The 72089-nt window shown below is 40.9% G+C and overlaps 1 protein-coding gene across 1 annotated transcript; it reads right to left on the reverse strand.

The window, feature by feature from the left end:
• Positions 1-10039: 10039 nt before the first annotated feature.
• On the reverse strand, positions 10040-58167 carry LOC126297477 (protein obstructor-E-like). The gene is made up of 5 exons (XM_049988351.1): positions 58058-58167; positions 32842-33045; positions 30323-30529; positions 22756-22969; positions 10040-10656 (listed from the first exon to the last, which is right to left on the reverse strand). Exons 1-5 carry the CDS (start codon positions 58104-58106, stop codon positions 10614-10616), a joined length of 717 nt encoding a protein of 238 aa, XP_049844308.1. The 5' UTR covers positions 58107-58167; the 3' UTR covers positions 10040-10613.
• Positions 58168-72089: the final 13922 nt, after the last annotated feature.

A 72089-nucleotide genomic window follows, 5' to 3' on the forward strand; every position in this document is an offset into this window, starting at 1 on the left:
TAGTTCGGATACTTTTGGCATTGTAGTACATGCGCAGATATGTGACAGCAGTCGACTGGTACTTCGAAATCACGGTTTGAAGCAGTTTCTGTTCATCAAAAACATCAATGCCGTGGCAGTCTTAAAAATATTTCCCGGGACAGTTTTATTTTGTCTAACCTGTAGATAAAATGTATAATGAGATAAAAGAAATTATAGAGCGTTAAAGGAAACGAAAATTTAATTGTGATGGGGCACTGGACTTCGATAACAGGAAACGGATAGGATGGAAATTAGTCGAAGCACATAGACTTGAGAAAGGACTGAAAGGGCAAACGGCCTGCTAGAATTTTACACAGAGCACAATTTAACAATTGCTAACATTTGGTTTAAGTATCATGAAAGAAGTCTTTTATGTGGAAGAGGCCAGGAGATAACAGAATGTTTCACATAGATTACATAATGGTGTGACAAAGAATTCGTACCAGATTTTAAACTGCAGCACATTTTCAGGCACAGCTGTGGACTCTGACTCATAATCTATTATTTATAAAATAAAAATTAAATATGAAGAAATGGCCCAATTGTAAGGAATTACAGACTTGGATAAAATGAAAGAACGGAGATTGATTAAAGTTTCAGAAGAAACAATAGACAAAGACTGACAGAAACGGGCAAGACAGATGCAGCTTATGACAAATGGGCAGCTTTCAGAGATGAAATACTGTATGCAGCAGAGGAACAACTAGGCAAAAGTATATGGCTCCATGCGCACAAGATACGTAATTTAACTGATGAAAGGCGAATATATAAAATGCAGCAAATGAAGCAGGTAAAATGGAATATAGACGTCAAAAAATGAGATTGACTGAATGTGCAAAGTGGCAAAGCAAGAGTGGTTAAAGGAGGAATGCAAAATTGTTGAAGCATACATGACTTCATTCCGGTAAAGGAAAAATAAAGAAACGTTTGGAAATAAGAGAAATGCCTTAATGAATATCGTACGCTCAGATGGCAAGCCAAGCCAGAACTAATAAAAGTAGAGAAGGCAGAAAGGTGTAGGGAATATATAGGAAGACTATGTTAAGGAATGAATCTTGAGGACAATGTCACGGAATCGGAATCAGAAGTACGGAAGATGAGATGGGAGATACGATGCTACCAGAAGAATTTGAGAGTGGACTGAAAGACCTATGTCGAGACAAGGCACTTAGATTAGGCAAAATTTCCTGAGAATTACTGAGAGGCTTGGGAGGACATACGATGGTGAAACTATACCACCTACTACGCAAGGTATGTGAGACAGGCAAATGTCATAATTCCAGCTACGGAGAAGGCACCTGCCGACAGGTATGAGTACTACTGAACCATCAGTTTAGAAGCTCGCAGTTGTAAATTCTAACATGAATAAGTTTTAGAAGAAGGAAAGATTGGTTGAATTCATTCACAGGGAAAATCAGTGTAAAAAGAAAAGTAGAAATCCACGAGACACTACTGACTATGCGACTTATCTTAGAAGACTAATTGAGAAAGTCAAGCGTACTTTTATAGAATTTGTGAATTTAGAGAAAGCTTTTGATCATGTTGACTCGAATAACATTTTTGAAAATTTGAAGGTAGCAAGGGATGAAATACAGGGAGCGAAAGATTATTTACAACTAGTATATAAATCAGACATCAGTTATATTACTCGAAGGAATGAAAGAGAGACAATAGTTGAGAAGGGAGTGAGGCAGCTGTAGCTTATCCCTTACATTACCCGCTTTGCACGTTTAGCAAGCAGTTAAGGAAACTAAGACGAATTTGGAAAAGAAATGAAATGGAAGAAATACATTCTTTAAGGTTTGTCTATAACACTGCAGTTCTGACAGACACGGTGTAGGACTTGGAAGATTTTTTTCAAAGGAATGGATCATATTTAAGACAAACACAAAACAAAGATAATGGAATGAAGTTGAATTAAATAAGGAGATGCAGAGAGACTTAGGTTACTAAATGAGGCACTAAGAGTGGTAGCTGAGGTTTGCTATTTGTGTAGCAAAATAACTGACGATGGCCGAAGTGGAGACCATGTTCAGTACGGACTGGAAACGGCAAGAAAAGCGTTACTGAAAAAGATTACTTTAGTATCGTCGAATTAAGTGTTAGGAATTATTTCCTGAAGATATTTGTCTGGACTTACCTTGTACGGAAGTGGAACGTGGACAACAAACAATTCACGCTAATGAGAACAGAAACTTTTGAAATGTGGTTCTACGGAAAAATGCTGAGAATTAGATGAAAAGCTCGGGTTGCTAATGAGGAGAGTCTTAATCCAATTGGAGAGAAAAGCAATTTATGGTACAACTTTATTAAAAGACGTGATCATTTGCAATCGAGGAATAATTAATTCTGCAATGGAATAAACTGTGCCCAGGGCTGGTAAAAATTTCAGAGGGGACCATAGATTGACTATAGTATACAGAATCAAATGGAGCTAGTTTGCAGAAGTAAGGAGGGGTGAAGAAGCTTATGCAGGTAGAGCTGCAATAAAACCAAGTTTCGGATTAAAAACGACAACAACAACACTGAGCATTTGAACTATTATAATATAGTCTTTAAATACTGCCTGAATAAGTTTATAAAAATATGAGTATATCGCATACCATGTTGCAAATTCACATTCAAAGATGGAATCTCATTGAGTATAAGAAATCAGTTAGTGCCGTTCTTGATAGATGTGTAAGATGCACCATCTATAGATTTTTGTTTAGGAGCTCTTGGCAATATCTTTGTTTTTATCACAATGAAAGGTATCCCTCTCTGTAGTTCTGTACAGCGAGCACATATTTATAACGCTGTGTCACATTATGATCTTGTAGCAATGGAATTATTATAATCTTCGAAATTTCATTTCATATAAGAATTATGGTCATGGACTCATATTTGTAAGTTATTAAATCAGGACGAGTTTTGCTACTCCATTATTACATGAACATTTGTACTTTACAGCCTTAAGTGTATAGAATTACAATTCTATCATAATTATTGTATCGCAGAGACATTGGTTGCCATTTTGTCATTGACAGACAATTTAATGCAGTGCTACTGCATATGTCCACATGAACACAACCAAAGTTTGTGTTTTTAAAGGAATTCAAAATATTCCAGTGCCAAGGGATAAAATTTTACAATTACAACAAGAGATTTTTGCTATCGCATTGGATGATGACTGGATAAAATTTGTTGATTTGTTAGAAAATCCTTTATAATTCCAACATATATTAAATCCATTTTAGTACAACATTTTATCCCACGCCCGGGTTCCCGGGTTCGATTCCCGGCGGGGTCAGGGATTTTCTCTGCCTCGTGATGGCTGGGTGTTGTGTGTTGTCCTTCGGTTAGTTAGGTGTAAGTAGTTCTAAGTTCTAGGGGACTGATGACCATAGATGTTAAGTCCCATAGTGCTCAGAGCCATTTGAACCATTTGAACCATTTACAACATTTTATCCACAGGTACCATTAAAAATCATTAAAATCTCTGTATCCGAACATTTGGTGCTCGTCAAAAGCAGCTTGCAAAAAAATGGTTCAAATGGCTCTGAGCACTATGGGATTTAACTGCTGTGGTCATCAGTCCCGTAGAACTTAGAACTACTTAAACCTAACTAACCTAAGGACATCACACACATCCATGCCCGAGGCAGGATTCGAACCTGCGACCGTAGCAGTCCCGCGGTTCCGGACTGCGCGCCTAGAACCACTAGACCACCGCGGCCGGCAAGCAGCTTGCAGTTTATTTTATTTGACACAATGTGTTTCATTGCCAGTATGCTATCGCATTTAAAATCTACAGTACATGTGCCAAAGAAAGCGTTGTAATTGCTTTCGTAACGAAAGTCCAGACCGGAAATACACTTTTTACCGTATGTACATGACATTTGTAACAAGCTAATTCCAGTGAAAGGACTACTATTGGAAGCTGAAAGAACAGAATAAGACTTTCTAAACGCGTGAGAGTCTAAATTCTAAATTCACTTCTGCTCTAATTTATTTACTTGTATTATTCTTTTGTTTCTCTATGGCATACGATCGCATAGTCTTATTCTCTATTTGTGTTTTTACCTCCAAATTACGTATAGAAACATGTAGCCCCAGCACCAAATACATGTAAGGCACTGGGATAATGTGACCATAATCGAAGGGTTAACATGCTAAAGGGGCTAACCAACAAAATGTACTTTCTGAGTGATTCAGAGTAAACGTTATACAAATTACAAGAACATAAATAAGCACTATCTTCGCATTAACACTTGCTTATTGACTTTACGAAAGCAAGTTATCATTTGGAATGATCCAAAAAAACCGATAAACACTCACTTTTATAAATAAATTTGCACTGAAATGTTAAATGAGCTAAGTCCACCAAACAAGTTTTGTAATATTTTTTATCTCTTGCAATCATTTTACTATTCAGTCTTGGAACAGTTCACTGTAGATCTCTTTGAGCACATCAGGTACGTATTCCGTCATACTTCTGAGGTCTGAATACAACACTTTTGAACCAGTAACCTCATTGAATGCAATGGATTTGAAATTTTTACTTTTCTATCATTCTTGAGATTTCTCATCCTTCTATTTCATCAAACGTCTTTTTTCATCCGAATTACGCCATGCGTGCTGCTTTTAATCCATCAGGCAGAAATTATATTAACCTTAGTTATACTGATGATCATATCAGCTGCTTGCTGGAAGTCCACACAGTAACTGTCTTTCGTCTGAACAACTTTGAATGGTTGCTTATTACTAGCTGTTGCTATTGTGTCCATTACATCATCAACTTTTCTGTTATTGTACTTACATTTGCTAAATTATTCATTTTGTTTTCACTATTCGTTGTCCCGACAATGAAGAGACGCAAGAGTCAGGCTACAAAATGGCAGAAACAAACAGACTATAGTCAATTCATGTAACACATTCTGCACATACCCCATTCAGCATGAAGAAGTCATAGGAGTTACCTCTCATGCCACCTACTGGCCTTCGTAGCACCTAAAATAGACATTACTGGAGACAGGCCTTTTAGTACATAAGAGTCCTGTTCATATACGACCTAACGAAGTACAAAAAACAATGTATTCAAAACAGGCGCTTACCTCGTTTAACATATTAATTGAAGGGTGAATAATTTTGACCCAGTAAATTAGCCACTTTCCGTTTCCAGATTGATAAGGGTAGCCCAGTGAAGACATCCTCATCCGTTATAAATAGGCTGCGAAGCAAATAATTCAAGCTTTCATGTTCAGGAGATTGAAACGACAGATTCAAAAAAATCTGACCTACTTGAACTGCTTCATCACAGAAAGAATAATCTTGTCTAGGAGAAAGTACACGGGTCTTTGTGGTTTTCCGCATACCAAGTGACACTTCTACTGCCTTCTGACGCTCCAAGGAATGGAGAGAGTTTAACGATAAGAACATAGTTTAATAAACTCAGCAACACTCGTTCTCTCGTTACAAAAGGTACAAGTACATTCACCCGGAAACACCCTCTGAGAAAAAGTGAACTTTACTCTGCAGTATGATTACGCCAGCCTGTATCAGTAACGAGCAGTCAGATATGTCTGCCAGTCGGGGAGAATATATCCATATCGTATCGTTTCTCTCTCTGGATAGTGGTTCTATAAGGCACATTTGATCTGAAAACCTATGTAAGTAACCTAACTCATTATCTGTTTCCAAAAATACAACTTTATTTCCAATATCAGAAAAATGTATTTTCTCTCCGTAAACTATATATATTACATTCATAAACGGAAAGAAAACTGAGAAGTTGAGATATTCTTGTATTGGCGTGCGAATCCTTAAGAGATCATTTCATAGGTCTTGGGTGTATTAACAGATAAGTTAATATGCCATACTAAGTTTATGCGTGATAATACGTGCTTAGGACAGTCGTTAAATAATATCACCAAAGTAAAAAGAACACGGTCAAGAGCTATATTTGATGAAAATTGTTGAAAAATCATGGTTGCACAAAGCTGCATTACTCAGTTTATTGCACAACCAGTTTCAGTCATAAACAGACTCTTTTCTGATATGTGTGGCAACCTAGAATCACTATCTAACAACATGTCAGAAACAAACACCTTCATTCAGCTATAAATCAGTAGCACACATAGCATACAGTAAATCTGAGTGAAAGCACTTGACAGTACCCATATGGTCTGTTTACGGCTGAAACTGGTTGTGAGGTAAATCGATTAAAACAGCTTGTGTCCATCCATGGTTGTTCAATAGTTTTTGCACTGTGTAAATCATCGCTTTGTCAAAACAATGTAGCTAAATTTAACTTCGCTTAAAAAGGTTCATGTTCTCCACAGTAGCATCGACGATGTTCATAGTAAAATGACATCGTTTTATACTTGCAAAATGCAATAGAAGACCGTCAACGATATCTTTTTCGTAAAGAACCACGATTCTACCATGTGATTATCAAACAAAAGAATCCAAAGAACTGAAGTAGTAGGAACAGAGTTTCTAATTTCCTTCCCAAGCACGGATCATTGCATACCTGAGTGGCAGGTAGCAAATCGTATGGAAAAGGCACGACAGCACTCAGAACTAGAATACATGTCTCCTCTTACATCAAAATGCCTAGCCGATAAAAGTGTAAATTTTGTGGAAAAAAACATAACAGTTTTATCATAAGGGTCCCCATCAATCCTATATTACAATATTCTCTCAATTTTGTCCCTCCACACCAAGAAAATAACATGTAACTATGCATGTGATTCCACAGTGTATCATAATTATTAAACAATCACCTGTACAGAAGTAAGAATGGAAAAATGTGTTACTGATAACGAATAAGTTTTAAGAACACACCTGAAATAAGGGCTTTTAGCGCTGTGTTATAATTCCATCACATTGTACTTGGTAGAGTGAATTAAACGAACTTTTTATGGATGAGAATGAACAATGATGTGAATATGATGTCAAAATTCAAAACAGTCAACGCAGATGTGTAGATATATATGGTATTATATGTGAATTAAAGTAACCTGAAATACACGGAGATTTTTAAATTCCCGTAACTTCCAGTGCCAGCAGGGATCAGTGCTGCGATTCGGCCTATAGCTGCATTGTGTGGAAGTAGTTGCAGTGGCTCTCATATAAGTAACGATTGACAAGTAGAAGATTTGGACATTGTGTCTTTCTTCAGTATTTATTATATTTTTTCTGCATGTTTGAGAAGTAAATGTTGAAGTAAAAATGAGCACTGGCCGAAAGCTGGTCACTCCCAGGAGAATCCACACTGATACAGTATAACCCACCTCACCTAGCCATAAAATGGCGTCTATTAGACGAGGAAAAGAGTCCATAAGTTTATTTGCGTATGTCTAGAGTTGCGCTCTACCAAAAATTATGTTCGGCAGTTTTGGTTCCTAATATAAATGACGCAGTAAATGGCAGGATTACCGATATTATTAGTATAATTAGTAGGGAAAGAAACATAAATGAATTTCTAAGAGAGAAACTGGGAGCAGTCGATTTCTCTTTGTTATTTTTTGTTCATTTGGTTGTTTATTTTGCACATAATTAGAACCGCACATCATTCAGTGTTAGTCCGTTGTGTATCTTACATACTTATAGAATGTGAATTAAATTTTATATGTGATAAAACGTAGGTGATTGCGTAAGTTCTGCTCCTTTATGTAACCAAAACGATTACTTTTGAGCCAACTACTGTTTGCATGCACAAACAATATATAATTATTGTAGTTTTTTTTCTCAATACAACGTTCTTCATCATGATCATTGGCAAGACTTTGCTTTTATTACTGACGGACGTGGAAATTGTTTATGAAAAGTAGAAACATGTTTTATATAATTTCGACGAAGTATTGAAGCGATGTTTGATGTAATTCTGTTTTGCGGGTTTTTTATTTTACCTTTTTGTTGAGGAAGTTGCGTTTTCTTGTGCTATATGAAAAATCTGTAATGTTATCATTATTTTTACTGCAGAATTCCTCTATTTCACATTACAAAACAACAATTTTTGAACAAAACCGAAATTAAACATCGACAAGTTCGGTTTTGCTATAAATACTATTAGTTTTTGATTAACAGACAGGAGGATAACTTTGTAAAACAAAAATGTTCCGTAGGTTTCGCGGTCTCTTATATATTCTCACTCAGTTTCTAAATGGTTCACCGCGCTCGGTTTTTAGGGGACGACACCGATCGTCGTATACGTAAAGAAAGCGACAGTTGGAGGTGACGCCCAGTAGATATGCAACACACCTGACATCCAGATAACACAGGTACGACCTTAGCGACACCAAAGCTGCTAGGAAAACTAGTGTAGTCTGCGCTTACTTATGGTAGACTGTGGTAGCTTATGGTAGTTTCACAACTCTACCAATGCCACATTGAGCTGAGGCCATTCATTTATGAATAGATCCTGCAGAGCTACCAAATAACGAGGTTATCGACTACTACATTTCACCCTCTTTGGAATTAATTTCGGGTAATTTAACGGACCATTCGTGGTGTAACGTGGTGCATGGGTGTCCAACAAACCAAAACCGTTTGTGTGCAGACCTTGGAACGGGTGTTTTGTCATCTTCGACGATGAAGGTGTCCGCATCATACTCATCATGAAAATGTGGAAGAAATGGCAACTTTTACTCACCGAGAACGTTGAAATAAGCGTCCTCATTCATTTTCACTGTTGCCCGAATGGATTTTCATTGATAGAAAGTGACACTCGTCTCCGGATCTCTTAAGAGCACTGTTTTGCACCATGTTACATGGTAACTAGTGGTATTCTATTCCTCGTAAACATGGGGACAATCTGCATTGATACACCAAAAGATCGGGCAACTTCACTGACGAGGTACACCACAGTTTCTTTCAAATATTCTGTCAAATCTCTGCGTCGACCTATAGTACCCGTCTATTCACTACAACAGACTGCCACGTACACGTCACTTCACCGCCATGCCTTACTTCAGCGGTGGACGGTCCCCTGCTACCATTTCTATACCGTATGGAGCGCTACAAAACGATCATTGTGCTCTATTAAGGGGTGGCTAATATTATCACCTGCTTGCTTACTCCTGCAGTAAAAGTAACAATAAATTTTCCCTTTATTGTGACAAGAATTTTTGAGTTCATCTAGTGGCAAATCTTGTACATTTCTAAGTGCATAAATCTAACATTATTAGTAAAGTAAATGCTTTAGGAAAGCTAAAAGTTGTGTCTTACTTGACATTTCTAGGTAAATTTTTTCCTTCGGGAGAATACATTCTTATGATGTCGTTTATTAATTATTGCACTTATTTTAACAATGATTATCGGCTTCGTTCTTTACAGAACATCTTCATATCAGTCGCAGTTTGAGAGACATTGTAATAATTGAGTAGGCGTAGACTATCTCCACCTGGTAGTATGTCAAGCTTTCAGACTGCATTGTCGGATACCATATATCCCTGTCACATGTAATGTAAAAACCAATACAGAAAGAAATCAGCTCTCTGTTATCTATTATTTTAAAATTACGAGTCTTGTTGATGGTAGGTTCTGTGTGTCTTGTAAAAAATTATATTTGAATGTTATTCAGTTGTATCGAAAATATAAAGCAACTGTACAATCAGACTGGTTATTGTTCTTTCACATAAGACTCTGCAGTGCGTTCGTCAAACAATGACATGACAGGTATTTATAGTGATGAATCACACTTCACTTATTTTTATTATCAAAATAGATAATGTAAACACAATATGCAGATTACAATGGTCCAATAGTGCTAGTGACACCGTTAGTGTACAAAAAACCATTCACTAGCTAGGTGTCCAAACGATGAAAGCTTTCATTTCAAGTATCACTTTCAGTGGAAAATTTCTGTCTATTTTAAATTTGTTCTTTATTTCTTTCGCATGTCATCAAAAACTACAAATAGACACATAGCTATAGTTATTCGTTTCATCATAACAATAACCTATAACTTTATCTTTACTTAGAAATAGCATCAGGTAAATGAAAGGGATATGTAAAAGGAATGAAAAGCTGGTAATTTTATGTATTAACGATTTATTTATGTTTTACAATACACTGAAAAACATAATGGAATCCAACATGACTTTACGGTGACAAAAATGAGATGTTAAGGGTAAAGGGAATGTTCTGGATTCAGATTACATGTACAATGGCAGAATATCGACGCGATGGATCCCCGTGAATAATTAATTTTTTAAAATATTTTCACTTTCAGTGAACTTAACAACAACAAACGCAGGCTTAGTAAATTGTTGTGCTTTTCAAAATTATTTTGTCGGTTACAGGAACGGCAGCATGATTCACTGCTCCAGAACAATGACAGCACAATGAATTGTCAGAATGTGATGTCTGTTGCCAATATTCAATAGCGTGAGTAATGTAGAAGAAGAAATGTATATGGGCTTCACTTGTACTTGATTCCATTTGCAGTCATTGGCAACGATGTAAAGTATTTGGTAGGATGTTTCAGTTGTGCTGTGGTGATGATTCCTTTCCCTATAACATTTACCACACACATACAGTACCTAACATACAAACTCTGACGTGTCAACGCCAGAATAACCACTCATGCCATCTGCTCTGACAGCAGCTTATTTCCGCGACCTCTTGCCCTCATCGGCGTACCACTTCTCACTGAAACGAAAGAGAATAACATGAGAACATTATTACTGCTACTGTACGTCATGATGGTAAATACAAAAGATTATCTCACTACTATATTTACTTCAGCAATTCATAAGTATGTGTCCTATGAATAAGGGTTGTAGATAGCTGATGCTTATTATGAACTGTCAAAAACCGCCCTTAAAAAGCTGGTACCTGTATCTTTATTGAACTGCAGCGGAAATAATGGCATACAGTCATTGATAATGAAAATCTTCAGGGAGGGCAGGAAAGCAATTAGGTGAAGTTTCTTGGAAGAAGAAGAAGAAGAAAATCCATTCTGAATACCAATTTTCACTAAAGTACTTACTGATTTTACAAAATGTGCACGAAACTCTAGTTTTATAGTTTTTTACATTCCAATAATTATTATTACAGGGACTTCACGTAACTTTAACATATATGACTTTTGGAATCTTACCCATTATTGCTGTAGAGAACAGAATACTTATCAATGCTTCCACTGAATTATTTTTAGGTCTAAAGAATATTTGGAACCATGAAGAATTATAAATACTGAGGATCGTTTGGTAAGACTCATCGGCTAATAACTTACAGACAGGTTTTATTTTACAAGGAATATTTGCAAAGAGAAGATTTGCTCTCCAGAAAAACGACAAGGTTTGTTATTTTAATTTTTGTTAATGTTTGTCAGTGATATCGGGTAACCGTTTCCATAATTAAGGAAAAAGTCATACTTTGTGACTTCGTGTGGTTAATGTGGATACGAAAAGATGATAAATTCCGGAAAAGTGAACAGTATGTGACTCGAAATATCTCTTCATGGATAGTTCACTGAGTGTCAAGCGCAATTATTCTAACAAAAACCATTATCGCTTACTATTTTGTCTCACAGATAGGAACGCGAGTAATACTGCAGCTTACAGTTTAAGAATAGTATCTTCCCAGTTATTGTCGTTCAAATAGTTTTGAAAACATTAACATCAACTTGGTGATGTATCGAGTGTAGCAAAACAACGTAATATTTCCGCATTAAATTTGGTTCTCCTCGTTACAACGGATACGCCGTTAGTATGAGAAACATCAGACATTTCTCAACTGATTCGCAACGGGTATAAAAAGTTTCCTATGTAATTGTTTGGACTATTCGATTGGCATGTTTCGGTATATAGTTGTAACATATGTTCGCAAATGTTTCGTGTTAAACAACAGAGAGATATATGAAAAAAATAATTTTTTTCAGCCGGATACAAACTTTTTTAATTACTTTGTTTATTTTTTTAAAATGATGCTACTCCATTACAATTGTGTGGAAGTGCATACAGAAGGGATAACTGTAGTATTACATCTCTATGAGCATTTCTATATTGCATATTTTCTTTAATGAACGTGCCAGAAACAAAGATATGCACACGTTATTAACGCCTGCCCAACTTATCGAATATTAACAGTCTGTCTACCTCTTAAATTCCATTTCAGACAGACTTAATACAGTAGTCTTTTACAGCTGACGTTCACTGGATACATAGATGTCATTTCTCGTTCTTACGGCGAACTCTAATTTGTAACATGGTCTTGGTCAAATACTGTTCATCAGAGAAGTTTCTGGAGCTATGTGGTAAAATATTTTTAAGTCTGTTGTAAACATTCTCTAGTACCCCGCACTTTTAGTAGCTAATGGCCAGACCCACCACAGGGGTTTGCCGCAGCTAAAGTTGAAACACTGGGTATCAACATTTTGTACTTTACACAAAAATCTGATATCTTGAAAGTTCCAGCTATCACCCAGCAGACAGCACTTGTAATGTGTCATTAGATGTACTATAATTTTGGACAACTGTTATATTTTTATATAACATCAGTGATTCGCAAATAAAAATGTGTTACTGAAAGAATAAAGATCTGTAGGATCATTTCAGCGATGAAAACTGTTTTAATATAACCGTGTGAACATTACAGTACAGCTCTTGGAGCTAAGGAGTAGTATCAATGAAAGAATTATAGTATAGCACGGATTACCCAACTGCTGGAACTAAGTGAGTGAATCTCTTTGTACCTGTAATGGAATTCACGGAGCAGCGAAGGAGAGAACCCAAGGATTATCGTCTCGTAGACGTCGATATCGTTAGAGACTGAGAACCGTTTCAGACTGGACAAGGGTAATATCTATATCACTTAGGTTTGCAGTGGTGCGAAATTAAACTACGCCAATACTTCTGGACCTTAATCATAAAAGAACCTTTCAAAGCGAAGTTCAACATTTCTGCATCTGCTCTGATACCATCAATTTTAGTTCCTATGCCATTCATGATTGTCAGGCCATTAAGTGTGATGCAACTAAGATCTTTTGCATATGTTCGAGATCGCAACGGAAGAGAAATAACTTGAAGGTAATTCGATTGTGAATTACAAAACAGTCATGTAGATGCAGATGTAGATGCACATGTAGGACGTCAACCTGTAGAACTCTTGCACGTCTGTTATAAATCAAGATTCAGCGTCATTAAAAGTTCATCAGAAGTTAATATTTGGTAGTGATTTGAAATTGCAGGCAACCGATGTCCGATGCGAGAGCCCTGAAAGTTATTCTTTACCACGAAACTCCTGTTTACTCTGATGGGATGGAAAAAACCGACCAGTTAAAACCGATACCGGTATTTTAGTTCTGAATAACCGTTATTTATCGGTATTTATTTGGTCTCGGTTACAATAGGTGTTATTTATTTTTTTACTAATAAACAGGCAAAAAAACAAAATATCAGTTAGCCATAGAAAAAGGGCTAAAATTTCTGGTTTAAAAATCTATTAATTTTCATCCATAAAGTTTCCATTGTAAATGGAGTGGTAAAATTTTCTGTATTTCAATATTGCTTTATTACAGAAAATGGGAAATGCGATCAGCGTTGTTTTCATAACAATGCCGGCAGAAAAAAGCAACAAAGAAATGGTGTAAGGACTGTTACAGCTTTGCTGAAGACAATAATGTACTGTTACCAAGTGGCGTCGCATATCGGATGGTACGCTTAGACATGTAGTGTGTGAGACTTGCCACATCTGACCTACATGATAATTTTTTCATGGAGTGAACATAGGGGCGTAGTGTGCAGACGAGAAAAAATGAAGGTATAAAGGAAAAATACGTCTTTAAAAGCTGAATGATAAAAACGATTATACTGTAATTTTTGTGTTAGTGTTAAATAACTGTATGTATTTTCCGTAAGACCTACTGTAATTGCTGTAAAACGATTAAGAAGTCAGATAACAATCACGCTGTCTAAAAATATGAAATAAAAAAGTTTCATCTAGGTCTGGACTCTAACTTTAGAACTCGGGTATTCTAAGGCAAAATTCAACCCACTCCACTAATTGCACAACAAAATTACACAGTACTGAATGAAGTTTCTTGTCATGTGTGTGGTTACAGGGTTACCAAATTGCCCTCATTTGACGGCCATTTTCTTCCAAAAACATGAACGGAACAGACAAAAATGACTGTTCCAAAATTTCGTACCGTTCATGTTCTGTTAGCACGCAAGGAAGTGCACTGTGGTGTTCGAGAGCGCGAATTTTAGCTCATCCTGTATATTAATAGCGCTATTGCTGGTCACATAATTCTTTAGCCACTTAGCGAGTGGTGTTAGTTGCTGTTGTGAACATTTCGCTGATGTAAATATCAAATCAGATCTCGACAATTTTCAGTTCGCTACGAAATTGGGAACTACTCATACTGAAGTTTCCGTGCACTTGAGGGAACATAAAAAAGTAGTGTGCTGTGAAGACGTAAGTAACGAGTCACAATTAGAATAAGGCAACTTATACAAATACCTGTAGTAATAGTGTGTGGAGATACGAAGTTGAACGCTCTCATGTGCTGAGTTCTAGGTTAAGTAAGTCAGAGGCATCAGTTTGCTGGTGAAACACGGGTATGGTTCAAATGGCTCAAATGGCTCTGAGCAAATGGCTCTGAGCACTATGGGACTTAACATCTATGGTCATCAGTCCCCTAGAACTTAGAACTACTTAAACCTAACTAACCTAAGGACATCACACACATCCATGCTCGAGACAGGATTCGAACCTGCGACCGTAGCGGTCACGCGATTCCAGACTGAAGCGCCTAGAACCGCACGGCCACACTGGCCGGCCAACACGGGTATATTTCGAGCTTATCTACAAAACAGATTTCTTACAAAGCAGGCAACTGATGTCCGATGACATAGCCTTGAAAGTTAGTCTTTACCGTGTATCTACTGTTTACTATGGTGGGATAGGAATAACAGACCAGTTAAAACCGATACCGGTATATGATGGAACACGGGTATAATTCAAGCGTATCTACGAAACAGATTTCTTGCAAAGTATTTAAGGGGAAATATTGGAATAATGCTCAATTTTGTGGAATCCATCTATTATTAAACTAGGAAGAGACATAGAGGCTATGAAAACAAAAGCAGCGTGGTCACAGATTTGTTTTTTCCTCTCTACAGGCGGAAATACTCTGTGAGGGCGGATTGGGAGTCGTACTTGAATAGCTCACACAGTAGAGTATTTGCTCGTGAAAGACAAAGGATCTGAGTTGGAGTACCCACCAGTGCATAGTTTTAACCTACCAGGAAGTTTCAAATCGGCAGTCCCTCTGCTACAGTGTGAAAACCCATTCTAGAAATAACTGATTTCTGTACGTTTCCACATTAATCACTTTTCGGTTTGTATAGCTGTAGTTGTTCAGCTTTGAAAGAATCCACTGTTTCAGGTGGTATGACAGCCGGTCACAATAGGTCTAATGTGATCAGTTCCAGTCAAAAGCGTGAAGACGGAGCACGTAACGCTGAGCTAACAAAATGAGATCGATGCGGAAAACGGGCGGGGAACAGAGAATCGTGCTACAGGGTCAGCCATCGGGTGGGCGAGGCGTTGCGCAATGGCGAAAGCCGGCGCAGGCGGCTACGGTGCGGCCATGAGCGGAGACCAGCCGCGGGTTTGGGCCAGACGCTTATGCAATGCGCCGAGCCCAGCCGCCATTCATACACGTCCACGCTGCACAGCTTCCGTAAAGCGGCTCCTGTTTTACATTTGCCCTAATATAGGGCGCAAGCGAAAGCAGACGTGACACACTGATTTATAAATGTAGTTCGAGGCATGTGTCGCGCACAGCGATAGCGTTCTGACCGAATATCTGGTGTCCCTTCTTCTCAGCACGAATGGTGTACGTATTTTTGTAACAACCGAGATCTGAGGAATGATTAATAAGTAATGCGACATAATTTCGCCGTAACGTGCCCTATGAAAGAAATACTTGTTTTTCCCAATTATTGGTTCATGCAGGGACAGTCAGAGATGGCAAATACTCAGCAACTCAGGGGGACTATGCCGTATAAATAGGTGTCTTTATTAGGGAAAGTATTTTGCGATCGTACTGAAGTGGTTTGACAAAATCAGAATACATTTTGTGTTCAGAAGTCAAAATGTAGCTTTTCAATAGAGATAACGCTGTGTTAAAATTATCTTATAGTCTTTAAACAACACTTTTCTACGACAGTGAGCTGGACCACGAACATACATTTCTCAGACCGGGTGCTGTTAAAGGGCGTGAAGACCTGAGGAAGACCGGCCGATGTGGCCGAGCGGTTCTAGGTGCTTCAGTCTGTAACCGCGCGACTGCTAGGGTCGCAGGTTCGAATCCTGCCTAGGGCATGGATGTGTGCGATGACCTTAGGTTGGTTAGGTTTAAGTAGTTCTAAGTTCTAGGGGACTGATGACATTGATGTTAAGTCCTGCAGTGCCTCCAGCAATTTGAACCATTTTGAACAAACAGACCCGATTTTCATCAGTAAAGTACACTAGACGTCAATTCTGAGGCGTTCATTCTGCATGATTTCTTGCCCATCTGTGCCGGGGCTGATGACCTCAGATGTTAAGTCCCATAGTGCTCAAAGCCATTTGATCCATTTTTGAACCTGAGGAAGAAGGAAGTTTAGGGTTTAACGTCCCTTCGACGTCGGTGTCATTAGAGTCGGAGCACAATCTCGGCTAGTTTGAAGGATGGGGAAGATAATCTGCCGGTTTTTCACAGGAATCACCCCGGAATTTCCCTGGGGCGACTTAGGGCAATCACGGAAAACCTAAATCTGGATTGTACGACGCGCATTTGAACCGTTCTCGTCCCAAATGCGAGTCCACTGTGCCAATCAATGCGCCACCTCGCTCGATAAGGCCTGAGGAAGCTGAATAAGTAATGCAGCTGAAAGAACCAGTTTCTGACTAGACTGAGGAAGTTTTATTCCACTAGAGAAAACAGAACACCATTTTCCCTTTCGCAGCATATGACAAGACTGAATAATTGAGGTTGAGATCTTAATATTTTGCTGATAGTTTTTAACTGATTGTTTCGAAATATCAGCAGTCAATAACAACAGTGGTTTGCTGTCGTACACCTGGGTGCCATTCGAGAAAAAGGTAGTTAGCCTAAACAATTTCAAACAGACCCTACAATGGTTTTTTCAACTAGGTCTTGGCCGACTGAGTTCTGTTTCCCCTGCAGTGGCCTAGACATCGACGGGTTCCTAAGCTGTAAACGAAATTTATTTTCACTCAGAAGAAAATACACAGGAAGTACTATCCATTCACTCGTCAACGTTCGCTTTTTCTGATAATTTCACCCAATAAGTGAACTTGATCTCGACGAGTCTTTTCAACCGCCGCATTCGTCACGGACGTCGAACTTAGTCCGTGAAACTGAATCGCAGTCGTATGAAAGCAGTGTAACAGGAAATTACCGAAGATCTGGAACGCCAACCCACCCACTTGGCTTTGCCTTTTCTTACTCCCGTCAAGACGATGATAATTTAATATAGAACAAATGACACGAATTATGAGTGTTATACTACCGGATTTAATATCTAGTTGCCCGTAGGGTCAGAAACTAATACCAGTCGGCTGCAGAGGCCTGGTGGCCACTCCCGATTCGCGGTGGTTCTAAATACCACACTGTATGCTTGTGATCAACGTCAGGGGTCTGGTCTATCCAAAATTCACATTACAGTATTCATGTGGACCGAGTTTAGTTTCTTTTTAGAGTTACACATATTGCGTAAGTGATTCTTTATACTTCTTTAATATCTCGATGTGAAAACACTATGAGAGAATTTCAGTTCACCAAACGCTGTTAGGTATGTTCCATATTTTGTAGCAAAATTTGAAGATGTTTCATCATAAAGTCACAAAAATTCAAGAAACACAGTGTCATCTTAAAGATTTAATCGCGTATTAAGAAGAATCTGAGCGTTTGCACGAGACAGTGTTGTAATGAAGTCACAACAAGAAGCTAACAGTGGCGTCCACACCTCGCGAGATAAAAGTAAATTTCTGGTTCCATGTATGATGTGTGCAGATGTTTCCCATCATGACTATTCTATATCTAGACGCAACTAAAAATTTGAATTACGTTTCTTAGCAGGATTAATAGAAAGTACTAAAATTATTCCCAAAAGAAAGTAGGCTATCAAATGTAAGTATGTACCACAGTGAAGAGTAAACTTTTTAGAATGTAAATTCTAAGTGGAATATAAATTTTTACAGTTAACACTAAAGAGTATTTTGGTTATTTTGATGCACGTATCATTCATAGCTTCCTGAAAGTAAATACAATGGGCAGTGATTATAAAATTATGATATTTATTTCACATTTATTTATTCAATGTAAACAGTTAAATACAGTAGTTATTTAGGTTAACCCTTCCATTTTCAGTTTCGCAGTTGACTAGAAACCAAATGAGTGGACTAGAGTTCCAGATATTCGGTAGCTTCGCAATACACGGGTTGTATCTTATTGCGATTCGATTTCTAGACCACAGGGAACATAGAATATCTCTCAATTCATTTTCGAGAAATCCGAAAAAAACATGAGTTTCCAGCAATGCTCCCTTTGAGTACTTGTACGCAAGTAAGCCCACTCTGAACATGAAATGAATTCATCTAGACGAGTAGATTCGCAGAAATTGACCTTTTGGCTGCTGCCTCTGCGAAGAGGCCACATTACAAGAATAATCGCAATCTTTTTTGTGGAGTCCTGCACCAGAAATTACGAGCCAAGCTCTCAAAGGGTTACAGGCAATTGGATCTGTTTTTGGAGAATTGCTATGCCACCACAGATGCAATTACAGTGCAGTGTCATGAAACGCAATTGCTACTCAAGACTCGACGACTAACACTTCAACGTCAACTAGTACTTGACATAGTGAGAACTCGCTCTCCATCTGGACGAAACCATAATAACCGAGTATATATTGGGCTTAGTAATATTCCACATAAACAGCTTAAATAATTCACCTCTTACTGCACTAGAGGGTTCCAGTTACATTTCTCAAGTACGCTTTGTTAAATTAGTTTCATTTTAGATAATTCTTGAGTAACTGTATCAAACGTTTCTTTTGTATTTCTTCGCAGCTTTTACTCGGGGCCTAGAACATGCATGAACCAACCTGAAGTCTAACTTTTAAATTAATTTGCAGAAATGATTGTCTTCCTAGCAAGCATAAATTTATACAAGTCAAATCATAGTTGTTTCGTGTATAATATGAATTCACATATCAAATCACGTTATGCCAGAAATCTAGAAATGGTACGTCTATTATGGCGGTGCGGAGAAATGTCAGAGCTATGTTCTGACAGAGTATCTCAATAATATTTAAAGAGACCATCATTGTAATATTTCGTATTAAGAAATTGAAAATTGATCTCCTAATAGTCAAACCCAACAACTTAATGTCAGCAACTGAAGAAACTGAGTTACCATTAAATCCGATACCCTATTAACTAAGAGGACAGCATGAATTCTCTGCTTTGCACTTCATAGACTCCGCAGGGTTGCTAGGAGCCTACAGACAGTACTTCTTTACATGGAGCTCGTTAAGACTAACACTTAATCTACAAAGTTTCTTAGGTCTGTGGAATCTGACATGATCCTAATGGAAACCTCCACTCAAAGATATCTACATTATGTTTGGACTTGGAATGGTCGGTGCAACTTTCGGATACGTTTCAGTTTGGTAAGCCACTAGGTCCCTTCGTTCCAAAGACAATCTCTTCACCTCTTTGTATTTACGCTCTTCCTTGCTATCATCAAAACATTTTTAACTTTGTCTCTTTCGTGCATGTTTCGTTGACATGATTCTCTCAATCAAACTGTTAAATATTTTTCAGTGACGCTGTATATGCCGAAAAAATCTGTTAACCCTTAAATAAATTATTAATCGCAGTATCCTGTTTTACCACATCTAATACGTACTTTCTCGTCTAATACTCTATTTTTTCATGGTTTGTCCTGCAGTAACATCTTGCGCAACGTGTCGAATGTATCAAGTGTACTTTCTGCAGTTTTCATTGCCTTCTTCTTTACTTTCGTCCTGCATTTTCGCTTTCCCCTTAAGCTACGAATCCTTCAGCAAATTGCCGTTTGAAGAATGTTAGTATTATATAATAGTGATGGACACATTCGACGGAAATGACAATTTCGGTACGTGATTCCATCACAGTACGGTCCTAGGATACTTTTGGCTCTCAGTGAGATGTTCACTTCTAAAACTTCTTTATATGTGTATTAAGTTTTACTGACATTCAGATTATGTTTTAATATGTAGGCCTCTTCGGCTTGCAACTTGCAACTTGAAGGCAAGAAAATATAATCTACAATGGACCATTGCTTAACAAAGCACTGTGCTGCTGAATGTAGCCTCCCAATTAAGAACAGTTCTGATTTTTTATGGTAATAATTGACGATTTAATTTTCATATCAGTTGTGCTGCTAACATATAATGAGATATTTACTAAGTTTCACAAAGAGGTGCCACCTATGTTCCATGTCTGTCATCACTGGTCTGTGCAGGTATAAATCAGTAGCTCTCTCAAGAACGAACACAAACTCATAAAGGTGAACAGAATGATACCTTGTTAGTGTACCAATATCGAGACACTCCATTACCAGGAAATTCCTGGTTTTCTCTCCACCACTGCTGTCGAGGTTCCCGCCAGAACACACTAGTTTCCCAGATGTATGACTTAGCAGATAAATGTGGCAGATAGTTACTAGGAACCAACCGATTCGTAACCTTCATTGAAATCTCATCGAAGAAATTCGTTGGGTCACAATGAACGATCCTTTTGACTGCACGTCTTGGGAACTTAGCCCAGTGTTAGTTTTTTGGCCGTAGCCTGGCTGTGATGAATTGAAACTTTTTACACTCCTGGAAATGGAAAAAAGAACACATTGACACCGGTGTGTCAGACCCACCATACTTGCTCCGGACACTGCGAGAGGGCTGTAGAAGCAATGATCACACGCACGGCACAGCGGACACACCAGGAACCGCGTTGTTGGCCGTCGAATGGCGCTAGCTGCGCAGCATTTGTGCACCGCCGCCGTCAGTGTCAGCCAGTTTGCCGTGGCATACGGAGCTCCATCGCAGTCTTTAACACTGGTAGCATGCCGCGATAGCGTGGACGTGAACCGTATGTGCAGTTGACGGATTTTGAGCGAGGGCGTATAGTGGGCATGCGGGAGGCCGGGTGGACGTACCGCCGAATTGCTCAACACGTGGGGCGTGAGGTCTCCACAGTACAACGATGTTGTCGCCAGTGGTCGGCGGAAGGTGCACGTGCCCGTCGACCTGGGACCGGACCGCAGCGACGCACGGATGCACGCCAAGACCGTAGGATCCTACGCAGTGCCATAGGGGACCGCACCGCCACTTCCCAGCAAATTAGGGGCACTGTTGCTCCTGGGGTATCGGCGAGGACCATTCGCAACCGTCTCCATGAAGCTGGGCTACGGTCCCGCACACCGTTAGGCCATCTTCCGCTCACGCCCCAACATCGTGCAGCCCGCCTCCAGTGGTGTCGCGACAGGCATGAATGGAGGGACGAATGGAGACGTGTCGTCTTTAGCGATGAGAGTCGCTTCTGCCTTGGTGCCAATGATGGTCGTATGCGTGTTTGGCGCCGTGCAGGTGAGCGCCACAATCAGGACTGCATACGACCGAGGCACACAGGGCCAACACCCGGCATCATGGTGTGGGGAGCGATCTCCTACACTGGCCGTACACCTCTGGTGATCGTCGAGGGGACACTGAATAGTGCACGGTACATCCAAACCGTCATCGAACCCATAGTTCTACCATTCCTAGACCGGCAAGGGAACTTGCTGTTCCAACAGGACAATGCACGACAATGCATGTATCCCGTGCCACCCAACGTGCTCTAGAAGGTGTAAGTCAACTACCCTGGCCAGCAAGATCTCCGGATCTGTCCCCGATTGAGCATGTTTGGGACTGGATGAAGCGTCGTCTCACGCGGCCTGCACGTCCAGCACGAACGCTGGTCCAACTGAGGCGCCAGGTGGAAATGGCATGGCAAGCCGTTCCACAGGACTACATCCAGCATCTCTACGATGGTCTCCATGGGAAAATAGCAGCCTGCATTGCTGCGAAAGGTGTATATACACTGTACTAGTGCCGACATTGTGCCTGCTCTGTTGCCTGTGTCTATGTGCCTGTGGTTCTGTCAGTGTGATCATGTGATGTATCTGACCCCAGGAATGTGTCAATAAAGTTTCCCCTTCCTGGGACAATGAATTCACGGTGTTCTTATTTCAGTTTCCTGGAGTGTAGTTTCGATGCATTGTGGCTCGTCTACTACACATTATACTTCACACTTGTGATGCGATTTTCACATTTTGTTGTGAACTTCACTAACATGTGAGTATTCATTTTACTAGACATTAAGTCGTGGTTTACATTTTAAGAAAGAATTTTTTTTCCTGGCGCAGTTAGAAATTACCCCCTAAGGGTTTCATGTGAAACGTAAGTGGTTATATTGCCCTCAGAAGTCCTATTATCTAATCACGTTAACACTAGGAGAAAAAGAATATGAGATGCGGAGGAACATCTAATAAATCTAGTCACTTTGAATTCTGCACAAATAAATTAATCGTGAGTACGGCTTATCTTCAGTGTGTAAAAGTGTGGATCATTCAAAATAACGTTAAGGTAAGGCCATTAAAATATGATGCAGGTGACTGTTTTTGGGTGGGACTGTTGTGAATGGGATATTTACCATCCGGGCACGTTCTCGGGCTCGTCGCACTTGAAGGTGACCTCGTTGTAGACGGTGCCGGTGGGGCAGTTGCCGCGCTGGGGCATGCGGCCGTTGCGGCAGATGTAGAACTTTTGGCAGTCATCCGGGTGCGGGAACGTCGGGTGCGGCAGCACGCGTCCGTTCGGACCTATCACCTCGCCGTCAGGGCAAGAGAAGCCGTCGTCCAGCTTGTCTGCAACAGGCAAAACACACTCTGAGGAGCCTGCCAACCTATGTGCAGGACCCAGAAAGCCATCGTATCCTTAGCCAACAGAGGCGAAGGACCGTATTTTGTCAAAGAGTGGCAAACTGCATGAAACGACCATGAGAGGATAAGGAGCAAACTTCATGGGACGTATGGCCGTAAGTGCGTTGCAAGGGAGGTACACCGACTTGAAGGTGGAGATAGGCTGAATGCACACATGAGAACATACGAGGAAGGGATACCCGCTGCAAGTTCATGTATTACTCATCGCGAAGCGTTGTGGTAGTCGTCAAGAATCCCTGCCCACACATTATTGAGGCTAAGCCAGTGTCGACGGTTTTCTGCCACCGTGCTAACAAAACCATAGTACGAACAGAATATTCCCACTTCCCTGATGTGTTCGCATGTTTATTTTCAGTGTTTGAAACCTACATTGTCAAAGTTCTTGTATCTCCAGCTTCAAGTGGGTGTACCTCCTTTGGGAACCAATTTCTGTCCATATGGCCTTTTCTCCGCTCCTTATTCTCTCAGTGGTCGTTTCCTTCAGTCTGTCCTCAATTAGCAACATCACCCCGTATAGAAGCCCCATGTCCCAAACGTTTTTCAGAATTTTAGCAGCTCGTTACAAGTAACACATGTCATTTTCAAACTTAGAGCTAATCGTTCATTTGTATGTTGTGATTCATTTTCAAGGTGCTCATGGCATGCATCCAAGTATTGGCTTAGGATCTGTCTCTTTTCTTGTTGAAGTGTGTCTAGTGTGTAGCAGGATTCGATTGATGAGACCCTAGTGCAGTGTAACGCTCGAGCGCAGGTGTGTGTGTGTGTGTGACCGAGGTTGGGATGTCTAGGTATTGTCTTTGTGGTTCTTGCTTTGGTTGAATTTGAATTGAAAGGAGACAAAAGCTGAAAAAGGAAGTCTGAACTGTTCTTTAATGCCACATATGAAACTGTAAAATTAAAATCCTTATCACGTGTGTCATATGCTTGGAGTTGTCCAGAGTCTCGAAGAAAGATGATCATGGGTTTAACGTCCTATCGATGATGACGTCTGTAGGAACTGAGCACAAGCTCAAACTGTGCAAGGATGGGGAACGAAATCAGCCTTGTCCTCTTCGAAGGAGTGCCTACACCTGGACGGGGATCTGAACGAAAGCGAATGCAGTTCCTCAACCACTAACCCACCTCGTTTGCTGCGCACGACTCCTGGATTTGCTTATGGTAGGCTGCCATAAACTGATTATATTGCTTACCTTTCAATCTGATTTGAAAAGTTCTTTGGAGCTATGTCATGTACTGATTAAGTACGTTACTGCCTGTCATTCACTGCTAAATTGTGATGAAACACGTCTCTGTCGAATACATACACAATGCAGATTTAGTTTGAGAAACGTTCTCACATCAGCTTGATTTTGGCGCAATGAGACTTTCATCCCTGGAGGGATCAAAGGTTTAAGCGAGTAGAAGTTGTGTAAATGTATCTGTCACGTCTGTCTTTGATTGTTATCTAGAATATACGGTCTACAAGCAATCTAACTTCGTGACATGCACGCTGTTTCGTATAGCGTGTTTAGCCGTTGCGCCACGGAACCCGCGCTCTAGTAAATGGTGTGTGCAAAGCACCCACGACTTCTGCCCGCTTGAGCCGGCTGCCACCTCAGCACAGTTACCTCCTACGCCCTTTAGTCTCTGGTGCGCAGATCACAAACGGAATAAACCTGTCACATTATCGTATTAGGAAGGAAAATAGAGTAATCTAATGTTCATAATGTACTAAAACAATTGAACGATGTTCTATAAGTGCGATCAAGTGTGGAAAATAAAGACTTTGTTCCAGATTTATGCAGATTTTCATTGACTTGAGAAATAAGGTAAATATTTAACATCCTGTTGATAGTCTGATTCTTACAGACGAAAACTTATTCATATACGTACACGTTAAGTAACCTACTGATTTAAAGATCTACTCAGTATCTGTATTTTGTTTTCTCTGTACTCTTATTCACAGGTGTCTCCATAGCGGCATTCTTTGTCCACTGCATTTTTCCAGCAGCTTCAGCATGTACTGCCAACGAAATCACCTCTAGTTCCTGCAGACCTTCCATTTTACTAACTTCTTATAGTTAATTCTGAAACTCTCATTCATATGGGGAATTTTTACGAGAGTTGCATTGTTTAATTCTTATAGAATCACATTTTGGATGATTCTGTTACGGATCTGCGCCTCAGATATCATTTGATGACTGTTTACCACGGATGAGACCTTATAGCGAAGTTTTCACAGGGTTGGAAGCATCGACAAATGGCAGGAGGAGAAAGATTAAGATTTAAACGTGCTTTCCCGAGACCAAATTCCCAGTAATCTGATTTAATTGATAGATGGTGCAACAACCTCTTTATTACGTTTCGCTGTGAGATGTTTCCACCACGCAAACTTCAACAGTTGTGAGGAGAAGTGTAGACAGAACAGTCCTACACAACCGTTAGTCACTTCCATCTAATCTAGCCGCTATATGCACTGCAAACAGCCGTTACACTGTACAAAAGTTGGTAGTCACGGTACCATAACCCGTTAGAGTCTGCTATTTTATAATATCAATACCGAACAGACACTAGACATTTCCCAAAAAATGCAATACTACGAAAACAGACGCGAATCGAGGAGTTCTCAGAACTGTTCGATTGGTGTTTTACTTTTGTATTAAAAAATAAAACTTTGGTTACTTGTCAAACAACATCAGTCAGTTGTTTTCTGTCACACACTGGCAACAGTGTTCCATTATGGTGAAAGTGTGACGTAAATAGAGTTCTGCTCCACTAGAGGCTCAGTAGGCGGAAAGAGATAAAGCTTCAAGGCGAAGGGAAGTACCGTTTCCAGAGCCAGCCGTTTCTCGAAGCAGCGGTGGCGGTCCCGTTGCTAAGGCGAAAGCACGGCGGCGTGACCGTGAGCTGGCGGTACTGGGTTCGATTGCAGCAGCGGCACAGCGGCTACAGTATTAATGGAGTTGAGCAACGGCGGCAGTGCTTGCATCACTGGCGCACGCAGATGAGACACAGCTCCGAGCTCTCTCACAGCTTAACGCCACCACGAAAGCGAGGAAAGGAAAGGTTAGGGTTTAACGACCTGTCGACGACGACGGAACAATTGGACAAGGATGAGACGAAATCGACCGTGGTCCTTTAACGGAAAACCATCGTACCATTTACCTTATAAGATTTAGAGAGACCACGAGAATTTTTAATACGGATGGAAATTAGGGCCCTGCTCATGTCGGACGTGAGTCCGCAATTATTTTTCAGGTGCGTCAGTATATCGGAAATTCAATAGTCGAAGGAACAGCGCATGACACTGAGTCGATTTTGCTTATTAACTTGATCTCTACCTACTGCTGCGTCGTAGTACCTGGTGGTGCTCCAAATTTCTAGTGACGAATGTTGTACTGGTTTCCTTTTTTATTTTCCTTTTCTCTGTTTACAAGACAATCTTGTAAGATTTTACAGATTGTAGCAAAAAGGTGTCGCCAAACATCCAGGAAACATTCTTCATACATATAGAAATAGAATGTGTTGTATGGGTCCGGACAAGCTTCCATTTTCACATTAGAGCTCATTTTGTACATCTCTTCACAATCAAATTAAGCATGGGAAACACACATAAACAGAACGTATCAGCATTCCATGAAGTGTTTTCTTACATGAAATGATCAAGCTTCATAGTACCTTCCTGGTTACGTTTGGTTATAACGTACTGTGAGTTGTAATTCATAGGTGTTTGTTGTTCCAATTGAACGAAGCTAATGTTGATATGTGACTCACTTCGTTGCTTGTGTTGAAATGCGACTAACTTCATCGCTCTACCAGCACCAAGTACGTAGCCTCAGCCGTTTAGTGTTCATCACGGACTTGGTTTCCGGTCCAGTACAATGGAAGTTCTTCAGTACAGAGTTGGCAGATGCCCATTTGCTGTATGGATTAGCAGATGGTAATGGCCGTGGGGATCCGCTTTGTATCGGGAGGGATTTCCAGAAGGACGGTGCCCCGACAGGGGGACGTTTGAAGAAAATGATCGTCATTATAGGCAGAATGGGACGTTTAAGTCTGGGGGAGGCCTATAAAGACGAGGACACCTCAACTGGAGGGGGAACTTCTTCGTGCAGGTGACGGCTGTCCTGGTGTCAGCGTGAGAGCATTAGCTGCATCAAGTAATGTCAACCAGACGAGTATCTGGGGAGCGCTACATGAGAACCTGCTGTACACGCACCATGTACAGAGTGTGCAGCAGGCACTGTCAGAAGCTGATATTTCGGCACGGGTACACTTCTGCTACTGGTTGATTCAACAATGTGTCCACCCTCACTTTCGTGCAGATGTGTTCTTGCCGGATGAGGCTTCGTTTCAAAGTAGATGATTAATGTGTTTAAGAGTTGTAGAAACTGAGCTCTAAAACTGAAATAAAGCGTTTTCGAACCCATGTCCATATAACATATTTCCTTCCTCTAGCTATGAGGAATGTTTCGTGAAAGTTTAGTCATACCTTTTTGTTACTCCTCGTCTATTCGTGTAGCCTTATAGTCTGTGTTACCTGATGGGAAAGGCACTTCTGTGAATACATAAGTTAGGTAATGGACGCTTGGTTGTAAGCGACGTCTATCCTAGGCTGCAGTAGCCCATCGCTGTAAGCTCTGAAATTCGTAAGCCAGACCTGATTGCCACAGGTCCTAATACTCAGATCCCTAAAAGTATAATTGCCCTGAAGTACAGAGCAGGATATTTAGTTTTGCCGATTATCGGTGGCGGTCCGTAACGACGTCGGAGATTTCTTCCAAAGACCAAGTAAACTGTCGCCTTCGACTGTCCCATTTCTGCACGGGATATTTCACTTAAGGCTAACATAAAAAAGCTCTTATGTTTGGCAACTTAGGCGAGGGTCTTACACAGCTCATCTATAACAACAATGTAAATAACTAAACTTTATAGAGAACCGTGATAAAAAGTCGATAACTCAAAGACAGACGAATGCACTCGTAGCATGGCACTTTTCTTTGAATTTATACCTACAATCATTCTACAAGAGCCTCTATTTAGTTTTAATGTGTCACATTAGCTAATAAAACCAGTGCTCCAGTTATTTCTAGCAGCTAGGGCTACCGGTAACAATAAAATGCTAAATTAATGTCCGAAAGAGTTTTCTTGACTTGAATTTTTATAGACCTCGAATATGTTTAAAGTGATAAGCTTAAATACTCTTTCATGTTAATTAGGTGAATAGTTTTCGTCCAAAACACAGATTTTGATTCATCATTGAGAAACGCTTGGTTCGTGGCATTTCGCGTCAATTTCTCGCATAACGCTGTAGTTGACATCTTTTGTGTGATTCGTATGAATGTAAAGCACAAAAGGGATACACAGCGCTCATTACTGTAAGAGTTTTTATTATGTAAGATTTAAAACAGTCTTATGTATACTATGAGGCATGTTGTGGGACTGGCGTGCTCTCGTACTGAACCCACAGACGTGCACAAACATGAAATCGTACGTCTTGAGGCCAACTCCCAGGAGTGAGGGGCAGCCAGTCCCCTACCCAACAATTCTTCCAATACCCAGTAGCACTGCTCCGGCTTGTGACTTATACCATTTAATCTTCTCTGACATAGATATGGTTAAGAGGAAGCGAAATCAAGAAAAACTGATGCGAGCAAATATCTGATAGTTTATGAACCAAAGGAGGTATCGTAAATCCTCAATTTTGGTTTTCTGGTAATTGTCAGTTGTAAACTGAAACCTAAACAGTGCGGATTTCGACTGGCTTCATCTACTTACACAATAAGCAACTGGCGAGATTGAAGATTTCACCCTTGAGTGATGCTATATCCTTCACTGCCGACTCGATGTGACGAAATTTACGCGTATAGATACAATCTATAACCTCAATACAGTAACTAAAGAGACAACTATCGTATATATAACGAAAATTTTAACTCTGCTGAAATGATGGTAAAATATGGGGATAAAACAGAGCAGGCAACCAGTCTAACGAACACCACAAACAAATTTGGAGACCACATGCAATGTAAATACTAGTTCCTCGGTAGTTTTCAATGTAGGATATTCCGGGCTGTGTACAGCAACAACAAAAATGTTGAGACATTAGTACAGAAAAAAGTAAAAAAGAAAAACAGAGATAAACATGCCTCAAGAGGGCCTGAAAATACAGCACCTCTGTCTATGTAACTAATGGGAGACCTTGATTATTTTTCAAAGGGAAACATACTTTGGTTTAGTAATGTAAGATTTGTCAGAGAAAGACTGTTATTTGCTTTCCTGGTATCCGGCCATGAACGTCCACAAAGACACATGAGAAACATAAATTTCTATCATCAGATCGATATGAAGTGGTGCAGTTGTTCAGACAATGGATACATTTTATGTAGAATCACAGTACAAATACCCTTCCAGATATCCTTTCCAAAGGATCCTCGAAACTGTTTAGTCCACCAGCATATTCTTTTCCCAGATTCCTACATATAAGTTAGCCCTCCACCTCAAATGACTTCGATGTCGACTAGAATTTAAACACTAATCTTACTTTCTTCTATATTCAGATCTGGATTTGAATTGCTTTATTCTTCTCTAAGTCACAAAAAATTCTAGATCTCGAACTTCCTGGCAAATTAAGACGGTGTGCCGGACCGAGGCTCGCACTCGGGACCTTTTCCTTTAGCGGGAAAGTGCTCTACCACTGAGATACCCAAGCACGACTCACTAGCCGTCTTCACAGCTTTACTTCCACCAGTAGCTCGTCTCCTACCTTCCGAACTTCGCAGACGTTCTCCTGCGGAACTTGCAAGACCAGCACTTCTGGAAGTAATGATTTCATTCTGGAATTAGAGATCTGTGAAACGCTTTATCGGCCGCAGGATGTCTGGAACTTTTACTGGATCACGTCAGTGCATAGAAAATCAATGAAGTACCTATTTTAATACCGACACTCTTCACCAAGAACTTACACATAAAATAGAAATCTTGGGGTTTAATACTGACAGAATGTGGTAACTGTTTGTCTCTGCTGCCAATGCTGTGACCTACTTCAGGCTGATCAAAAGAGTTGGATATTACTTACAGTCGTCAGCGGTGTAAGAACTGATCCATGCTAATTCAAAATAAACTGGAGAGACTAATTATTCAAGCACAGTGAGAGTAAGAATCTCATCCTTATGGAACTGAGGCCACACCCTTATATGGGTGCACTAAAGGCTAGGCTTATACTGTTAAAAATGACCCTGTGCGGTAAACAGTGTCCCAAACAGGAATTTCGGTGAGAATAGGAAAGCGCGAGCATACCCTTCTTGCTGTTGGTGCAGTCGTGTCTTTGGCTCTCGGCGGGCCAGGCGCATGTGCTGCGGCTGTCGTCGTAGATGAGTCCAGGCGGGCAGGGCAGCTCGTTGGGCGTCCCGTCGACGCAGTTGACGAACTTGTCGCACACCTGCGCGTCGGGGTGACGGAAGTAGCCGTTGGCGCGCGGGCAGCCCTCTGACGGCTTCGGCTCCTCTGCACAAGGATCACCACCTCTGTTACAACTTCTTTACGTCTCACTCAACTACACAGCTATTTCCAATTTTGCTTTCTTCTCCATGTTTCTCGTACCATTCATTAACTGCTCCTACTCTTCCAGAAGTTAAACTTATAGTACAACCGAAAGAAGTATGTTATAGAAAAACAAGACTGATTTTTAAAATACACGAGGACATAAGCCTAGACTGTCTTAGGTCACAGTCGTCCGTATTTCTTCTTCGTAGAAAAGGAAAAAGGAAAATAGGCTCTGTAAAGATAGTTTCTAGTGTTCTACTTTTCATGTAGCCTACGTACACAAACATCACCTTCTGTCCCTTCCCTCCCCCGCCCCTCACCAGTCACTCCCAGAAAAAGTAAAATACAATAAAATCGCCTCACACCACAGAGCTGCTCTCTTGTGCCACGCACACACATTTCCCTTGGTTGGGCTGTACTTTACATCAAAGCCCACCGTGACAATCATAAAATTGATGATAGATGAAATACTGGCGACAGACGAAATATTATATGAATGCGTGGTGTCCATTTTATCGGACAGGTGCAGCCACCTATCGACAGTCCCCATCCATATCCTCCATGCTCGCTAATTCTAGATTCCCGCTGAACTCAAAAGTAAACGTGCATTCGTGACATAGCCGAAAGAATAGACACCATGCATTCTTATATTTGATTCACCTCGATGGGCAATGAATCCACAAACCTCAGTGCAGATACACAGTTACTTTCAACCTCCAGCAGGAATATAAAATTAGCGCGCATGGAGGACATAGATGGGGACTGCAGGTAGCTGACGCTGGGTGGGTGTGTGCCTAGGACGGGGAGCGTGCCGTGGTAACCTGCGCAGTTGTGATAAACACTGTGTCCAGGTGGGGGGAAAAAATGTGGCGCAGTGATTAACACAACTGCCTTGTAAGCTGGAGATCCCGGGTTCGAGCCCTGGTCTGGCACACATTTTCATTCGTCGCCAGTGATTCCGCAAAAAGTCTCGATGCAGCTGACATCATTAGCTCCATCCCTTCCCTTCCCTTCCCTTCCCTTCCCTTCCCTTCCCTTCCCTTCCCTTCCCTTCCCTTCCTTTACTTTCTCCCCCCTCCACCTTTCATTTACATGAGATGAAATATTTTAGAATCAGAAAATTAGATAACTGACAGGAGAAGTCATCCAGACCACTACACATCATATTCAGCCAGTTACATGTAATTCATCGAGTCAGTTCATGGCAACAAATTTTACATTCTGTCATTTACTTTCCTCACAAAGATCCTGGTCTACCATACAATTCATCCTTTGCTCTTTTTCCCTTTAGGTAATCCGCTACATTCAAGGACTACATATTTTAATAACACTTCAGAAGCAATCCTGAAGGCAGTGAAGAGTACTTTTACAACGGCTGCCTACCTTTCGTTGTACAAAGGAACGTAGGAAAGCAAATATAATTACCGTGGAACAGCAATTTTCACAATGGAAAACCTTTTCATAAACAGTGCGCTTTGAACGTAAGTTAAGAACTGTAAGTCAACAACTTCACACTTATTAAAGCTCAAGTTATCTTCTCTACATTAATGTTAAATTGAATGAGTCATATGTACAAGATCCCCCAATCTGAACACCAACAGTCGTTTAAAATAAGCTAGGACCTTCCATCAATGAACGTAAATGTTAACAATGCGAGACAGAAGTAACTGTCGCTATTCCGATTCCCCTTAACGTAATTACTGTTCTGCTGGGATGAGTCACTTCACACTCTTGTCCCTCCCCCCAGCACTCTGATGACAAAAAAATGGTTCAAATGGCTCAGAGCCCTATGGCACTTAACATCTGAGGTCATCAGTCCCCTAGAACTTAGAATTACTTAAACCTAACTAACCTAAGGACATCGCACACATCCATGCCCGAGGCAGGATTCGAACCTGCGACAATAGCGGGCGTGCGTTTCCAGACTGTAGCGCCTAGAACAGCTCGGCCACATCGGCCGGCACTCTGATGACATTTCCCTCTGTCCTGCAGAATTTTCATTTAAGCTGTTTCGCATGCTGCTTATAACGACGTCATCACTGCCTACACTTCATGCTGTTGTTAACAATAATTCGCTTACTGCTTTGTTTCTACGGACACGAGAAACGTGTAAGTCACCTCTGTCGATTACGTGGCTTCACACACTCGATAGTGCTAGTAGTGAACGTAGCCATAAAAAACCTAATGGAAGGTATGCAGGGTAGGAACTGACTGACTGACTCATTCAACACTGGTGACACGTAGAGACGGACACAGAAGGCGAGATGTCTTACGCAGCTCAGTCCGGTCGCCGCAGTCGACGTTGTTGGGGTTGTCGCAGCGCGCCTGGTTAGGGTTGCTGTCGTCGAAGACCAGTCCGTCTGGGCAGAGCAGCTCCTCGGGTCTGTTGCTGACGCACTTGTAGTACAGGTCGCACTGCACAGGGTCCGGGAAGTAGCCGGACGGCTCGGGGCACTTGAACTGCGCTGCTGCCGAACCTGTCAACACAACACACGTTGCTCAAAACACGTACTCACCCTGCCGGTCAGATTCATTTCCTTGTTGCATGCGATGATCTAGATAGCCCTGCCAATATCTTCATTACACTGATAAGAAAAAACATCATGACCACTGCCTACCGTGACGTAGTATGCCGCCTGGTGGCATTGTGGGCACGTGACGGGCTGACGAAAGTATGTCAGCCGAGTACACACGGACGGGGAATCTTCCTAACGAAGGTGTAGGCTGCAGATGGGGAAATCCATTGAGATAATCGACTTTGACAAAGAACGAATTACTACACTACTGGCCATTAAAATTGCTACACCACGAAGATGACGTGCTACAGACGCGAAATTTAACCGACAGGAATAAGATGCCGTGATATGCAAAAGATTACCTTTTCAGAGCATTCACACAAGGTTGGCGCCGGCGACGACTCCTATAACGTGCTGACATGAGGGAAGTTTCCAACCGATTTCTCATACACAAACAGCAGTTGACCGGCGTTGTCTGGAGAAACGTTGTTGTGATGCCTCGTGTAAGGAGGAGAAATGCGTACCATCACGTTACCGACTTTGATAAAGGTCGGATTGTAGCCTATCGCGATTGCGGTTTATCGTATCGCGAAGTTGCTGCTCTTCTTGGTCGAGATACATTGACTGTTAGCAGTATACGGAATCGGTGGGTTCAGGAGGGCAATACGGAACGCTGTGCTTGATACCAACGGCCTCTTATCACTAGCAGTCGAGATGACAGGCATCTTATCCGCATGGCTGTAACGGATCGTGCAGCCACGTCTCGATCTCTGAGTCAACAGATGGGGACGTTCGGAAGACAACAACAATCTGCACGAACAGTTCGACGACGTTTGCAGCAGCATGGACTGTCAGCTCGGAGACCATGGCTGCCGTTACCCTTGACGCTGCATCACAGACAGGAGCGCCTGCGATGGTGTACTCAACGACGATGATGGGTGCACGAATGGCAAAACGTCATTTTTTCGGATAAGTCCAGTTTCTGTTTACAACATCATGATGGACGCATCCGTGTTTGGCGACATCCCGGTGAACGCACATTGAAAGCGTGTATTCGTCATCGACATACTGGCGTATCACCCGGCGTGATGGTATGAGGTGCCATTGGTTACACGTCTCGGTCACCTCTGTTTCACATTGACGGCACTTTGAACACTGGACGTTACATTTCAGATGTGTGACTACCCGTGGGTCTACCCTTCATTCGTTCCCTGCAAAATCCTACATTTCAGCAGGATAATGCACGACCGCATGTTGCAGGTCCTGTACGGGCTTTTCTGGATGCAGAAAATGTTCGACTGCCTCCCTGGCCAGCATATTATCCAGATCTCTCACCAATTGAAAACGTCTGGTCAATGGTGGCCGAACAACTGGCTCGTCACAATACGCCAGTCACTACTCTTGAGGAACTGTGGTATGGTGGTGAAGCTGCATGGGCACCTGTACCTGTACACGCCATCCTAGATCTGTTTGACTCAACGCCCAGGAGTATCAAGACCATTATTACGGCCAGAGATGGTTGTTCTGGGTAGTGATTTCTCAGGATCTATGCACCAAAATTGCGTGAAAATGTAATCAGATGTCAGTTCTAGTATAATATATTTGTCCAATGAATACCCGTTAATCGTTTGCATTTCTTCTTGGTGTAGCAATTTTAATGGCCAGTAGTGTATTACGCAAAGCGGTCGAAGATTGACGTGTTACTGTCGTGAGCATCTACGGGAAGAGGTAGAAGGACAGTGAAACATCCTCTAGGCGCTAAATAGTTGGACGTCCACGACTCTTCAGAGCGCCTTGCCTGCAGTGTAAACTGGGATAGATAGTGATCTGTAGCATTTTTTCCGAAAAATCACGCACAAGACTTCTGGAGCACATCGTTCATCGTACATTGTTAAACATGGAGCTACGCAGCCGATCAGTCCTACGTGTTCAAATGTCGACCAACGACATCGTCAGTTATGATTGCAGTGGGCACGGGAACATCGGAATTCGATCGTCGCTCAATTGAAACGTGTCGGCTCTTCGGGTGAATCACATTTTTGCTACAATAGATCGCTGGTCGCCTCCACAGACTCCATCATCGAGGCGAACGGCGGCTTGAAACATGCAGCGCGCAACCGACGCGGGCTGGTGGGAGCAGTATTAAGCTACGGGAGACATTCTCCTGCGCTTGCATGGGACCTGCGGTAGTAATGTAAGACACGCTGACAGCTGCGAACCACCTGTGTCCCTTCATGCTTGATGTGTTCCCCAACGGCGATGTCATCTTTCAGCACTTTAATTGTCCGTGTCTCGGAGCCAGAACTGTGCTACATTGATTTGATGAGCGTTACAGTGAACTAACGTTGATATCATGCCGACCAAATTCACCTGATGTAGATCCTGTGGAACCCATCATCGCGTACGCAAACCAGCAGTCCGTGATTTACACGAATTGCATAACGTGTGCGTAGACATATAATGTCACATATCTCCACAAATCTACCAACAAACTGTTGGATCCCTGATACGCAGAATCAGTGATATATTTCGTTCCAAAGGCGGACACCCAAGCTATTAAGCAGGAGGTCTTAATGTTTTGACTCATCAGTGTATGTTCGCCAATAACGATGAAAGTATCAATACAATATCAGTGTTTATAGCCTGTGATACAGGAAAACCCAGGAACAAAAGGAAGATTTCAGGCTTCATATAAGAAACAGGGAGCAGGTTCATAAGGGGCAAGAGTAAATGAAATAATCCATTCCTTCCTGATGGATGAAAGTGGAGACGAATTGTTATTACCACTGCAGATAAAATGAAATGAGCGTATGGCATCGTCGGCCGGGAGGCCCCAGCCGGGAGAGTTTGGCCGCCAAGTGCAAGTCTTATTTCAGTCGACGCCACATTGGGCGATTTGCGCGCCGATGATGAGGAATAAATGATAATGAGGACAACACAAGGCCCGAGCGGAGAAAATCTCCAACCCGGCCAGAAATCGAAGCCGAGCCCGCTTAAATGGGAACCCAGGACATTACCGCCCAGCTAAGCAGGCGGACACTGCAGGTGAAGGAACGGGTTGCGGAATATCATGGAAGATCATATGGCACTACACAACAAACCTGGTAAAAATCTTTGCGGAGAGGCTTATAGCTTCTGCTAACTACATTCTGAGGGGAAAGTGTTGGATGGTGAATTGATAACATCTTCACATATTATGATTGTGCACATGTAATCGAATATAAATGTCCCTTTCTCTCTCACACATACATACACGCATGAACGCTCTCACAAGAACGCACGCATGCACACTCATACCCACGAGCTCGCACGTATTCATGCATTGTCTGTACAATGTACGGACCAATGAGAGGTATGGTTTGAAAACGTCCTTCAAGGTGGAACAGTCAATCCATGACTACTTTCTTGTGTCCAGTGCGAAACTATTTATCCTACTACTTTTTATGTGCATATTTCCGAAATAGTTCGCAGAAATTTCACGGTAGTTTCTTAAATATTGTAGGAACATAACTATTCTTAATTACATCATGTATTTCAGCCAAAGATCACTTCGCTGAATCTATCAGCCCTTTCGTAGCTTAACTGACTGGGTTTTCGACAACTAGTGAGAAGTAACCGGCAATCGAAGAGTAGGTGCATCTCTTACGTCTTTTTGGGGAAGAGACCTGCATAGAATTCGACGGGTTGTGAGATGTGGAAGTATACACGACAAATATCACTTCCACGTATATCGGGTAAGAGCAGTTTTCAGTCTCTTTTTTTTTTTTTTTTTTTTTTTTTGCATTCGCCTGGGTAAATGTCTCTCCAGTTTCACGTTTCTGGTTCATAACTACAACGCACAACAAAGGCTACACGACTCACAACAAGCACAGCTTTTGTTCTTTAAGGTAACTACTAAATGTGGGACACTAAAACCAACAGGCAGCGGGATAAAAAATAAAGCAATGGTCAAATCATGTTTTGCTGGATTCTGATCCTTACGAACTCTGCCAGGACAGAAAATGGCTGAAGATAAAGAAGAAAAATGAAACGCGGTAAGACTTTTTCACTACACTTAATGAAACGATATACTTTTGATGAGCATTGAACAGCTAACGGTAAAGCGATGCTAATGTCACACGGAAAAGACACCCCACATAGTATCCAAGCACATTGAACAAATAAATAATTGTAAAAACAGAGTAATACTTTCAATACATTTCACGCAATGTATTATGACCACGACGTATGATTATCGAAATTAAAATTTCTGTTCATCAGCCGAGGTAATAACTGATTTTCTCTCTTTGTGTTGGTTACACAACAGCAGCAGGAGATGGTAAACATAGCTAGCGAAGATCGTTAGATGCTGAGGTTATTACATAACAGCGCGTGAGGGCAACCGCGGAGAAAATGTGCGTAGCACGAATAAGGCAGCTTCTATCCGCAGTTAGTGTGAGAAAGGCGCATCACTGCATCTGACCTTTTGCTGCAGAAGGAGAAACTCACGGAGGTAGGTGGCACTCAGTTTTGATGCTGCAATGCCTTGCTTCACCTTTCGTGTCGGCGATGTCATTGACTTCCAACTTCCCTTTTACTCCTGGGAGACGTCCTGTTTTCCACTATTACATTATTTTCTGTCTGTTTTTTGAAACTATGACTGCATTTTCTAGTAACAGCACAGTGCATAATTCTTCCACAATATTCGTTGTTAAGTCGGCATTTGGCGCGTGCATTGTAAACAGTAACAGTAGACGTCACATAACTCGCTTATTTTTCATGGCGAACGTGAAGAAAATTCACTCTCTCAGAGAGGTCGTTTCGTTAATGTAAGACTACAAAGGCTCTTTACTATAGATTTCTTCTGACCACTTGACCGCGTCTGTATGAAAACTACCGAAGTTTCGGGTATGTTGCAGGTGCCTTCATAAGGCCTCGTCGGGAATCAACGTTCAACAGGCTGTCTGCAATGGTAGCAAAAATGTCGGTGTTTTTATCACATCATGACACAGTCACACACCCAGTAAAATCTTACGGAAATGGACTCCGGCCACTCTGATAGAGACTCTGTCGGGCAAGTTTCAATATGTATAATTCTGAAAATACGTTAGCAGCTATTAATGGAAAGAACTAACTGATGAGCAAAATTTAACTTAGCTGACAACTTCAGCTTAATTGTTTTGAGAATATTTCCGCTACATTTGTTTCTGGGATATGTTTTCCTACAAACTCAGAGATTTTCTTTTGGGTGGAGAAGAATAACTGGAGTTCAACTTTGTGGATAAGTTCGTCTAGCAAATGTTTGTCCATTTCAGGTTCAGAATGCTTTAGCATACTACAAACATTTTCAGGAGTCACTAGGTTTTCAAGGGGTAGCTTTCGCCTCCTGTTTTTTCGTGAATGCTTGGGCACTGACATATTAGCTTGAAATTTTCCACATTATTTGCTGCTTGTTATTCATCTTGTTTGTCTTTCCTTAAATAGTTGAAGACTAAGAAATATTTCGTAACAATCTCCTTTCCTTAAGTCACCGACATGAACATACTTCTTCTGTCCATCCATTGAGAAATAGTTTCCTTCTTCAAAGTTAGATTTGATGGTAACTGCTGTCGACAGATAACATGTGGAACTTTGTATACGAAAGAACAACATATTTGGGAAAGAGGGACCTCTTATATCTAGTTATATACTTTGACAGAGAACCTCATAGCCCGTTCGGAATATCTAGAAGACTCTCCCTGGCAGAAGCCTCTGATGAAACATGCAGTGAAAGCTCGATAATATGCGGAAGACTTCACTGCTCTTTGGTGTGAAGATTTAGATTTATGCTGTGTTTAGTTGATTCTCTATTCGTCTAGTGTCCACGAGCCTGTTTCATTCGTCTAATAAAAACCTAGTAGGCTACATCAAGTGAAGGTGCGCAGTGATTAAGGCAATGTATTCGCTTTGGGGAGGATCTGCATTCGAATTCTCGTCCAACTACCCCATTTATACGGTTTCCAAAAATCTCTTCACGGTGTAACAGCCGATATCTTATTGTACCTTTGTCCAACTCGAGCTTGTGTTCTATTTCAAACAACTTTTCATCCCCGATGGGATGTTGAATCCTAATCTTCCTACTTCGCATTTGGTGCTGTTCTCCAAGTAGGAATGTATTATAAGTTTCCGTCATATCTTTTCCGAAACAAACTGTTTATAAAAATTGTAAAACAAAATGTAGAAAAAGACATGCAGTGAAATCAAGCTGCATAACATAATTTATCCGAAGTCACAAAGGCTTTGCTAAGACCTACGTAGAGTCCCTGCTGGACTCTGAAGGCCTTTGAGACGCAACAGGAGTAACCTTCTTCTTCCCGACAAAACAAGTCATGCAACGCTTCAGAGAGTACAGTGAACAGAGAAATCGTACCAGAGCAACAGGATAATTGTCTGTTTGGCCTTGTAAGACATCTCAAGGTTTATTCTGTCCTATACTTGACAGAAATCTCGGATCGGAAAAAGATGCTTATGAAAAGAAGTGGTAATTGGTGATATCGTATGCAAATAAAAACCAATATACATTTCCACGTTAGTGAAGTCTTCTACCAGCACATTATAATTAATTTCTGCTTTAAATACAGGGAACTATGCATCACACATACTGTATGCTGCAGTCTTCCTGTTTTCGGACAGTAAGAGCTTCCTCTTTTGAAACGAAAAACTAAGTTTAAAACTAAAATATTTCACTCTAAGCCTTAATTCATTCTAACCTGAGACTAGGTCATTTCAGTAATAAATATTGTCGGAGATTTGCATTTCTCTGTTTAACCAGTAGACCAGCATTGTGATGGAAATATCAGTCCGTGAGGAAAAATACATGCTCGAGACAACGGAGAAATGTGACTCATTGCTCTCAGCCAGGTGGAGTGCAGTCAGTTCCACATCCAGATATCACGAACAAAGTTTTCCGTAGTTTTCCTTGAATTCGCTTAGACGAATGCAATGAAGGTATCTTCGACAAAACTGTGACCAAGGGAGCCACTGATCCATCTGTATTGTCCTCGGTCCTAAAGGGACATCAGACATTGGCCATTGCTTGTAGAGAATGAATTACTGTTTTTTTTATCTAAAATATCTCGCGCTTCGCAGATTTTATTGTTTTATGCGTCATTTAGCTATGTATTGAAGGCTCACAATGCATTTCAGGCATTTCAAGAAATAAATTCCCTCGTAAAATTTGTTGATATGATTTCTGACATTCTCTGCGATGCGGTACTGCTTGAGATCTTCAAATACAAGTCAACAGCTCGTATACGAACCCATTTAAGATGAATACCTTCTGTTCCTTCTGCTATTAAATTGCTTTAAAAATCAGTGAACGCCCAATACATAACTACTCTGCTAAATAGTTTTCTTGCTTTTCCTTGGTACTAAGCCTTCGTTAATTCAATGAACTACATAACTCGAGGATGATAATTTTCATCGAACGTCAGTTGGAAATGCAGTATTATCAAGGTATATGCAAATAATAATGTTCACTTAATTTCTTCACTTGTTTGGCCATACAGTCGGTAGTTGCTGTATAATTATGCAAGTTACTTCACTTTCGTCTTTTCAACTATTACAGAATGCTTAATGTTTATCGTTCACTTATTTGTGAGACAACATTGAGTTTTAAACTTTTGTCCAAGAGCTGTTTTTCGTTATTACGTAGTGTTTTATTTCGAAAACTGACAATCCCTGAGTAGAAATGGTGTGTGCGTTTGTTTTTGGTAAGTGAAAAGAAGCAACTGAAATATTTTACATAATAATCTTGATTAGTATTGCACTGTCATGTTTAACATGATTCCAATGGTTAATAGCATTTCATTTTCTTCCCTTTAACGGGCATTTTTTTAGTACAGTCTGCATTTATTTCTATGTGTAGCTGCAGTGCACGTGTATATGCCTGTCTTGAAAAAGTAAGATATACTTTCCGATTTAAATGATGACCCAAAGGCTACAAAATTGTCCGAGTTAAATGAGTAAATGTACACTCTCAGTTAACATAGACAGCTTCGATACCAATCCTCTCCGGAAAAAATAAATATATAAATAAAATGAAAAATAATTTAAAAATAACAGATCCACACGAAGGAAAATGATCTGAATACTGATCTACGAAAGAGCAAATAAACTCATAATAAATACTTGCTCTTTTAGTGAAGTGCCGGCCGAGGTGGTCTCGCGGTTCTAGGCGCGCAGTCCGGAACCGTGCGACTGCTACGGTCACAGGTTGGAATCCTGCCTCGGGCATGGATGTGTGTGATGTCCTTAGGTTAGTTAGGTTTAAGTAGTTCTAAGTTCTTGGGGACTAATGACCACAGCAGCTGAGTACCATAGTGCTCAGAGCCATTTTTTTTAGGGAAGTAAATTATAAAATATACTAATCTTCAGTTTCATAAACTGGCCACGAACTCAAAATGCAAGCGGTATTCTAATGCCATGTGCTAGACTCGTGTGAAATGACTGTGAATGACGTCCATCATCAGACGCGACTATGCAGTACCGTCGTCCTATTCACTAACCTCCGAAATGTCAGAGGAAGAGACACTGAGAGTAACCTCGCACCTCCACTCAATAACGATGCGCAGTTGTTTGTACTGAAGTGAAATCTCGGGAAAAGGGTTCGTCAAGGTGAAATTTTCCTGTTGTGCCAGAAATGGAAATCAGTGCGCTGCTCTCGTAAATACTAGTCACAGCAGACGAGTAAGGAAACGCTCCCTGCGGCTGCTCAAAACTCGAAAGTGTTTTCCGATACCTTGACAAGAATGTCGCAGACATTTAGAAAAGTAGGTATGCTCTTAAGAGCAACTATTTGTCCAGAATGATGATCTTTTGGAATTTTTAGCTTCTTTCCTGGTAAACAATAAACCTATGTTGAAGACAAATCATATGAGATAACCGGACACGAGCCCTAAAAGTTCAATGAATGCACAATATCCCATCTATGACGTTTTTCGAAATCACTTTTCCGGTGAAAAATCATTGATAACATAAAGATCATCAACAGGAACAAAAACTATGACGCCATAAAAATGGAAAGTAGGATTAATTACCCTATTCCATTCGGTTCAGTTGCCAACGAAAACATTTAATTCTCAGTTAAAAATCTGCAAAACAAAGACCTAACTCTTCCTCTTGAGCAATTAACTACTAGAAAGAGATTCAAAAAGACATCTGCAATTATCTTATCACTCTCCAACATTTCAGTTAAAAGTCAAACATTAGGTTCGGAGTGGGTGGCGAATCATGGCCCGTGACCTCAAATGGAAGTAGCAGTTTGAACTCGCTTAAAAATGGTCTCTGCAATTTTCGGCTATTGAGTGAAACGTAAGACTTGAAAATGATCGGCTCTGCGTGTAGCTAATAATCCAAAACACGCAGACTGGCGTGTTCGATGCAGAGGTCGGCCACATCGGTTAGATCGGTTGCCTAACTACGGAAAACTACTGATTTAGTACGGTTTCTGAGACTCAACTCGTTTACCTCGGAGATGAATGTTTCGCTTAATATTGCTGGTAGTGGAAATGTACCAGTCACCAGTGTGAAAGAAATAAAAGATGCGTTTTTTTTTTAAATATGATACGTTATTTTTTGTCTCTGCTAGCCATTGATAGCCATTGTGTTAACCTGACTGTATTTTATTTAGTGTCAGACACGTAACTGCACTGTTAGTTAATACGCAATGAGCATATTTGAAGTATTATAGCATGTTTACTTTATTGTGAATGTGAAAACGATTATGTGATTACCCTTAATCCCTTAAGGCGAATACTGGGAAGTTTCCTTAAACACGACTACGATACATTTCCTTTCCTATACTTGACAATTACGTCTGTGATGACCAAAACTCTCAGAGAAAATTGAACTCTTTCTTCAATCCTCTTGCTGTCGATAGACAGCCTGCTCCATTCACAAAGCATCAAGATGATTACCAGGCTTAAGATGGTAATACAACTAACCCATCAGCCCCATCACTGTTCCATGCTCTCACTTTACAGGACAACGGCGGGCATTACTCATGTATTTGATCAGATGCATCATAAAGTTGAAAACCAGTCCTGAATTCAACAGCTGTGAGAGAGGAGTATAGCACGAAGCCTTCGTAGGGTGCATTCTTCTCGTGTTCTACAAGAACTTCGACTTTTCTCAAGACAATTGGTGAAACTTAAGCTGCTCCAATGAACATTCATAATTACCTGTAATTTTGTTAGCGCGACCTGCATTTACAAATAATGACCGTATTCGTTATAGAGATACAGCAGAAAACTTTTCGTACGTAACACTTCGATTTCAATTGCTCCATAAACGAACATAGGCAGTTACGGTCCCACGTCACAAACAGCAGAGCATGGGTCACGGAAAGTATGGCTAAGATATAGAAAGTGTGAATTCATTGTCTGAGACGAAAGTGTTTCTCTATAGCACAACTTTAACGAGCCGTTATAAAACCTGGGATAAATGGTACAATAAGAATAAGAAGGAGGAAGAGAATGAGGAGAAATGTTAGAGCATGATGTTCTGTTGGTGTCGGTTGCACATATCATTACAGAAAAAACATAATCTCTATCCGATAAGAATGAGACAAGTTAGCAAGCATTATCTTTTTGAAGGAATCATCAAGGCATTCGCCGGAATCATTCGTGAGTACCGTTGAAAACACAAATGATGGTCAACCGTGATCTGAACCACGATCTCTTGAATATGATTCAAATGTCGTACTATTGTATCACAAAAATTCAGAAGGAAGAATAGATCTTAACGTCCTGTCGACGAAGAGGTTATTAGAGACAGAGCAGAAGTCCGTTTTGAGTAAGAACGGGAAACGAACATACCACATGTCCTTTCCAACGGAACCATACCGACAATTTCCTTAGCGACTTAGAGAAACTTGAACGGGAATATAAACCACCATTGTCTCGAATGCGAATCCACTATGCGATCGAAACGCAACCGTGCTCGGTCAAGTAGCTCAGGCCCGATGAACATAAATGCGTATAGTACAGATGAAAATGCTGGTCTTTCCAAGTGGGGCCATCTATGAGATAGTGCGAACGACAGAGATCGGTCGCAGGCATATGTAATGAAAATATTAAGGGGGAACTTGGTTACCCGTAGAGTCTCTCACAAGAAACGGGCTTGCGCCGAGGAATCAGTTACCTTACAATGAAGGAAGGGGTGTAACGGTTTAACGCCCTGTCAGTAGAGATATCTATAGACGGAGTAGAAGCTAGGACCGAACAAGGTTATGGAAGAATATGAGGCGTTTGCTTTTCAAAAAAACTATCCCAGATTTTGCTTTAAACGGTTTTCGGAAACCAAACGAAAACAGAATATGGCTACACGAACTGGGATTTCTGCATCTACATACATACTCCGAAAGCCACCACGTGGTGCATGGCAGAAGGTACTTTTCACCACTGCTAATCATTTACTCTCAAATGGGACGAAGAAAAAAGATTATCTATACGAGCCCTGATTTCTCTTGTGTCCGTTCCTTACGCAAAAAGTACGTTGGCGGCAGTAGAGTCGTTCTGCAGTAAGTTTAAAATTCCCATTCTCTAAATTTTCTCTACTTTGTGTCGTGAAAACGATGTCGTTTTCCCTTCAGGAACATAAATTTTATTTCGGTAAGAACCTTCGTAACACTCGCGTGTTGCTCGAACCTTTACTTTTTTTACTTTACATGTGGCAAGGGCCTTATCGACCATACTCCAGCTCTATGAGTCTCTTCCACTTCTGCCTGTCCAATGCACTGTTTGTCCAGTAGCTGTTCATCCTAGCTGTGTCCTCCCGAATGTTATCCCGCCAGCTGATTCTGAGTCTCCCTCTTCCTCTTCCTCTACTGTTCTGCTGAATGCCATTCTAGGTGGTCTATTCTCTGTCATTCTTGCTATATGGCCTGCCCAGTTCGTCCATCTCCTCTTGAGCACTTCGGCGATGTTACGGTGTTTGTCCAGCCCTCTTAATTCTTCGTTTCTTCTTTTCTCCATTTCATATTATTTTCGTCGTATACAGGTCCAAAAATTTTCCTCAGTACTTTCATTTCGAATATTAACAGTTGCTCGAATCTATCGATAACAAATCTAGCAGTAAGCGTCTAAATTACTTCGCTGTTTTCCTTTAATAATACGTGGTGACGATCAGTACTCAAGAAAGAGTCACACTAGTGTTCTATACGTGGTCACCTATATAGATGAGCTACAATTCCCTAAAAATTCTCCCAATAAAACGAAGTCGACGATTCGCCTTCCCTACTAGCGTTCTTCCGTACTCGTGCCATTTCATATCTTTTATTAACTTTATTCCTGGGTATTTAATGCACATGACTATGTCAAGCAGGATGATACTAATACTATGTTCGAAAATTACAAGACTGATTTTCCTACTCATCTGTATTAAATTGCATTTTTCTACATTTCTGCAAGCTGTCCAAGTCATTCTGTACTCCACTAGTCACTCAATGACAACGCTATACCGTGTGCTAAATAGTTATCAGCAAACAGCCGCAGCATGCTGCTCACCCTAAATGTCGGATCGTTCATGTGTATAGAGAACAAGAGTGGTGCTATCACAGCACTCTGGGGCACTCTTGATGAACACTCGCCATCGAGGACAACGTGCTAGGTTCTATTATATTTGAAATGTCTTCGAGCCACTCACACACCTGGGAACCTATTCCTTATGCTCGAACCTTCGTTCAGAGTCGGCAGTGCGGCACCATGTCAAACGGTTTCCGGAAATCTAGGAGTATGGAGTCTATATATTGCCCTTCATCCATGGTTCGCAGGATTTCATGTGAGAAAAGGGAAAGCTGAGTTTAGTACGAGTGATGCTTTCTAAATCCGTGCTTTCTTGAGGACAGAACCTATTCTGTCTCAAGGAAATTTATATATTCTAACTTACACTATGCTCAGGAATTCTGCAACATACCGTTGTTAAAGAGGAGAAGAAACTTTGAGGTTCGCCGATGTCATTGTAATTCTGTCAGAGACAACAAAGGACTTGCAAGAGCAGTTGAACGGAATGGATAGTGTTTTGAAAGGAGGATATAAGATGAACATCAACAGAAGCAAAACAAGGATAATGGAATGTAGTCGAGTTAAGTCGGGTGATGCTGAGGGAATTAGATTAGGAAATGAGACACTTAAACTAGTAAAGGAGTTTTGCTATTTGAGGAGCAAAATAACTGATGATGGTCGAAGTAAAGAGGATATAAAATGTAGATTGGCAATGGCAAGGAAAACATTTCTGAAGAAGAGAAATTTGTTAACATCGAGTATAGATTTAAGTGTCAGAAAGTAGTTTCTGAAAGTATTTGTATGGAGTGTAGCCATGTATGGAAGTGAAACATGGACGATAAATAGTTTGGACAAGAAGAGAATAGAAGCTTTCGAAATGTGGTGCTACAGAAGAACGTTGAAGATTGGATGGGTAGATCACATAACTAATGAAGAAGTATTGAATAGGATTGGGGAGAAGAGCAGTTTGTGGCACAACATGACTAGAAGAAGGGATCGGTTGGTAGGACATGTTTTGAGGCATTAAGGGATCATCAGTTTAGTATTGTAGAGCAGCGTGGAGGGTAAAAATCGTAGAGGGAGACCAAGAGATGAATACACTAAGCAGATTCAGAAGGATGTAGGTTGCAGTAGGTACTGGGAGATGAAGAAGCTTGCACAGGATAGAGTAGCATGGAGAGCTGCATCAAACCAGTCTCAGGACTGAAGACCACAACAACAACAACCGATGTTAAAGATATTGGTCTGTTATTCCACGTGTTCGCTCTTTTGCCCTTCTTATAAACTGGAGTTTTCTGTGCTTTTTTCCAGTCGCCTGGTGCAATGCCGTAGAGTATTCATTGTAAAATCAAATTTGAATTCCATGCGAACCTGGTGACTTATTTGTTTTCAGTTCTTTCAGTTGCTTCTCTATGGCAGGGATACCTAGTATCATGTCCTCCTTACAGGAGTTGTGTGCGGCCAAACGACTGCATTTTTGTGCGACCCTCCTGAGTATATGATTTCTTAAACGAGAATTTTAAAATTTCAGCTTTCCTTTTGCTATCTTTAACCGCACACCAGGCTGGTCGACGAGTGACTGGATAGAAGCTTTCGATTTGAACCTAGCTCCTCCACAATTGACTCGGTGTTACACGTAGCACCATTTTAGGTCAACGCACTTCTTCTAAAATTTTTCCAGTGAGCAGGATCCATCCCTAAACTGTATATCAGGAAGGTTTTGAAAACAGCCATAATTTCTTCTTTGGATTCGAAAGGTTTTCCATCCACAAATTTCTTTAGATGTGCAAGAATGGGAAGTCAGAGGATGGTAAATCTGAGAACGGGTGTCTGCCCAAACGTTTCTTAATTCAAACCCGTAGTTTTTCCATTGTATTGTTCTTCTTGCAGTTCATGCCTGTTACGTATCTTTTCATCAAGAGGAGGTGCATAATATTATCCGATATTTGTTGTATCTCTTGCAAGTTAATTATGGACAATACCTTTTGTATCTCTGAAGACACTGGGTATAAGAGACTCGGTAATGACATTATGATCGTCTTTTTGTACAAGGCCACCGGTTCCAATCATTGCTTTGAATGTTGCTTGGTTGCTAGTGTAGACTGATGGAAACACGTTTCATTCAACGTAACTTAAAGGCGCACAAAATTACTTCTATTCTTTATACCCAGGCCTGATACTGACGAGATATTTGGTTCTGCATTTTCTTTCAGTCAGCATGAAATGCGAGTGCACCCACCTTGATTTCTCATAGTTAATTCTTCTTGTACACCGTACACATTCGTTTGATATGGTTGTGGTCTCATGTATTTAATGCGTCTGTATTTACCAACTGATCTATGGCATACAGCTAATTCTTTACTATTTATAACAAAGGAGCAGATTAGTTTTAAATCTTGTCCAACTTTAGATGAATTTTCGTTAAGGATAAACCGTGCATAACAAAGAATATTCTGAAGCCAAATTAACCTATTTTACACATTTCAACGAAACATACTCATACAACTATTTTAAAAAGTTGTATAAAGGAAATTTGTTTGAAGACCAACTGCACACTTCAACTACACAACTGCGAAATATGTACAAAATAACGGAAGTACAGTCGAGGCATTCTCTGGGAAAACGACTTAAATGAAATATACTGAGATCGAGATACATAGCATCGAACAGTTTAAATAGTATTTTTACTCATTTTAGTCTTCAGTACATGGACTAAGTTTCCGTCAAATATAAACGAAATATTTTGGTTTCAAAATATATGACATGATAGAGTAATATGTAAGAATTACTGACTGATTTGGGTTTCATTTCAGTCGTTGTTCGAGAGAGCGCTTCAATTTAATGTCAACTCCGTCTGTTTGTTAGAAGGAGAAATTTTCCCTCTGTCCAAATTTAGTTTTCAAAAACCCAACGTACCATGAAGAAGAATCTCTGAAGACAAGGCAGGAGATTGTGAGACTCATTAAATACATCCCGTACCGCTCCCTTATAGGCCCCATGCGTGATAGATCTCACTAAAAAAATCTACACAAAGCATCCAATTTTCGTATCCGTGTGTACCAATGACGAATGTACAGCCAAGATCACTGAAGTTTACTCATTTCACGTGAGCATATAGCGACACTAATCATACGAAGGAATTTCTCGTCGTCGTGAAGTTTCTTAGAGATGGGGCCTAGGTTCAGGTGGGGAGGGATAGACAAGGAAATCGGACGCGTCCTTTCAAAGAAATCATCCAAGCAATCAACCTTAATCGATTAAGGAAACCACGTTTAGGGAGAACTAAAATGTGGACTTATTTCATGGCGGAACAGCAGAAGTGGTGTGTATTCTAGAATTACCAGTTTTATCTCCTATCGTCTCTCTCTTTCTCCCTCTCTTTACGCTGCCAGAACACGATGCTCTAAATTCGCATCACTGACTGCGCTAATTTGAACCGTTCCGCAGGAGTGCACAAGGATCCGTTAGCCTGCAACAGACCTCTCTCTCTTTCTCCGTCTCTTGCTTGTCGCTCTCTCCTCCAAGGTGACGTTTCGCTGCGCATCTGTTGTTTGTACTAAACAGTGACTCGTATTTTGTACTGTTAAGCGTGATACGTGAGAATGAATCCTTGTCTTACTATCAGGAAGGAAAATTTTCAGATCTGTGTGGTGGCCAAATCACAAATCTCTCTCATCGTGGTCCTCCGTTTGTCCGTCACGGTCTATGTCAGTCCAGTTAATGGCGGTTTCCAGAGAATATCACAGCTTATGATTGGGTGTATCAACGTATTATGCGTAGATGAGAAGTGTGAGGTATTCAGGGTAACAATGTTGTTTGTCTATGAAGACGTGGTTTTTCAATACCCTGTAGGGTAGGGTCCCATCGATGGTGAGGTCACTATAAACGAAACACGAGCTTGGATTGTAGAAGAATCTGCAATAAATCTAGGAAATCAGCCGTGACATTTTAAAAGGAACTATCTAGCCATTCTTCTTAGGTGATTTACAGAAACGACAAAAAAATCTGAATTTGGAATGCCGAATGGGGATTTGAGCCCTGTTCCTCTTGACTGTGAGTTCAGTGCCTTTAACACTACGTCGCCTCGCTTTCATGTTCCAGAGCTAATTTTCCATATCGTGCTAACTCTAAACAACCAATTGTAAATATAAGAAAACGTACGACTTGGGAATTGGCTTCCTACTGCGAGAAGGTTTGTTTGTCATTCGTGAGTAGCTGAGATCTGCTTGATCTGGTGATAAGAGACTGATAGTTATGCAGAGTGAACGCGTTTGGCAAGCAGTTCCGAATAACCCGCCTGAGATGCCAAATGTACCTCCGTCCTAACCCCACCAGAGATAAGACCTATAACTAGACTGCACATTATCAACTCAGTGAGTCGTTAGTGGATCGGAATGTTTTTTACAAAGGCGTCAATCTCTGAGAAAACTCAGGGTGCTTCTCTCATTATATTATCTATTATTTGCTACTTTTAACTCAGTACTTTGTCTAAATGTGTTAACGAGGCTGAGGCAGCGCGATGTGTTCTGTTGTTGTACAATAAGCATATACTGCTGGCGTCAATCCGCTATAGATCGCGTTTAATGCTCCAGCTTTATGACCTACCAGAAGACCGAAACTCTCCTCGATAGGAATCAACACGAACTCCTCAAACAACGATCTTGTAAATCCCAGCTCGCTCTGTTCGTCCACGATACCTACAAGGCAACAGACGCCAGCAGCCAGGTTGATGGTGCTGCGTTGCTTGACATCGAGAAGGCTTTCAATATACTCCTATACTATCACCTGATGAACAAACTTACAACAAAATACGGAATATCGGATCAGTCTTACGATTGAATTGAAGAGTTCCCAGCCAATACAAAAGAACATGTGGTTGGTGTCTTTATGTGTAAAATTAGGTTCCAGCGCACATCAAACGATGAATTTTACACAATAACGTGCACAATATACATATAACTGATACAGTAGATAAGGTAGATATATCCATGAGGCTGTTAGCCGGCCGCGCGGGATTAGCCGAGCGGTCTTAGGCGCTGCAGTCATGGACTGTGCGGCTGGTCCCGGCGGAGGTTCGAGTCCTCCCTCGGGCATGGGTGTGTGTATTTGTCCTTAGGATAATTTAGGTTAAATAGTGTGTAAGCTTAGGGACTGATGACCTTAGCAGTTAAGTCCCATAAGATTTCACACACATTTGAACATTTGAGCTGTTCGCGGATGATGCTGTTCCGTAGAGAAACAGCAACGCTGAAAATTGTTGAGAAGACCTGCGGATGGTCAACCACGGTTCACTAATTTCCAGGTAACTCACAGCATGAACAATAACGTATTGCGCATTAATACAAGGAACGGTCCATTACTGTTTGATTACAAAATTACCGAATAATCACTGGATGTAGCCACATTCCTCATTTGTCTGCTCGTATACGTTCGGAGAGTTTTGAACTAAGTTGACCCCAAAAAATAGGAAAGACAGATGTCAGACTGAAATGCATAGGAAGAATTCTCATGTGTTTAGGTAGGTAACTTACAAACCCTCGTTCGACTGACAATCGAATATTTCTCGTCATTTGGGGGCCCGTAGTGTATATAGAGTAAATAGAGAAGATCCAAAGACCTGTAACATATTTCTAAGCAGATCTGTTTAATAAACGCGAAAGCGTGACATAGATGCTCAATCAAGTCCAGTGACAGACGTCAGAGGAGAGACGTTGAGCATTACGGTGTGCTTAGTGTTAAAATTCAGAAAGCGTGCAAACCTACAAGAGTCAACCGACATATTTCTCCCCCTACATACATCTCGCGAAAGGACCAAGACAATAAAATTAGCCGGCCAGAGTGGCCGAGCGGTTCTAGGCGCTTCAGTCTGGAACCGCGTGACCGCTACGGTCGCAGGTTCGAATCCTGCCTCGGGCATGGATTTGTGTGATGTCCTTAGGTTAGTTAGGTTTAAGTAGTTCAAAGTTCTAGGAGACTGATGATCTCAGATGTTAAGTCCCATAGTGGTCACAGCCATTTTTGAACAATAAAATTAGAGTCGTTCCTCCAGCACACCGTTCACGACAGTAATAGGAAAGGGGAGAGGTGACATAGGAGAGGACAAGGAATTTAGTGTTTAACGCGCAGTCGACAACGAGGTCATTAGACATGAAGCACAAACTCGGATTGGGGAAGGGTATGGAATAAAATCGGCCGTGCCCTTGCGAAGGAACCATCCCGGTATTTGCCTTAAGTGATTTATTGAAATCATGGAAAACCTAAATCAGAATGGCTCGACGCGGGTTTGAACCGTCGTCCTCCCGAGTGCGAGTCCAGTGTGCTAACCACTGCGCTATCTCGCTGAGAGCTGGAAAGGTGACAGTTGTATAAGAAGTATTCTCGGTCACACACGGTAAGGTGTTTTGTGAAATAGAGATGTAGATGTAAAAGACTGAAAATATGGTAAATAACGACAATACTGCGTATAACCGCGGGATTCAATGAGATGTGTGTAGAAGTGGATTCCACAAAGACTCATCCAATCCATGGAACAGACTCCCCAGTCGCCGCCAAAGGCACAGTATAACAAGTTTCAGATTATGCTCCAAACTGAAGAAAATGGTGCCATTCAGCTGAATTCAAAAATTTTATTTTATCCTACCATTACACTCCCGGTGACGTTTGAAAAGATCACTTCTTTTACAAGATTTCAAGGAGCTCGGTGTGTACATCGTTTGTGATAGGACCGCTGATGCTTTTGTACCATGTTCCGGGTCAGAGCCTTCGGTCGCATAAGCTCTCTCCCTATTATTTCTATCCATTTGCGTCGATACTTATGTCTATATTTATCGATTTTTTTGCAAATTATCCAGTGTTTTACATTGTGACGTCATATTCGTAGTGGAGTGTATATACACAGTGTTCTGAAAATCGTGCCCCAGCCTCAGTCATCAAGTCTGTAAACAGCTGTAGCAACGTTGTACCAACCGTACAGTTCCTCGACAGCAGAAATCTACTCCTTGGTTACAGAGTCATTTGAAAGCCACTGTGTGAGTGTCCTCACCGTCTGAAAATCTTTTTCCTCCAGATGTTTTTTAAGCTTGCTGAAAAGATGGATATCGTACGGTGCAAAATCTGGTCACCATCGCCAGCTTTTGGGTAAATTGTTATCAGTGTTTCACTACGGCTGGACGCGACAGGATATTTGCTCCATATACCGCTAAAATTTCGCCATGAACCTGTGTGCGATTTAGAGGTTTTGCCTACAAGAATCCTATTGTCCTGTGTATTTTAACTTTGAAGTACGTTTACAATTGCTGCACCACTTTACTTGCACAGTGGCACAATGGCACATGCCATCCCTGCAGCAGCATAACTATGTCGGCAGGAAACCCGGAATATGCACTCTCTTCTGACAATATCCACCATTGTCGCCCTATGACCTTGGCGTGGGACGATTTGTATAACTGACTTTCTAAAGTCCCTACGTACTTTTTAAAACGAGATATACTGTATTATTTTCAGTTTTTCAGTATAATCTGTCTTCGCTGTGAGTTCCCAACATGCAGTGTTCGTAACTCACAGCACCAGAGGGTTCTCGCACAGGATAGATGGTACGGTATTTTAACAAAGTATTTTTGGTTTAAAGTTCAGTATCACGCCACATGACGAAGAGCTCGGCCGCAGATTTCCGAACACTTTACGCCTTCTACACGATATTCGTTGAAGAAATGTCTAGAATTGTTTTCAGGCTTCCGGGACAAGGACATGCCATACGGAACTTAGGTGCTCTTTCTTCTTGTTAAGCTAGCAAGCAGCTTATGATTGTCTCACGCGATACAGTCGTGAGAGGCCTAGCTAGCGGCCCTGACTCTTGACTCCGTAAAGGTGTGTGCACTGACTCACCTCCTCCTATGATATGTCTCTCTACCGGAATACAGAAGCACCTACTTTGACGTTGTATGGTCAGTTAACAACGTGACTGTTGCAAAATTTGTGTTCCTGACGATGGTAACATTTTTCGAATACCGTGGAAACAATTTGAGGGTTAGGCTTCCCGTGGACGAAGAGGTAATTAAAGATGAGGGCGAGGTAGTACTAGACAAGGATAGGTCAGAAAATCCGCCGTTACATTTTCAGAGGAAGCACCATAGTTTTTATTTTAATTGGGGACAGTGGGGGGGGGGGGGGGGGGGGTGGGGGGGGGGGGTTAGATCGAACATGCATTTCGCGTGTACGAATTAAGTATCTGAAATAGTCTACTAGTAATCATCTTGAAGGTCTTTAGCTGAAATGATTTCGGTGGGCCGGCCGGGGTGGCCGAGCGGTTCTAGGTGTTTGTGATGTCCTTAGGTTAGTTAGGCTTAAGTAGTTCTAAGTTCTAGGGAACTGATGACCTTAGATGTTAAGTCTCATAGTGCTCAGAGCCATTTGAACCATTTTTTTTTTAAATTTCGGTGGACGTTTGAACATTTATTTACTTTAATGTCACAGTATCTGCAGGTAGTAGATGTAAATCATGGTATCTAGAAAATCTGACTTGATATGAGTTAATTTATTTTCTAACATGTAAAAAATATCTTGTGTTCTCACGGAAGTGTTAAAGAAAGTCTTACATAGTATCGAATTCAGTGAAATATTTTGTCTGTGTTTCAGAGTTTAAAATAACTTGCTAAGATATGAAGTTCCTTCTCGATGTTTTTCCGTGTTTGCAATTTAAAATTTGGGTGTTTTCAAATTCCTACTTACGCAAACGTTATTTATTTCTTTTTATTCACCCAGTCATGTTTCGACACCTACGTGTCATCTTCAGTGGGTCAAATTTTATTTCTGAAAATTAAATTACAATGGAAACTGCGTTGTTGTAGCTGGACCTTTTTGCCCATTTTGGTCGTTTTTGACAGCATCTCATATTTTCCGTCCTGTTGTGTGTGTCTGGTGGATATCTTCCTGCTGCTATTGAGTACACTATTTTCACGCTTATTAATAGAATTTCGCTCACTACTTTATATCACACTTATTTTCCACACAACCTAACAGAACCTGATTTGAAAAGACACTTCTGTCTCCATAGTATGGATTTGAATAGACACTTCTGTCCCAAATTATGAAGAATTCAATGGAAACAGAAGAGTCTGCTCGAATTTATGACATACTCCCGAGAACGACAAAAAAAGGGCAGGAAGATCTATCCATAATAAAGCAGTTTCACTAGCAATGTAATTTTCATAAATAAAATGTTACCTAAAGAAGGTGACACATAGGCGTCCAAACATGTCTGGACCAATAAAAAGGAATAAATAGTGTTTGCATAATGTTGATTTTCAAAACAACTAAAATTTTAAAGCAACTGGAGAATGTACTATAACGCACTATAACGTCAACCATTCATTCAATGTCGAATTCAGTTAAGTAACTTGCTGGAAAGACATAATCTGTAGCAAATACGACACAGCGAGTGTTCGAGCACCATGTCTACATCATTGCGTTAAACATTAATGTAGAACAACGCTGCAAGTTATATGTACTTTCTGTCACCAAGTAAAATTTCCACTTTTTATGAATGTATTATGGGAAGAAGTGAGTTTCTTAACTATTAGAAAGGTAGGCTGCAACATCGAAATACCCTAGAACATTGAAAATCGTAATTTTTCTAAAAGAACTACCTAAAGGAAAGTAGATAAGGAATGTTTTCACAGGTATTAAAAGCAGAAAGGTGAAATCATCGGTCATTACTTCTTTCTCCAGCGACACAGTTGTGTCACTGTCATAGAACTGATGAGTTAGATTAAGAGTTTCTTATTGCGCAGATCAGAGGCGAAATTATCATTTCTAGTTACACCCGTAGTGATAAAGTGTCAAGGAAAGATCTAACCTACTGAGGCACCAAGATAACATTGGGCATATGCCAAGCAATTATTAATAAATACCCGGAATAGGAAGTATGAGAAGTGGTCTGCCGTGCCGAATATGTTGACATTTATTGAAGTGGGACGTGACTGGACAAACCAGCTGCGTATGTGGAGCGCCGCCCAGTTCAGCGAAAGTGGCGGCCGCAGCTGGCCTATCTAGATGTGGTGTCAGCGCCACAGGGGAACGCGTATTGTAATGCTGCCAAATCATATCTACCATCTGGACCAATACGCTGCAAATTTAGACCGCTGACGGCTCGCAATACCTGCTGTCCTATAGGCATAAAATTATCGCTTATTTGTGTTCCCGTGTGAATTGTGTAACTAATAAATTTGGAATTCGAAAATATTCCTGACTGGCAATATGATGTCGAAGCCTGATTTTACTTTAATTTTGATAAAATTTGTTCTCTGTAGCGACATCGAATCTTTCACTGTCCTCTTTTATTATTATTATTATTATAATTATTATTCTAAACACGTTTCGTCAAGTTCTCTGAAAAGGCAGGGTTGAATAACTTATATAACACATTTTATCCACAGTTCGGAACTCTTTTCCATCTCATAACAGTTAAAAATCAGGTGGCAAGCTAAGAATATGTAAAGCTAAAATGTCATGTTCTGGAACTGATCCACAAATGACGATAAAATATTTAAAGCGGTAGATATTCTTTACTCAATGGCAGTTTTACAGTATGGCAAGAATCCAGATCGTCAACGAATGTATCTACTCCTATATTTCGTTGTGCCTTCCTACAACAATAATACTTCACGAAAGCAAAGTCTCTGCAGGTGTATTGCAGACTATTTTATTTTTGATCAGGGTCATACGATAGCCGAAAACTGAAAGTAGTGACTTCATCAGTGTATACATCCAGTGTGTAACAAGTACTACGGTATTGGTATGCTTTCCTGCCTTTAGTGGGGTCTAAAGTAGCTGGATCAAGACTATTCTCAAAGCAAGCCATGACTTAATTCATAAAAGTTCTTTTTTAAAAGAAAAGAGTAGACAGCAAAACTCATATAAAGCATCTCGAATTATAAATCGCACTTTTAAGAAAGAAGATCTTGCTCAAAGTTCTCAGTGTCTGAGGGATTTTTATGTCGTAAAGTCAATACGAAAATTTTGCGTCTTAGAAATAGTTGTATTTATGCAATTTCATGCCCGCCTTTTGCACCTGCGTTTCTTGTACCTGACAATATAAGAATCGTAAATACTGGCCGCTGTGTTTCATTCATCGGGGCTCATATATTGGTCCACGAAACTGGTATTTGTTACAAATAAAGAAGGAATATGTAACAAGCTTTTGTAAAATCTCATGGCAGAAATTATAATACTTGCATCCCGGTCTATTTAATACCATAAATCTATACGACTGGAAATTATAGCAAAATATAAACTAATTTAGAAGATGTTTCGGTACATCGCTAAATAAGCATAGGCTATTTTCTTAATTTTTAACATTTTTATGCAGCGACAGCAACTGGTATTGTTTATATAAGAATATACCTGCAAGTGTAGGCTGTATATTCTTATATATACATAGGCTATTTAATAAAGGAGTTGACATTTCTGGGACACCTGTGCAGGACGAATGAAAATAGGTCAACCAAGCAGAAATTCATCTACCCTCTGTTTTAAGGAAGTCTTGGAAAATCTAGGAAAGTCTGACAATTAAAATTATTTATAAGTAAATACTTTAGGATCACAGAGCGAAATGTGGAAGAGTTTCAATCTGAGAGAAGAATTTTTTTAAATTATTATCATCGACAGAATAACAAAGACAGCAGCCCAGCAAACACGTGATGTCCTAGAGAAGAAGAAGATCCATGGAAGGAATGGGAAATGAATTTTAGAGTGATCCTAAATGATTAATTGAACTGTCCCTGAAATATGAGGCCATCACATCGTTTTTTTAAGGACGTTGGGGAATGTTTAACATAGACTAACAATTCATATTATTTATAAGTTCATACATTTAGGAGCAGTTTGCAAAATTTGCAAGAGTTTCAAACTGAAAGATGATTTTTTTTAAAAAAAATAGATTTACATTGAAAGAATGATAAAGAAACCAGGCCATCGGAGACCTGAACAAGTCTCATAGAAAAGGAGGACCCGTAGGGGAAATTAATTTTAGCGTGATCCTAACTTATAGATTCATTTTCAAAGAATAATAATGATCGTAAAACAATTAAATAACAGGGATCTCGAAGGTAACATCGAGCTCGAACTGTGCGAGATGTATGTTCGGTGCTCTGACGATATCAACCAAAAAATAAAGTGACGGCTAGAAAAAAATGATCATTTACTGAAATGTGAATGTTTGAAGTCGGGTATTAAGAGTGTCAAACTGAGTTTGACTAGTCCTCTCGAGAAGTGGAAATTCTGCATTGCATCTACACTTATTTATCACTTTCGAATACGCGCCAGAACACAAAGCAACTGGTCTGTAAGAAGAGTGCGAGTAGTTGTTGGACTGATGGCGGCCGTTGTGGGTCAAGGCGGGAAAGGTTCAGCCGTTCCGGAGTGTAGGTCGCAGAGTCAATGAACTGGGAACTCACCCAAGAGGACGGCGGCGGACGCGAGGAGCAGAGCTGCGCTGGTAGCCATGGCTGAGTCACGTGAAATCTGTGAACCCTCCCGGCGCGCCTATAGCTTTATAGCAGGCGGCGGCCCCCTCCACACCCCGCACCCCCCACCCCAGGCTGGACGCGGCCCCGGCGCCGACGCCGCCCGTCGCCTGATGACACCCGGCTCGGGGTGTGACTGACTTCTACGCACCCGGGGTTCTTCTCCTTCCGGCTGCCGGCAATCAGACCCTCGCAAATTGACTTTCCCGCCGCATCCGGCCCGTGAAAACCCGCCAGCGTGCTGGGAAGTAATAATCCGGGCTCGCTTCATTCCGATCGTGACATCCACGACGGTTTCTTATCTCTCGAAAATTATTAACCTTCCGACATTGCGAGCGAATCCGTCTCCTGCGACAGACGTTTCATAAAATCTTGTATCAGTGTTTGTTTTCTCTGTGAGCTCAGCCAGAATATTGCGATGCACCGAGGATCTGCAAAGGAATCTACATCTACGTATACATATACATTTATACTCCGCAAGCCACCCAACTTTACGTGCCACTAGCATTACCTCTCTTTTCTGTTCCAGTCGCGTATGGTTCGCGGGAAGAACGACTGCCGGAAAGCCTCCGTGTGTTCTCGAATCTCTCTAATTTTACACTCGTCATCTCCTCGGGAGGTATATGTAGGAGAAGCAATATATTCGATACCTCGTCAAGAAACGCACCCTCTCGAAACCTGGACAAGCTACGCCGCGATGCAGAGCGCCTCTCTTGCAGAGTCTGCCACTTGAGTTTGCTAAACATCTCCGTAACGCTATTACGCTTACCAAATAACCCTGTGACGAAACGCACCGCTCTTCTTTGGATCTTCTGTATCTCCTCCGTCAACCCGATCTGGTACGGATCCCACACTGATGAGCAATACTGAAGTATAGGTTGAACGAGTGTTTTGTAAGCCACCTCCTTTGCTGATGGACTACATTTTCTAAGGACTCTCCCAATGAATCTCAACCTGGTACCCGCCTTACCAAGAATTAATTTTATATCGGAGGAAAAGTAACACGTACCCATTTCATCGCGGTGTCGATATTGGGTAATATGTATGAGAGTAATCCCCTTATATTTATTTCATTATGCGGAGATCTTTTCACATGGATATAGCATTTGTCATGATAATATAATAAAAATAAATAGCTCATAAGGAGTTGCCTCTACCTCCATCCTTGATCGTCCTTGTGTACTCGTATTTGTAGGATGCGCACTTAATTGTAGTATTAGTAACAACGTTTCTTTTATTGAAGGCAATGATTGGTTGACTGTAGCTATTATGATAACCGATTGTACTACTTCTACTACTGAAGAGTTGGAGATTTTTGGTTCTCGTAATGTGATTGCTCATGCACATGCAAACAGAATATATTAGCGCGTTAACGAAGATGAGACAAGTAATTGACAGATGCCCTGCTAAAGGAACCATCGCGGCATTAGCCTAAAATGGTTTAGAAAAAAAGAAACAAAACCTAAATCAGACTGGATGGACACAGCAAACTCCATCCTGTGTCTTAAAAACTGCACTTGTTCCTAGTTAGTGCCCTCAAACACATTTCACAATAAAATTCTGCCGTCAGTTGCAAACATATTTTTACTTTACCAGTTTCAAGAGATTAATCTGTCATCTTCAGAAGCCTAAAAAATTAGGGCTGTTATGAATCATTAGACCTTGGCCATATATTTATGTACAGTATAAGAAGTGAGTTACAAAAATTTACTCAGTTCTTGTTTAGCAGATATCAGTATCTTCTTCAAGGAAGCGTAATGACATGACATGACCAAAACTGTGCATATTGCACTTCGTTGTTGTGAACAAATATTTACAGATTGATAACTTACAGTAAATGAATCACATTTAAGGATTTAGCCAAGTTGTTGTACCAGCAGCAAGGAACTGGTAGCACAGCTACTTGACCAAGTGCATAAATGTGATTCTGTAATTTAAATTATCAGTCTGCCAATCTGGGTTGATAATAGTCACATACAATTTGTAAACTCCTTGCTGCTACCACAACTACTTGATTGTGTACATAAATGTGATTCTGTACTTTAAATTATTAATCCGTCAAACTTGGTTTGTAACAATCACATACAATACGTAAATTTTTGACATGCCGTAGCCTAATGCGTCTGAGAGGAAGATACTGATATCTGCAAAACCAACACTAATCTTCTGAAGATGACAAATTTATCTTTTGAAACCAATAAAGCGAAATAAAAATATCCGTGCAACTGACGACTGACTTTTATTCTGAAATACTTACAACAGTTGCTGACAAAATAACAGTTATGAATAAAATAATAATTCAAAAGTAGTTTTATACTGTATCACTGCACAAAGTTTAAAAAGTGTCGAGTCACACTCGAAACATTTGTATCTGCAGATATGCCAGTCTGGCAGAAAACCTCTTTTTTCTTGCGAACGAACGGCAGATTTTTAGCGCCATTCGTAACATAAGCAAAAAATAAAGCGAAAGGCACATATTAAAGTTTTCTGTAGAAATTTAAGCAAAGAAAGCGTAAAACGTACTAAATAAGAATATATCAACACAAAACACTTTCAGTCCTGATAGGCTAGAATAATCATCTGGTTTGTGATGTTTCAGACAGGTCGACCTATGTGGCGCTGTAGTTAAGACACTGAACTCACATTAGGGATGAGCAAACGCATGTGTAACTAGACTCCAGGACTGTGTTCCACCTGTTTACGCAAAAACACAAATACTGCTTACTTTCCTTGTCAGAAGATTTTTGTCCTCATCTATGGATGTTTATTTTTGTTGTATACCTAAAAACATTAAATGCTTAAAACTGCCAGTGATATTTAGGACATTAGGCCCAGACATTTTGTTATTAATATTACTTTTTTACTTCTTATCTTAACTGGTAGTTCGGTTTATAGAACATTAAGCTGTTTTGGTAGAGTATTCCGCCATCTGTTGTTTATAACAGGCTATGCATACAAAACAGGTGAATTCCCTATAAACTAAGCAACTAAGTAGTTAAGGTAAAAAACAGAAAGAAATTATAATGATTCCCCAGTCATCCTTGTTATTGTCAAAAATTTGTTTTTTAGACGTACTCTAAAAATGACACACCGACGGTTTCACGGATTTCCTAAAACATGTTTGGCCAAGGAATGTAAGAATAATTCGTGCTTCATCAGAAACAATCAGAATGCAGCTTTGTAATCTATTAGGCTACGTGCAGAAAGAAATGGAAATGAAAGCGAGCTGTGGCGGCATATCGGCATATTTAGGCCTACATTCAGCTCTTTCAGATCTCATGTAACATCTTCAACTGACTGTGTAAAACTGGTGGTATTATCATTTAGGGGCCTCTCGCTGTGAAGAAATGTAGAGGGAGTAGATATGAAAGCTAGTAACGAAATAGACATTAAAATATTTAGAACTAAACAGAGAAAAATGCTTTACAAACTATTAGATCTTCATGAAATTAAAACAGAGTAACTACTTACTTGTTACACGAATAAGGTATTTTAAATAGAACCATATAATAGTCAATATAATTTAAAATAATAGGTTGGCAAGTTTTTGTTTTACTGCTGTCAGCATACAGATGGACGCCCGCACAGGAGCAACTATAGACGACTAGGGGAGAGAAACCTACAGAAGAAAGAAATTTATACGTAAACAATAAATATTATCCATAGATGCCTTTCTACGCATAATTTTAGGAAAATTTTTATGAAAGTATGAAGTATTTCGAAAATTTTCGAGAGACAAAATAAATTACTAATCCACTAACGTTTCTTCATAGATGTATGAGGGAAGGAAATATAATTTAATTATCTTTCATAGGAGGTGGAATTTCGTTACAAAGATAAGTAAATGTTGTATTGCGAAAGAAGGATCACTTTCAATGCAGGATAATCATGCATGCACGATGCAGCCCTGCCTATACGTGTGCACACTCATACATATAACTAAAATTCAGTGTCAGTCATAATGAAAATTCATTCTAAACTTATACATTAAAGGTGTGAGATAGCCTAAAAGCCGCCCGGTGTGGCCGAGCGGTTCTAGGCGCTTCAGTCTGGAACCGCGCGACCGCTACGGTCGCAGGTTCTAATCCTCCTTCGGGTATGGATGTGTGTGATGTCCTTAGGTTAGTTAGGTTTACGTAGTACTAGGTTCTAGGGGACTGATGACCTCAGATGTTAAGTCCAATAGTGCTCAGAGCCATTTTTTTTTTTGAAATCCTAAAACAATGTTAACTATTTTCTGGATGCTTGATTACTAAAAGAAGGGTAGATGAGACAGACAGTCTGAGAAACTTTTTAAGATTTCTTTTCTCAGTAACATGAGAATGAAGCCTAACATTACACAAAACATGAAAACAAGATTGTTTCTAGTATGACTCGATAAACTGAAAATGGAAGATACCAGATGTTGCTCCTCGTTCACATCGAAACAAATTCAATCTATCAACTGTTTTATGATATATTTTAATGACTTGTCTAGTTATTCCTGTAATTGTTACTATTTTCTCAGTTTTTAAAGTCTCACCACCCATAGTTTTCTTACATTTATTCTAGTTTACTACCTCAAACGACATTAACACTTTTCTGCTGATTTAAGCAGAATTAATTCTACGCCAGTGATCACAAGATGAATGCTGATTTCAGAAACTAATGGCAGAGTATAGTTTACAAGTTTCGGAAAGTAAAACACTCTTTAGCGCTTTTTGTGGTACATCGGACGTTCGCTGATATTTCATTTTTAACAACAAACAATTTACACAAACGACAAGTTTGTCTTCTTTAGGTAAATACGCTTACTTTTCCGGAATGTTCATATTAAACACAAAATCAATAAATTTGGAAGTGGAACTTTAAAACAGGTAGTAAGATAGGAAGCTATTTTTGGTGGATCTTAAATCCGCAGTAGGAATGAGAAAACGAGAATTAACACCTCGTAAATGGTTCATAATCGATCCAGAAGGCTGTATCGGAATGCAGGGAGAACTGCAAAGGATCGACGAATGGCGCTGGGATTAGCAGCTGACCTTGAGCATAAATACACATCACGTATAAATAGATGAGGAGACCCGTTATTGTTCGATTACGTAAATGGTGATTAAATCAGTGGAAACAGTAATAACCGTAAAATAGGAGTAACCGTCTGGAGCGACGTTAAGTGGAATGAACACATAAAACTAGTTTCGTTAAAAGTAGATGCCAGGCTGTTATTGACAGGAAGAATCCTAACGAAATGCAATTCATCCACGAAAGACATGGTTACAAAATACTTATAAGACCGATTCTTGAACAATGGTCATCAGTCTGCGACACTTACAGGCTGGATTACTGGAAGAGACTGACATGATCCACCTAAAAGCGGCGCTTTTGTCACGGGATATTTTTTTTTTTCTGCGAGAGCGCTATGGTGACGCTTAGCAAACGCCAGTGGCAGATGCTACAAGAGAGGCGTTGTGCATCATGGGAAAGTTTACTGTCGAAATTCCGGGAGCGTACGACTTTGATAAAGGGAAAATACACTCTAACGCAAAATTTAAAAAAAGGAAAAGACGCGCCAGAATTACAGGAATGGGGCCTAAATCGCTAGGTGTTATGTAAATGTACAAACAAATGATTACAGTTTCATAAAAAATGGATGATTTATTCAAGAGAAAGAGCTTCACAAACTGAGCAAGACAATAATGCGTTGGTCTGCCTATGGCCCTTATACAAGTAGTTAGTCGGCCGCGCATTGGCTGACAGAGTTGCTGGATGTCCTCCTGAGGCATAGCGTGCCTTATTCTATGCAATTAGGGCGTTAGATAGTCAAAATCCCGAACTGGTTGGAGACCCCTGTCCATAACGTTCCAAACGTTCTCAATTGGGTGGAGATCCGGTTATCTTGGAGGCCAAATTGGGTTTGACAAGGACTGATACAAGCAGTAGAAACTCATGTCGTACGTTATCTTGCTGGAATGTCAGACCAGGATGACTTGCCACGAAGGACAGCCAAACGGAGCTTAGAATATCGTCGACTTGCCACCGTGCTGTAAGGGTGTCGTCGATAACAACCAAACGGGCAGTGCTATGAAATGAAATGGAGCCCCTGACCACCGCCATGGATATTGGGCTGTATGGAAGGCGACAGTCAGGTTTGTATTCCACTGCTGTCTGAGATGTATCCAGACAAGTCTTCGCGCAGTCATCGGAGCGCAGTTCGAAGCAGGGTTCTTCAGTGATGAGTCCTGCTTCGAATGATGCCAAGACGACCAGCGAAGACTTGTCTGGAGACGCTCCAGACGGCAGTTGAATACCAACGTGACTCGCCCGTCGTACGGCCCAGCATCCAGGTCTGGGGTGCTATTTCTTTTCATAGTAGGAGCTCTTTGGTTGTCATCCACGCCACCCTTACAACACAGTGGTACGCCGACGATGTTCTATGCCCTTTTTTTTTTTGCCCTTCATGGAAAACCATCCTGGGCCTACATTGCAGCAATATAATGCTCGCCCACACAATGCGAAAGTTTCTATTGGTTATTTTCGTCCTTAACAAACCCTACCTTCGCCAGCACTCACTGGATCTCACCCCAATTGAGAACGTCTGGAGCATTATGGGCAGAAGTTTCCAACCAACTCGCTATTTTGATGATATAATGTGCAGTTTGGATAGAATTTTGCACGAAATCCCTCAGGGGGACGTCTAACAACTCAGTTGAACATTGTTGTGGGCCACTTGCATCTCTGTATGCCTGACGCGTTCCACGAAGACGATGGGAGCTTCCAGAAGGATACGTTGATGTCTTGGCCAGCAAATTCGCCCTGGTTTAGCTCGATGGAGCAGGTCTGGGTCGCTGTTGGGCGCCAGCTCCGCGCTCACAAACCACAGGTCCGTAATTTACAGGATTAGCATGACATGTGGGTAGTCATCTGGTGTCACATAGCCGCGCGGGATTAGCCGAGCGGTCTGGGGCGCTGCAGTCATGGACTGTGCGGCTGGTCCTGGAGGAGGTTTGAGTCCTCCTTCGGGTATGGGTGCATTTTTTTTTTTTTTTTTTTTTTTTTTGGTGTCACATAAACCCGGAAGTCTACCAAGGGCTATTCGAATCCGTATCACCCACAACTGCGTTCCAAAGATCGACTACACGCTATTAAGCAGTTGGTGATTGTGTTGTGGCTCATCAGTGTACATCGATAGCCGTGCTTCCCACGCGCCATTCGCAAATAGGACAGAGAATAGGGAAAATGATAATAATACCAGCGGTACCCTCCGCCATGTATCCATGGTGTATTGCAGAGTACTGATGTAGCTGTAGATATCTAGATGTAACGAGGAAAGAATACGAAACAAATATCTACGACAAACACTCGGCAGCAAGTGTTTAACGATAAAGTCGTGGATTTTATTCAGAAGTGGGGCCTGATTTAGAACAAATGCGAGAAGTGCTAGGGGTGATCGAAAAGTTTCCTTTCGAAGGCCGTATAGTTCACAATCAGTATGCCAAACAGGCAAAATCGCTGTGAACACTGAGGCAATCATCCAACCGACGCAACAGGTTGAAGATACCCGTTTGGTGGAACACCGCGTCCTGCTATGTGAGGAAGTCCACAACTGGCTGCTCTACATCCTCGTCCGTCAAAACTTTTTTTTAAGGGACCGGAGGTGTGATAATCGCATAAGGAGAGTTCAGGACTATAGGGTGGGCGCTCGAATGTCTCCAACTTGAGATGGCGCAACTGCCTCGTTATGGCACTTGCGATATGAGGACATGCGTGGGATTTGGAGCACCTTTCCACAACGGTGATTTTCGTCAGACTTGTTGCCCCATACACTTCCGACAGATGGCTACCGGTGTTTGTCTTTCGGCAGCCAAGAAAAGAATAATAGCACGTTTATCCTGTTTGGATGCATTAGGTAATAACGTCACCATAGTTCACGTTTCCGCATTTCCCGGCCGCACGTCGGAAAGACGCCAATGTGCCACTAATACCTTGCGTACGTGTCGGTGGTTATATACCCACATCGCAGTCACGCTACGTTCCATATATGCTGCAGAAACGTCCTCAGACAGAAACTTCTTGATCGTCCCTATTGTGTTTGTCAAGCATCAGCCTAGGGACTTTACGTGTGTGGGTAATTCGAAGACCAAATTAAAGAATCATTACAAAATACGAATGAACTAAGCCGTGAAGTAACGATGCTCTCGGTGAAAATGAAAGATCGAAGAAAAATGATGATGGTACAGAAAATTAATTACAATACCAGTAATATAAAATAGTTAATTCCGTGGAATGTACCGTAAAGATGCAAAATAGAAGAAAAATATGACATTCGGTTCTTATACATGTCGTTAAATGAGAATGCTGTGAATTCCCGATATTTGTAGGTCAACTAGTGATCAGTGTTGCGAGATATAAGTTTCACATCATCAAACCTGGAGAGACATGAGCATATCAGGGGACAAGGTTAACTGTGACCGAGCTGTTCTAGGCGCTTCATTCTGGAACCGCGCTGCTGATATGGTCGCAGGTTCGAATCCTGCCTCTGGCATGGATGTGTATGCTGTCCTTAGGTTAGTTACGTTTACGTAGTTCTAAGTCTAGGGGACTGATGACCTCCGATGTTAAGTTCCATAGTGCTTAGAGCAATGTGAACCATTTTTGAGCTAACTGTGAACAACGTTATGCTGTAAATGACAGAGGGAAATTGGGAGGAAAGAAGACATGTCATGCGCTGTTTGATAACGTCATAAATGCTACCGGCATGTTACTGCTAATGTTGAATTACCCAGGGAAGAAAAAAGCTTTTCAAGGTATCAAAGGAATTACAGTAGTCATGAGGTGGCGTACGTTAGAAACGTCTTGATAGTTCTCAATAACAAGAAATTGCAGTGTCGGCAACTAATGATATCAGCTATCAACGAAGTTCTGTGCTGTCTAATTTTCTGACAATCTGTCTGTTTAGCTCTGTTTTGAGGTGACCATAAAAGAAATAAGCGGGAAAGTAACGGAAAAAGTACATAAATGTCAGACATTCGTGACTGCGTAGAGAAGTTCCTAACACGTGCTACATGTACACATTTAACTGGAGAAATGGTAACCTTGCCTCGGTTTTAGAACACACTAATTTTTACAGTTTAATTTTCATACACATCACATCAGTAAAGGTTTGTCGAAGGGTATCATAGTATTCTAACGTCAATTATTGGTGTAATATACAGGGTCAGTTTGCAGAAAATACCCAGTAATTTGATCCTTTCAAAGGGAGCTACCAAACATAGGACTTTTACGCACCCCCACAAAAACTGAAGTCCAGATAATTCAAAACAAATGAGTTTGTAAGAAGGATTTTAGCTAAGAGAACTTAAAGTCAGTTGTTTTGGAAACAACTTTGTGACCCATTCTTTGGAACCAGTGGAACACGGAGACAATGTTCCCTAAATACCTTTTTTCCCATATTAATCAGATTGTATACTGTATAATTTGTAATCAAACGGTCGTCCACATACTAACACGTTGATCTGAACGTGGCAGTCCTCCACGACCGTAGAGGTGTCGGAAGACGTATGGTGGATTAAATTCCATATTTCTTCCACGATTTGTCGCAAGTGGTGAAGGGGTGTTGGGAGCACAGTTCCATATGTCCCAATATGTCCCATGCGTGCTAAAAGAGATACAAGACTAGTAATTGTATTATCCATGGGTGTTGGTTAATATCCAGGAGAGCGCGCTCAGTAACACCTAACGTACTGGAAATGGCAACAGAATGGACCGTCTGCTGTACTGAGTGCGTTCCATCTACAAATACCTGATGTATACTCTCAAAATACGCTATCTGAGCAAGTTGGAGCAGTGGTTAAGACTCTAAAGTCGTAGTCAGCTGGAGGGCGGTTCAAATCCACGGTAACTGTGAATTTATTTTTCCGTGGGTTCTTTCAATCACTTAAGGTGATTTCCACGACGGCTCCACGATAAAGACACGATGGATTTCATCCTCCAATCCAAAGCCGTCCTCCGTCTGTAGAGACTTCGTTGTCGATCGAAAGATAAACCATCATCTTCCTTTCTTCCTTCCACCTTAGGTTATGGTTCCTGACACCAGTATCTAATGAGATTTTCGTGTAAGTAGCCGCCTGATACTCAGACACTTGTTGCTCTTCTGGTTCACTCTGAATTTCCAGATGACCATCACTGACGTCATGGCGCAATTTGTTCTCCTTTATAAATATAATTTCGCTCTATTCATCCTCAAATTTCATCACCTTTTGCAGCTTCCATAGGGATGAGTTGTGAAAGAGCGCCATTATTTTACATCACCAAGCATCCAGCAAACAAATCCTGGTTTTCCCAGTTGACAATCTGGGTAAAACATTCTTCCTACATTGCTCTTCTGTCATCGAATAGTCAAGGATGACTACTCTTCTGATGCAGAGATCCAGGAGTAATTCCATAACGGAGACAACGAGCGTTGTTCCTCGCCGATGTCCTCCTGTCGTATTTAGGGCATTTCCTAGCCCAGTACAACGATCAGAACATATAGCCATGCAATATGGGCTCAGAGTTTTCATGCACAGTTCTTGGAATGATTTCCTCACTGACAAATGACACTGTCCCAGAATGTTATGGTGTTTCAAAATAATGGCTCTGAGCACTACGGGACTTAACATCTGAGGTCAGCAGTCCCCTAGAAATTAGAACTACTTAAACCTAACTAACCTAAGGACATCCCACATATCCATGCCCGAGGCAGGATTCGAACCTGCGACCGTAGCGGCCGCGCGGTTCCAGACTCAAGCGCCTAGGACCGCTCGGCCACACCTGCCGGCTATGGCGTTTCAAAGCGGTATCTGAAGAGATGTTCATTTCTCGTTTCCCATTGGTGCTGTTGTTGTTGTGGTCTTCAGTCCATAGACTGGTTCTATGCAGCTCTCCATGCTACTCTATCCTGTGCAAGCTTCTTCATCTCCCAGTACTTACTGCAACCTACATCCTTCTGAATCTGCTTAGTGTATTCATCTCTTGGTCTCCCTCTACGATTTTTACACTCCACGCTTCCTTCCAGTACTAAATTGGTGATCCCTTGGTGGCTCAGAATATGTCCTACCAACCGATCCTTTCGTCTTGTCAAGTTGTGCCACAAATTTCGCTTCTCCCCAATTCTGTTCAATACATCCTCATTAGTTATGTGATCTACCCATCTAATCTTCAGCATTCGTCTGTAGCACCACATTTCGAAAGCTTCTATTCTCTTCTTGTCTAAACTATTTATGGTACACGTTTCACTTCCATACATGGTTACACTCCATACAAAAACTTCAGAAACGGCTTCCTGGTACTTAAATCTATACTCGATGTTAATAAACTTCTCTTCTTCAGAAACGCTTTCCTTGCCATTGCCAGTCTACATTTTATATTCTCTCTACTTCGACCATCATCAGTTATTTTGCTCCCCAAGTAGCAAAACTCATTTACTACTTTAAGTGTCTCATTTCCTAATCTAATTCCCTCAGCATCGCCCGAATTAATTCGACTACATTCCATTATCCTCATTTTACTTTTGTTGATGTTCATCTTATATCCTCCTTTCAAGACACTGTCCATTCCTTTCAAGTGCTCTTCTAGGTCCTTTGCTGTCTCTGACAGAATTGCAATATCATCGGCGAACGTCAAATTTTTTTTATTTCTTTTCTGCTTGCTCAATATACAGATTGAATAACATCGGGGAGAGGTTACAACCCCGTCTTACTCCCTTCCCAGCCACTGCTCCACTTTCATGCCCCTTGACTCTTATAACTGCCATCTGGTTTCTGTACAAACGGTAAATAGCCTTTCGCTCCTTGTATTTTTCCCCTGCCATCTTAAGAATTTGAAAGTGGGTTTTGCAGTCAACATTGTCAAAAGCTTTCTCTAAGTCTACAAATGCTAGAAACGTACGTTTGCCTTTCCTTAATCTGTCTTCTAAGATAAGTCGTAGGGTCAGTATTGCCTCACGTGTTCCAACATTTCTACGAAATCCAAACTCATCTTCCCCGAGGTCAGCTTCTACGAGTTTTTCCATTCGTCTGTAAAGAATTCGGGTTAGTATTTTGAAGCCGTGACTTATTAAACTAATAGTTCGGTAATTTTTACACCTGTCAACACCTGTTTTCTTTGAGGTTGGGATTATTATATTCTTCTTGAAGTCTAAGGGTATTTCATTTGTCTCATACATCTTGCTCACCAGATGGTAGAGTTTTGTCAAGGCTGGCCCTCCCAAGGCTGTCAGTAGTTCTAATGTAATGTTGTCTACTCCCGGGGCCAATTGGTGTAAACGGCGATTTCAAAACAACCTCTAAAGTATCCACATCATTCTTCAAACATCTACAGTCTCTATGAAACTGAGGCAAGGATGGCTGCGCTGGCGCACAATACAATGAGGAATGAACGTCTCATCGTCACGAATGTAAGAAATGTTAGAATGCTTGGTACGTAAGTTGGAAACCTTTATTCCAAAATTTATTTACTTTATACAGGGAGCTGTTAGGGAATTTGGAATTTATCCAAAGAAATTTACTGGAAGGACTGAAATCGTAAATGGAGATGTACAATGAAACTCGAACCGTAATACCTGGGAAGTTGTATTGAATGTTTTACCGTTTGCCATCACAGACAGCAGTAACGTACAAGGCGCACGATTTTAACACTAGAGTGAGATACAAGTATCGAACATCGTGAAATGTCAGAAGTCGTAACAAACGTACAGGCGTCGGACTATTGCGATGTTTCTGTGGCACCAACAGACGCAACGGCCGAGAGCATCACTAACATGTATTATAGCGGGAATAAGCTTTAAACAGCACAACATACAGCCTGCTTTGCAAAGCATTATTCGTGACTCCGAGCACGCTAGTGTTGACCAAGAGTCTGGAAATGATTCAGCTTCACTTGACTCTCTAGCTCGTTGTCGAAGTGGACATAACATTGACTTAGTGTTTGCATACTTGAATAGTGTGATAGTGCTGCAATTTTTAATGTGTAGCGACGAAATTACGTCAGAAGAGAAGTTTTATTATTTTACTTTTTGGTAACGATAACTATGAGTTAATATTTTAACTCTATGTTCCAAAAACTGCAGGAGGTTATAATACATTAAAAATTGTAAATTCTGGCAGCTGCTGAGTGCGTAAGGCTGATCAGTATTCAGTTTCTACTCTGAATCATCTCTCATTAGAAAATGGTAATCTATAAGTTGCAACAAATATGAGGCGCCTTCCAAACAGCTCTTAAATAACTGATGACCCCCTCTCTGTTTTGAACTTCTAATACATTCATGTTAAGAAAAAACAGAACACCTTGAACAACTAGAGATAGGACGTACATATTCACAGGACATATACATTAGTATGTTGTGTAGAAATGATTAGCATTTCAGTCACCTACGTTCAGCACGTCTCCTGTTGCCTAGTAGGCAGAGGGTCCGCCATAGGCCCTGATAACTTATTCCATGCGTGATGAGATCGACGTGTATAAGGTACGAATGGCGTCTTGTGGTATAGCCACCCATGTTCCATGCACCTGGTTCCAAAGTCATCTATGGTGGTTGGCATTGGGTCACAGAGCTGTACCCGTGGTTTCTTTCACTGTATCCCTCACATTTTCGATTGACGACAAGTCTGGCGAGATGGCGGGCCAAGGCAAAAGGCTGGCATCCGGTGACACCAAGAAGGCTCGTGTTCATGCAGCAACACGTGGTCGTGCATTGTATTGCTGAAAAATGGCGTCTGGGGTGTTGTGCAAATAGAGTATGGCTAAGGGTCGTATGACGTCATTGACTGAGGTCACACTGGTAATAGTGCCCTGGACATGTACCAACTGTGACTTGTGGTTGTACCCAATAGCACCCCACACCATAAGTCCTTGAGTTGGCGCTGTATGTTTTGTGCGAAAGCAGTCGCTGTGATGCCGCTCCGCCTGACTGTGGCGAACCAAAATGCGGCCATCATTTTCAAATAAA

Source organism: Schistocerca gregaria, chromosome X, assembly GCF_023897955.1.
Source record: "Schistocerca gregaria isolate iqSchGreg1 chromosome X, iqSchGreg1.2, whole genome shotgun sequence".
Lineage (NCBI taxonomy): Eukaryota > Metazoa > Arthropoda > Insecta > Orthoptera > Acrididae > Schistocerca > Schistocerca gregaria.

Bases quoted from the DNA above. Each gene is read 5' to 3' on its own strand.
- LOC126297477 (XM_049988351.1), bottom strand. From the start codon at position 58,106: ATGGCTACCAGCGCAGCTCTGCTCCTCGCGTCCGCCGCCGTCCTCTTG. The intron at 30,530-32,841 runs GTAAGACATCTC...ATCCTTGTGCAG, and splicing joins CGGCGACCGGACTGAGCTGC to AGGAGCCGAAGCCGTCAGAG. The intron at 10,657-22,755 runs GTAAATATCCCA...CTTTCGTTTCAG, and splicing joins CCCGAGAACGTGCCCGGATG to TGAGAAGTGGTACGCCGATG.